Raw genomic sequence first — 72089 nt, forward strand, 5'->3', positions numbered from 1 at the left:
ATAGGACAACTCTCAGTTTCTCTTGTGCTTCTTAGAACAAGTCCTCGCCTCGCCTCGCCTCCCCTCCCCTCCCTTCCCCCTGTAATTCTTTCCCATGCTGCAAAGCTGCAGAAGCCAATATACGCAAAAAATCAAGGTTGGGTTTGGCTCGTAAATCATGGGGTTTACTGTGTCAAGTAACTGCAGGAGAATCTTTGCATGTAAATCAGGTGGATAAGAGTATTACTTCACATTCTGTGACATCTTTTCACCATGGGGATGACTTGACTTCAGGTGGAAGACAACAGTGTAAGACAATTTTCACTTCCCCATCTGGGCTGTTGCAGCCCCCGTGTGCTGTCCCCTAGGACATGCTGCTCTCTCCTGCTTGTCTTTGAGAGATAGAAATGGTTCAACCATTGATCATCTAATATTGGCTCTGTCAGCCTGAACATTTAATTCATTACTGATAGCTAAATCACTGTTTCACAATGCTGTTTGAAAAGCCCATCATGGGAAAGGCGTTGACTGATTAAAATCCATGCAGGGTGTCAGAGCCAGTTGGGAAATTTATGACACAGTAATATTTTTTTCTTGTGGAAATCAAAGCAATTTTAGAGAAATATAAGCTTGGCAAACTTGTACACACTGAAATCTGTGACCATTCCAGACAGATAAAAGCCCTGCTATGCATGAAATATAGAATTTTTGTATACCCACATAAATTATCTATGCATTAACTGTTTTTCAGGATACCTCACAGACTGCACTGATGGATTTGAGAAAAATAACTATGGAAATAGAGGAAAATACTTTGAAAAAAGTAGGCTTAACAATATAATATGACTAGGTAGTTAACTATGCCTCCTGTTAATCAGGGCAGACAGCAGCCTTAAGAAAAACATAGGTAAGTAATATAAATTCCTGAATGTTTTTTAGCAAACAGCTTTTTTTCCAGTTGCATGTAAGACACTAGGAAACTGGGTCAGCAGCAAATACATGCATTTGCTCTGTACACACAGCACTACACGATCAGGCTGCTGGTGATTTGATTCACTATTCATTAAAAAAAAAAAAAAAAAAAAAAAAAAAAAAAAAAAATTCTTCAAATTCTTGAAACATATTGTTCCAACAATTTTTAAAAGGTTATTTTTCCATGTTTGAGGTTACTTTATTTAAAAATAAATTAATTATGGTGAAAATATAATTGAAAGTTCAACAGCAAGACAAAACTTTTTATTATGATCAAAATGAAATGGTTCTGTTGAGCTCAGGCTATTGAAAGGAAAAAAAAATCACTTTTTTTTTGAGTCCTTGAGAGTTTGACTTTTTGTTCTGAATTGGTGTAAGAGCATCTCTTCAATACTCAAAATATTTCCAGCACAAGAAGGCTACTTTCCATGAAACCGTACACAGGAGGTGAATGACTCTAGACCAGTCTTCTCAGGAATGAGACAATAGCTGGCAGCTCCACCCCATTAGTATAGCATAAACATTTCCCATACAGCCAAAACACCAAGGGTCAGCTCAACATCACTGACCTCTGCCTAATGCTAGGCTCCCTTTGACTGTGTGCATTTTTTTTTTTCGTATCAGCACATTGAAAAAAAGCTGTCTGTTGAAACAAAACAGTCCAGTGCACACATGGTTAAGAACACAGGACAAAAAAGGTCAGTCTCACACTCCTAACCTGTGCATTGCATGGTCAGTTTGAAGGGGAGGGGAGGGAGTTACCATACTCTAAGCACTTAATTATTAGATTATTAAACTGCTTCTTGCAGCTTTCTTTCTTGAAAGTGTAGACATAAGCGCTTCCTGAGGGAGGTTAGGAACACCTCTTTCAGGCATTTACCTGAGAATAGTTTGAACTGCCCATTTGGAAGTGCCAGTCTCCTCCCCATTGGCAAAAATGAAGCAGGTTGCCACAGCACTGTTTAAAAGATTATCTTCTGCTGGGCATCTCCATAATGGAAAATGCAGTGAAGGCCTTATTTTTTAACTGCAATAACACTACAAAACAACAGCAGTCCACTGTAGCACTAGTGATTCATGGGAGGATTCAGTGCCTTCTCCACATCTGGGTGATGAAGAACTGTTCTGGGACACAGAAAGTTCATTTTCATGCATTGCTACAGACTTTTATTCACTACCAAACTACAACTAATTTGAAATAATGAGCTAGAGGTCTTGGACTTTCTGTTTTACTCTACTACCTGTTTCTGGAGCGCTTTTTGGGGGGGTTTTTTTGGGTTTTTTTTTATTTTCCTGGAGAATTGGTTTTATTTCTGTACATGTAGTCTCTGTAGACTTCTTCAGTATGTGGGGAGAATTGTTGTGCTTCCCATGTTTGCAAAGGTGGCCTACATTAAACACATTCCTTCTTTATTTGAAACTTTGCGTCAGCCAAACAGCAGACAGATTAAAGCCAGTTTATAGCCATGATGGAGTGTTCCCCATGGCAATTGCTGCTCAGAGGCTGAATTGCTATGAAAAGAACAACCTTTGATCTGTCCATCCCTTCCCACATGTAACAGCTCCTGCTCTGTTCCAAGCAAAGATCCAGGCTCCCCATAATGGATTAACTGAAGATTTTTTGTTAGAAAAACCTCTACAAAGGGCTTGAGGAGCCTGGCAGGGGAGAATCAGCATTATGAAATAGAAGAATGGATTAAACAGATAAAGTTGCTAAAAAACCACCACCAAACTTTGTAATCAGTGACCTGGACTCAAACTCTTTGTGTGCTTCCTCTTGCAGTGCTGCTGCTGCTGTTGTTATTATTTTTGGCCTGGGAGAAATATCTTTCCAAGTCCATTTCACCTTGATGGATTATTGATGCCATTTTAAATGTCAATTGATAATAATTGTGCCATAAAAAACCTCATAATAAATGTTATCAGTTTAAACCTACAGTGTCTCTTTTATTATTATTTCTAATCTGTGAGTTTGTTGAGAAATCTACAGAGACAACAGGGCTAATAAATCTGAGGTTAAAAGGACTCCAGAAGGCATGCTGCATGGGCTTTCTGCTGGATCACTGCTGGCTGTTGAACTTTGAGAAGACCAGAGCAGCTCAGCTGACACTGGAGAGATTGTCAGAGTCCAGTAAAGCATAAAGGATGGAAGACAACCTACACAGACATTAAGCTTCAGAGGTGACGTGGGCAATTTGCAGCCGCGCCATCACTGGCCACTGCTGGTGCCCCTGTCTGCCTGAGCTCATAGACTTGTTCTGAACAGCTGACTGAGCACAAGCCCTTGGAGGGGAAGTGGTGTGAACTGCAGCACCCATGCTGTGCATAAACACTGTACAGCTCTGACTCTGAGTCACATACAGACTCAGAGCTTAAAGGAGATGCTTCAGAGGCATCAGGTGGAATACCATCCTGTTATCATCTATATCCAGAGGAAGAGACCAGTGGGGAAGGAATGGTCATGCTTTCTGACTGACAGCTTAAATACAATTCTTCCTCCTCTTCAAGACAGGCAATATAGGAAAAAAAAAAAAACAAACAACCAACAAGTATTGATCCCAGGTTGATTTCAAGTCTGCACATCCAGGATTTTTCACTTTCTGAAAGCACACCATATTTTAAAAGCCTCACAGGCTTTGTGGAGCTCTACATTTGCCTGGCACATGTTGAGAAAATCAACATAGCATGATCTTCCTCTAGACAGCCGCCTTCTTGTGTAAAGAGTTGCCTTCAGAGCTCAGCAACCCCAAGGAAAGATGTGTTTCCTGCCTCAGGGAATTTATAGACTAAATTAGGCAGGTAGCACAATAATTGTAATAAATGGAAGTCATCTGCATTTCCAGGTCAAGCAGAAATGTAAAAATATCCCCAAACTACCCTACAAAAGCCATCATATTAGAACTTGACAGAGTAATAATTCTTCATTCTGTGGTAATTTAAAAGTAAATAATTTATTGTTTTGAATATAAATAATTTGTTACATTTCAGCAACTCAGTCATTTGAAAAAGCAGGTCAACTGAACTATTTTAATTTGCAAAATGTTAATCTGCATTTCAAACTTCCATTTTTTGCCACCTATCTTTATTTTTACATAATACAAAGCAAAGAAATTCTAAACTATCAGTCATTCTAAAGAAATTATTCAATTTTCTTAATTAATGAAATAGTATTTATCACTATTTTTTCAATTTTTTAATTAAAAAATATTAAAATGTTCAAGTCTTTTGGTATTATTTAAGCATTTTGATAACAAATCTGCCTTTTATTTTTTTTCTGAAGAAACTTTTGTATGCAAAACACGGGATTTATGCGTCATTACACTGCTGCTTTCTAATCCTTTCAAGAGTTGTCTTATTCATCCTACTTCCCGCTTTAGTGCTGGTTGTGTTTTTCTGTATAGAAGAACAAAAATATATTTCTCAGTCGGAACTTCCTTCAGTTTTAATAAAAATAACAATACAATAAGGCAGAACAAAAAATAAAGCCTTCACAGGGAAGCTTTCAAGTTGTAAATTTGTGTGTGCGCATCTCATTTAAACAAACACAAAAAAATCAACTTGTCCCTGTGAGCAGCAGGGAGGTTTAAAGTCACAGACTAAGACAGAATAGTTATACAAACATGTATGGTTTTATTTTGTGAAATGCAACTACAGCGTTATCTCAGCAGGTGCCTACCCACAGCAAGTAGGTGGCGGTGGAGACAGGCAGTGCATACTCTCTGAATACAGAGATACTCTGGTATCACTTGATACATGTTGTCAGTGTAATCAGTGAATAAAGGTATTTCACTGAGATGAAAAATTGGAGTGTGCCTGTCTCGGCTCTCTTTTCTTCCAAAAATTTTTAACACATAGGTACATGTATTTCTTTCAGAGCTGGTGTGAGTGTTCAGAGACATAACTGCCAGAAGGCTACGTTTCTTCCCTTCACAAAGGTGTGTATTTACCTCGGCAAAAATGGAGCTGGAGCAAAGGGGAGGAAGAGGAAGAGGTGTATTTTTTGCCCTGAGAGACTCTAGGCTAATTTACCCAGCCAGTGATCTCCAAAGTTGGGACCTATCAGACTTTCCTGTGAAATCCTCCTCCTCCCCCTGCAGCAAGAAACTTGAACATAAAGAGGCTTTAATAAGAAACCAAAGCCAAAGCTTTCCAAAGCAAATGAAAATGTGTCCTTTCTTGGGCTTCACTTGAGAACTGAAGCAGACAAATCCATGGGCTTCACTCCTGCACCTACATAAAGACTTCAGAAAAAAGGACAGCAGGGGAAGCTTAAAAAACCAGAGGCTCCTGGTCCCTAAAGCTGGTCGTCCTGTACCTGAAAGATTTCAGATAATAGGTAGCACAGTAAACATCAGAGTCCAGACACTGTCATGTATGCTAAATTAATACATTGGAGGCTGGGTCAAGGACGTTCAACTCATGACATCTGGAAAGTGAGTAAGATTTGAAGCCATTGCTCTGTAGGAAGCCAGTAAAAGCAAGATCTGCCCATTTTTTAGTGCCTTAAGCAAGCTGAGTAGGGAAAGTAGGGCATTTGTAAAAGAATGCACCAGGTTTCTCCTTGTGCTTTTTCATGGGTGTTGCATCAGGAAACACAAGGAAGAGGGCAGTTTTCATAGAGGGTGCAGATTCGGATCATCTTTCTTTCCCTTCCTTCTGCATACAGATGACATGCTCACCTCTTCTTAGCCCATAAATTACCCACTCCCTCATTCTACCTAAGCAGAGAAGGGGAAGATATCCCTCTTTGTGTGCCCAGCCAGAATTACAGCCACTGTCAGCAAAGCAGGAGAGGATGGCTTGGCCAGAGAAGCATCCCTCCATGTGCATTCACTGAAATGTCCTCTACTTATGGAAAGGGCTACAAGACCTTTTGCACCCATGCAACAGCTGTCACCTCATCACACAACCAGGAAGGCACAAGATCCTCCTTTACACAAACAGCTCCACTGAGACACTGGGCAGAGCAAAGGGAACAAAGAAAAGCACTTCCCACTTTCTACCCCATGCATTTCATGAGCGTGAAGGGCACTCGCCTGTATACACTGTTACTCAGGGAGAAGCTTGATTAATAAAATCAGATAATTAAGTAGTCTTCACCATGACTGGCTGCACCGTTTTTTTTACGTCTCTGTTCTTTTCCCCACCACCTCCAACAATTTGCCAGTATCTTGATTCTTGAATCTGAAAAAAAGCCGAAATCCTTTCATCAGGTGTGGTTTATTGCCTCCTGGTTATACAGTAATTTTGGTCTCCACTCCATTAAGAGGTCATATGATGGGGTATCAGCTCAAGAATTGTCAGTTCATTGGTCAAATAAGGCAGAGCCTGCCAATACAATTATAAGAGTCTGATAAGGAAGGTGCAGAGGAGAATCAGAAGGAACGGGAGACACAACCATAGCAATTTAAAAGGTGAGGGGCAATCCCACAAGGCAGCAAGAAATGGCACTGGGGGAGGGAGAGGGAAGGAATGGGGGTGTATCTAACCACACATTCTTCCCAAAATAAAAACTAACGAGAAGACAGAAGAGGTTCAGGATAGGAATAGCTGGCATTCATCCACATTATCCGGGAAACCTTCTCCCCCTTCCACGGACATCTGGCTGGGAGGTGCAAGCGACTGGTGGGATTATCATCAGGCTAGCTTGTCTTGTGCTCAGGAGAGAAAGAATATAATGTTTTATCTTTAGGAGTATAGATGGGGAGTAGAGGACACTAATTCCTATTCTAAAGCATGTTGCAAGGGCCATCTCTTTTTCTCTTGTGACTGATAAGATGAGGTGAATTTGAAAAGTGTCTGTTTGGAAAGTTCAAAGGGTTTCCGAAATAGTAGAAAATAGTCTGATCCAAAGATAATGGCTGGGAGGGATGGCTGAAGCATAACCTGGGAAATGCTGGTGAGGGAGGTTTCCATGAGTGACACCCCTTTGTATGCAAGAGAGGTTTACATGTGTGTCTCTTGCTAGTAAATAGCACAAAGGACAAATATTCATCCTGACAATTATTTTCTTAACTCCATAATAGTAAAAAAACAGTGGGCTTCTCACAGATTTTGGCCTGAAAGTAGAAAAGGAGGATAACTACCCCACAAACAGGATATACTAAAAAGAAGCAGCCCTTCCATGACACTTTTTACCTGGGTCTGTGAGGAGTGAACTTCCTGTTGGGATGGCCATGCAGTTGTTCATAGCTCTGTAAATCTGCACCAGCTGGGGAATGTTTAGCAGTGGGTGGGGTTGGTAAGAGTTTTGACCCCCACTTCTGTCTTCCTCAGATATGGGAGCACAGGTCTTGGTCTCAAGCTTATCAGCAGAGAGGAGCAGCTGCTTGTGCTCACTTCTGGGTTGCCTTTGTTTCTCCTCTCAGCACTCCTGCAGGTCGGCTGGACACAGGTGGGGAGAGACACAGACCTTCCCAGCTGCATGTTTCTTGGAGAGCACCAAGAGCTGGAAGAGCAGGAGAGGACTTTCTGCCCCGTGGCTGCTTTGGAGGGAAGATGACAGATGCCCAGGTGTATTCCAGCCAGGAGAAGCCCAGCCTGTCCTTTTCAATTGAGGAAATCTTAAAGAAACCTTCTGCCAGCACCACCCTATGCAGTGAAACCAGGAACAGAAGTAACTACACTGAGAGACCTCTAGCCTTAAAAGCAGGATCACCCCTGGCCTTTGGTAAATACCAGTTATGACAATGAAAATATTCCTTTTTCTTTTTTTTTTTTTTTTTTTTTTTTTAACCTCTAAAGCTACCCTGTTTGATTATGTAGAATTTTTATTCTTTAGCTTTTGTAGGAATCAGGGATTTCCCTAATCAGATACAAATCATTCATTATGTAAACAGAAATAATCTTTTAAAAAATTAATTGCTTTCAACCTTGCAGTAGACTGGCTTCAACTGACAGATTTTGGTGGGATTTTGTACATTATGAAGCTCCAGTGTCATTGGAGAGGTGGATATGTAACCTGAAGAGTTATTGCATGTAGCTCTCTTCAGTAACAGTGAGAAATGCTTATTGTAAACAAATACAGCATCCTGCTGTCTTTCTCTTTTAAAAACAGTACTCTTGTTATTAAAAAAAAAAAAATCATCTGTCATAAGGAAGGACAGACATTCAAAGTCAGGAAGCTAGCCTAAAACTGCTGCTACTTAATGAAGTTGTTGGACCTTCACTTATATCAAGAGCTGGCTGTTGTCTGGAATTACAGCCGAATTTCATATCAGTACCATTTTCTGATAAATCAAGTGGGAGAAATGGTCTGTAAGGGTAATGGTAGCTAGGGAGTGCTAGAACTCAACTGCTGGAACAAGAAAAGAGAAAGCATTTGTGCTTAATCATTTCTCCTTATCATAATGGACACTAGATCCTTTCATGAACTAAATAAACTTTCTAGCTAGTAGAAAACCAGCATGACTTTGCTCCTAGCAATCCAGTAAGTGCATTAGCCTTTTTAACTTCTATTTCCTCAGTTTAGTTATGGCCTTTTACCCCCACAGAAATTGTCTTTTTTTTTTTTTTTCCCTTAAACAAAGACCAGTGGCCAACATTTTCTGGATGTAGTATTTTCTCTTCTTTTTTAATCTACGTCTTCCATGAAAAGGACATTTTTTAATGTATACAAACACATCCACTTAACTGAAGAATTACCTGTAGTTTTAACAGAAATTTTTCACTCATCTCTCGCTCAGCTGGTTTCAACAAAGCTTAACGCTACAGTTTATTTTTTGTAACAGAGAGATCCTTTCGTGGATCAAGACCCCATTTCCCAGGACTCTGGAGGAACCACCCAGTAGTAAGGGAGATAGTCTTTTTCCAGAAGCCTCACAGTCCAATTAACCATTGCTTATTCACATGGTTTCAGCTCTTTTTATGACAAAACTGGATACTGACCTGAACTAAAAAGCGAACAAGACCTAAATTGGGAAGAAAACCACAGTGAAGTGAGCACCACACTCACTAGTGTAATGTTAGTCATCAGCTGGACTCCAGCCTGGTTCCACTAACACTGCCTCTGAGCCATGCTTTGCAAAAGATTTGCACTTTCTTGTTCAACTCTAGAACGGGGTAACTTCACTCATTCTGTACAGAGTTTGTTTCCTGTTCATGGGTAGAGCCAGACCACAACACATCTCGCAGTTGTGGGACCCCCAAGCATTGGGTCTGAGTATACAACCACTGCCTTTGTGCCACTACCTGTGACTTTCCATAGGAAGGGGAAGAGGGACAGCATGCTGTTGAATTTTCACAGAAACACGGGATAATTGAGGTTGGATGGGACTTATTGAGGTAATCTGAAAGTCTGCCCTGCTGCTCAAAGAAAGGGCAGCTTCAAAGATAGGCAAGGTTGCTGAAGACCATGGCTAGTGTTGCTTGGCTGTTTCACCACTGGTATTGTTGGAGGACTGCAGCATTTAGAGGTTTCCTAAAGCTGCCAGTGCAGATTGGACCTGAACAACAGCAGACCCAGGCTATGTTTTAAATATTGTGCTGAAGCAGGCGAGAGCTTGGTAGTTTGTAGGGGTGGACAGTGACATAGCTGATGCTAGTGCAAGTGTAATGGGCTCATGTGCCAAAGGAGCCCAGGTGCCAGGTTTTGAAGAGGGGGAAATGCTGGTGTAAACTCTGTGGGACTGAGCTTTTGTGAGCTGGAAGTCCTTTACACAGGGCCCATGGCAGTCACTTTGTGCCACTGGATCCAATGTGAGAGAGATAATACCACTGAAAATGAAGTCAGTGCTGTTCATAACATGGACCATAGAACTGCATTTTAACACCATGAGACTCTTCTCTGGGAACAGAGAAATGTGTGAGAGACTGGACCTTTTCGTATTAGGTCTGGTTTGCAATCAATATGTTGAAGCCCTGTTTCACTGTGTGCCTTGGCTAAGCATGCTGCTCCAAGCACAAGGTCTAACAGATCTGTATGCACGACATGGTGGGTTCCTAGGATTGCATTACTGCACTGCCAGTACTGTCTCATCCCAAATTGCTCCACCTGGGAGTACAGTTTTTCACCTTGAAAGCAATGCAGGCAGAACAGCCAGGCCTTGCCTTTGACTTCATTTCATCACCTAGCCAGAGAGAGACTGTATCTGTAGCAAGAGAATATTGTTACTCTTCTCTCCCCTGATAGAAAGCAAGGTTGAATTAATAAACTTGAGGCAATGTAAAATGTTAACTAACAAAAATAGTATATACGCATGAAGATTCACTTAACTGGAGCTGGGAAAACAGGAAAGCTGTAGATATTCCAAAATGTTGCACATTGCTTTTTCAGTTGATCATGGACTTTTTCAATGCTGGTTTCTTAATAACAACAAAAAGATACCTAAGCTTATTACCCTTTGCTTTCCCAGCAGAACTGCCAGTTTTTCCAGATAAGCTTTATTTATTTCAGAAGTGCAATACCCTATGCTGTACATCTTGGGATAATTGCTGTATTTCATCAAAGTCATTCAACTTCATGCCATATAACACTGGCATTAAACAAGTTGTGTAAATAGGCAGCCATATCTAATTTGGCTCAGTGCTGGCCAAGGTCAGGAAACTGAAATGAGCTAGGGAACTACTTGGAAATTCCAGGATGGGACACAAATACAGCTGCTTTCCCAGAACAGTTCAACGGCAGCAAAGAAGAAGTACCACAGGTCAGGACTGAGTTATATCTTATTATGAATTGTAAGAACATTTCCCACATCCCATATGGTAGGTATCTGAGCCAAGCCATGATCCATATAAGATCAAGAACTGCCACCACACACATACTCATGGCTACCATAAGGTAAATACCTAGGCTAGAATTTATCATCCAGCTCATCTGCTGATCTAGACAGTCTAGATACTAACATCACATTTGTCCTGAAGTCTAAATCTAGCCATTAAGAGCTGAGGAGATGGGTAGGACCAGAGGACTAAAAAATGCAGAATGTCACAATGAGGGACATGGACAAAGCTTACCCTGGAGTCCTTTCCCAAGAAAACCCAGGGATGCTGAACCAGATGAATTCTAGAAGTTGCTTCTAACCTGAATTAATCTATGATTCTTTCACAAAAAGGATGTTGTGATGTACAGTGTCAGCCTCTCACAGAAAGCTGGGGCAGGACTTGATCATGTATGACAATATCTGTGGGTCTGACTTCTAAATTCACAGGTTTTTGTGAGTGCAATTCCAGTGGGACTTGGAATAAGAAGTATGCAGTCTTCCCAGGAATGTTTGAATTCCCAGTTGCAATGTTAACCATTTGTGAATTTACTGCACAAACACAACTACTAAATGACCTGAAACTGCAGCTGTTGATATGAGGTCTACTGAATTTTTTTAATTTTTTGAATTTTTGAAAGACTCATACCAAGTTAAAACAGGAATAGTGAACAAGAAGGCATTTTTGTATTCAATCTGTGCTTTCCCTCTCCTTTTTGTCACAGTGCCTAGGAAGGGTAACCATGGTCTTTGAAAGGGACACAAATAAACACCCAGCAAATGCTGATCTCCTCCCTAGTGACAACTCTCATTTTAAATAGAGAAGACTAGCAGTCCTATTTCAGAAAAGATCCTTCTGAAATCCCTGGGAACTTGATTTCAATGTGCTTCAAAATATATCTGAAATAATTGTTCACTACTCCCCTGGTTTCTGCCAGTGAGGTTGCACCACCAGGAACCTTTATGAAGTCAAGGACAGCTTGGGATGAGGATGTTACACGTGGGAAAATCAATAGCAAAAGCAGTAAAGGATACAGTAATTTTGTCATCCTGCCTGTGTTATGCACCATTATGTTAAGGATATGCAAATTGATAAGAACACAACTGCCACTTCACACACAAATGTCAATATGGTGATTGTTTACTTTACCCTTAGCAACACTCCACCCAGCTTTATTGCAAAAGAGGAAACAGCTAAAAGAATATAACTGAACAGATACCACCTGGCCAATATCAGCAATTGACCCCACCTATTACAAGGGAAAAAAAATCTCCTAAAAAAAAAAAAAAGCTTAAAAAAAAATTAATTATAGAAGCAAGAGAAAAACAGCACAATAAAAAGCTGCTTGCACTTCTCAGTGACAGACTCTTCCATGTTTACACCCTAAAATCATAAGCCTTATGCCTACAACAGGTCTCTCTCTCCCCAGTGATTACACAAAAAGGCTTAAATGCAACTTAGGCCATCTGAAACAACCTCCTGATTCCAAAAAGAAGTCGTACTATCTTCCCTGAAATTTCCCATGCTTTCCTATGCAATTGAAAGTCAAGCCAAAAAGACCATTTTGAGCCACAAATCAAAGTAATTTCTGTGCATGGCAGTAACAAAATATCTCCTGTTTGTGCCAGGCCATTGCCATCACTGAAGAAAAAAAAAAATAAAAGAAAAAAAGAAAACTGCATTCCCTGGAGTAAATGGAAATTTTACCACATGCCAATTCATAGGTATTTTTCAGAGCACTCTGCTGGAATCATATGAATATGCACCAAAAAGTACTGTCTGGCCTAAAGAGCTAACACTTCAGACAATCCCCTTGCTTGCTCATGACAACAAGCACTAGAGGAGGTTGCAACACAAACAGGACCAGACCTTGGGGCTCCTAACTCTCAGATATGTGCTTTAAACTCAGTATCATCTACCTTCAATCTTAGTCTCCAGAAAACTTCCTTGATTCTTCCAGCCTTTCTTTAAGGTTCATGCCACTCTAATTTGCTTCTTTGATCCTCTCACTCCTTTTTACCAGTTTACAGGGACATTGATATATTCCCTCCCTGTTTTCTCTTCTTCAGCCTATAATTATTCTGTCCATGTTAATATGTAAGGTATGCTTACGGGAGTATATGAGCACCTCAAAGAAAAATTTTGGGGAGGAAAGTTAAATATGAAGGATGAAGACCTGAAGTTTTCTATAATTTAGAAAATGCCAGCGTTATTCTTAGAAAGCTTTAATCACTGCCCATAAGAGCACCCTGCTCAGATATGCTTACATTTCACATTGCTGTAGGGTATAAGCACCATCAGTTCTTCAACATTCATTTTCTCAGCATCACATCTAGCAAAGGAATGCAACTAGTCCTTAATTTAGGGATGGCAGATTGAGATAGAAATCCTGGGCTAAGAACCTATGCCAATACTGATATGCTCTGAGATCTTGAGTGAATCATTTAAACCCAGCCCCATCCTAGTGACCACTCCCAGGTCCGTCCTTTTCCTTTATCCCACAAATATTGTTTGAAACCTCACCTGTTTTCTCACCAAAAAACTCAATCCTAGTTGATCCTAAAGGAATTAAATAAGACCCATTTTGTACAATATGCCTCAAACTGAGAGGTGGACCTCATACAAGGTTTTTAAGGTCAACATGGCTACACACATGCAATTGTGTTTAGAAGTTTACCCAAAGATTGGTGATAATTTAAAAAAATAACATTTGAATAATCATCCTTTATTAACATGAGGCTTTGGCTAATTTCTAGAGCTCTTGTCAGTGTCAGCCCTCTGTAAAATTCTTATTGTGTAGGCATTTACTGAGGGCAGAATGGGGCACTTTGTCTCCAGATGCTATAATTATCAGTGCTCCAAGGCTGGTTACAAATAGAACTTGTTATTTGTTCAGAAAATAAACCCCTGACAAGTCTAAAGAGTTAAATCTTTGTCAATGCTATCTACTGCACCAAAAGTAAAATATATATTAAAAATTTAGTTTCTTCCAGTACAACATGTTGGAATTCACACCTGCTGTTATTTAGACATGAGAGGGGAGAGAGGAACAACCATAGATGCTGCAAACCCCAGAGAGTGCTCAGGAATGCAGTCCATTATTGCATTAAGATTTTAATGGTTTTTGGTGGTAATAGCAGACAAACCTGTGCTGTCATATTCAGTTCAGGGTCATGTTAACAATAGAATCTAATTTCCCCGATATGTTACCTCTTACTCTGCCTTTCCAAGCAGAGAAGTCCAGGCATGGAGGAGAACTACATCAGATTCTAGGTTTGCCTTTAAAGAAACACAGATCCAGTTATCTTGTCTCTGAAGAGTCAAGCCTGAGCCTTGATTGCATCTGCCAAAGGCAGCACATAAAGCACTCAGGATTTGGGCTTATGATGAGGCTTTAATGTGGAAAAAAGTGGTAAGAGAATGGGAGTATTTGGGATACATCTCTTGGGATGCTAACAGCCACAAACAGCCCAGTCTCTTGGACCACAAGGCTTCCCAGCATGTTGTATTTCAGTGCAGGCTTTTCAAGGATGAGTAAGGACTCATACTGCATTCATGAGAGCATAAAACTCATCTGAAAGATCCTGAAAGTTCCCCTGCTACAGACAGAGATGATCATATTAGTAATAAGGCAAAACCATAGCAAAAGAAAGATTGTGGCTTCTGTGAGCAATTTCATCACCACTCAGGGTCAGGTGTCCTAGCATGTCACTACTGGTTACTGCTGAGGTTACCTTCAGATCCCACTGAGATTGTTTATAACACCAGTGCTCAAATCTAAGATAACCCTATGGCTGCACTTCATGGAAGTGAGCCAACATGCACTTCTCTTATGTTTGTCCTATCAACAAGAACATGCAGGTGATTTCATGAAGATGAGTTGGCTGTCAGTAGCTTCCTAGATATCACCAGTGTTGCCTGTCACAAAGGCAGATGGGAAATGTTGACAGCCTGGGAAAAGGCTACCTTTAAAATAATCCAGTGCCTAAATCTGAGTGGTAGGCAACCCAGATGTAGAATAAATGGAGCTGAATCAGGGAAGACACCGACGTTTAGCATATTCTCTGGCCCATTGTCCTATAGGGTAGATGCACCTACAGAGACATTTAAGAAAGGACCACATTTTTAAATGCATTTGGCATCCAGCAAATTACATGGCAATCTTGCTGACAGATGTTTGGAGCAGCTCTACATCTACTGTACTTCTGAGTTCTTCAGAAAAGGCAGCCACCAATTTGGATACTGACAGGGAAGCTGAGCTTTCTTAATCATTTGGTTGTGTGTCCTTACTTCTACACTCCTTTTTTGAAAATCTCCCACAAGGACCAATGGAAGTTTTAACGTGGAAGGAAGCAAAGAATAGGCTAGATTTTGGGGTCAAATTCACCAGGATCATGCCCCTACAACATGAGGTCACCTTGTCATTGATGCATAGTGCAGAAGGATTAAGGCCTTTTAAAATATTACCAGGTTTGAATTGTATCTAGAACACACCCATGCTTTTTTTTTTTTTTTTTCCACACCAACTGGAAGGTGCACTGAACAATGGTTTCTTTACTCAAAGCTGTCTTGTGCTGTGTCCTTCACAGATTCCAGCAGCAGGAGTCAGTTAGACTGTGACTTACCTTCTGCCAAAATGCTTCTCCCTGCCACATGTGCTGCACCTGTCGTCACAGCAAAGAAAATGCAGGCAATTCACTGCAGACCTACTGACAGCCCAGCATCCCTCCTGGGTGAGGACACAGTATGTGAACACCTGGAAGGCAAAAGAAAACACAAGGAAGATCAGTTATGCGATATCACAGTGGCCCATCCACTTCATGGTGAGTGCTTCTATATGCAGACTTTCTCCCAGAGTACCCAAAACCACAGCTGTTATCTTACAATGATGATGTATATGGCAATACCTAGCAACAGATGTCACAAAGATTTCTACTGCTAAGCTCCTGACTGAGTCATGGGGATGGTTCTTCAGTCTCACCTTTGAAAACATGGAGACCCACCCTTTGAGCTAAAGATCTAGGTCAGGCCTGCCAACCCTACCAATTTTAGTGATAGGGACTGCTTTGGGTGTTTATTGCCCTCCTACTTGGGATGGCAGTCTACGGAGTTACCATGTTCAGCAACCTCACTCTCCAGGTTGTGCAATGCCCATTTCCTGGTAAATGTGCATTGCACAACACAGGGACCGAGGCTACTGAACATGCCGAATCAGCTTGATGTGTTCTGTACACCTTGGACCCACTGTACAGGTGATGAAGAGGTCATCAGCATGCACACAGGCTAACTGTCCATGGGCAGTAGGTCTGTGGAATGTGTCGGGCCCAATTTTAAAGCCTGGCCATGTTGGTAGGTCTGCTAATTTCATTAATTGTGAGCACTGGTAAACACTAGTCTACCTCTCCACCAAAGCAAAGGACAATACAAATACACTTTGCCCATATGTTGCACAGAAACTTTAATCTAAATAGGATGCATGATACCTGGACAAGACAAGTAGCATGTGTAAAAAAAACCTACTGCTTTAAGTACTTTGAGTTTTAGGAAAGGTTAATACAGAAATCATACTACACTCCAGAAAACAGGTTCTCAGTAGCTGCAGTAAGATGTTTCCTGGATAGTTTGTTAATATTCACTCCTTTCTGAAAGGAAAAAACAATTTTAATGAAGTCCATTGAAGACCATTGTGACCACAAATGCAGGGTTATTCGCTGGCTTCACTGAGATTCACACATCTTCACTGGCCCATACTCTACAAGTTGGTAGTGGAAACATTTCTTTCCATGAAAGATATTTGAACAAAGAGGTTTGTTCCTGCTGCTGCTGCTATGGTATACATGAGTCTTGTGACAAGCTGCTGTCACCTCCTCCTCCTGCACAAGACAACGTCTCTCTTGATGCAGAGAGAAGCCTTGTAAGATAACTGGATATTTTAGCTAACCTCTGCCCTGTAAGTGGTTTGACCTTAACTAAATGCCAGGTACCCACCAAGTCACTCTATAACTTGCCCCCTTCCCCCTTTTTTTCTCAACAGGGCGAAGAGGGGAAAGAAAATAAGATAGGGGAAAAAAAACACACAACCCTTGTGGGTAAAACAAAAGCAGTTTTAATATAAGCAAAGCGAAGCAAAGGTCTGCACATAAAAGCAAAAAAGAAAACAGATTTATTCTCTACTTCCCATGAAGAGGTGATGTCGGGCCTTCTCAGGAAGCAGGGCTCCCATACGTGTAGTAGTTGCCTCGGAGGACCAAGGGTGACCCCACCTCTTCCTCCTTTCTCCCAGCTTTATACTGAGCAGATGTCATATGGTATGGAATATCCCTTTGGTCGGTTTGGGTCAGCTGTCCTGGTTGTATCCCCTCCCAAGATCTTGCCCACCCCGTCCCACTGGGGGAAGTGTCAGAAAGAGCCTTGGTGCTGTGTAAGCCCTGCTCAGCAGTAGCCACAACACCAGGGTGCTATCAACACCCTGCCAGCTCCCAGCATAAAACACAGCACCGTGAGGGCTGCTATAGGGGAAAACCAATTCCAGCTCAGCCAGACCCAGTACAAAGCTGCACACTCCCTGATGGCAGCAGGGCAAAATCACTTTGCCTCCTTGCAAAAGAGCCAGAGCTGTATGTATCTGGCACTCAGAGTTGCCCATGAGTGCTAAAAAGGACTGTATTTCATGCGATAGGGAGTCCCCAGCCACGGGTATCACACCAGAGCTGGGAGATAGCTTTCCCAGGGTGACAGAGGAGGGAGGTGGCTGTCCCGACTCAACACTTAGCCTCATTGACCAGCACAGTGGTTGGTACCAGCCTTATCAACAAAGCAGGGGGGGGAGCATGTAATTATCTGCACAAAAATGAGCCAAGCTGAGCAAGCCCTTTCAATGACAACTTATTTTTAAAAGGCATTTAAAAAAAAATATCTCTGTTTCCTGGTGGCAGTAGGGTTTTGAAACCAAGCAGAGGTTTAATGATCTGTCATTTTCTAGGCTACTGGTTCCTGCAGTTGCCAAGCCTTTGATGGAAACTGGCTGAAGGAGGGGGAGGACCCTAAAGCACTGGACTGGCATTTTTCCTGCAGTGCACAAACAATGATGTTTTGGATCCCATTCACACACTGTGTCATTCTTAGCAGAGAGCTGGAGGCCTGGGTTTAAAATCCTTTCCAGCATCATGAGCTTCAGTCTCCTTCCTACACTTTATGTTAGGGGGGGAAGAACTGGCAGCTTCTTTTTTTCCTGCCTCTGGCTGTGGCTAGAATCACCTTTCCCAGATGAGGTCAGCAGCAGCACGTGAAGGAGAGATAGATTCCAGGGATGGTGCAGTCTACCTGTAATTCTGACAGCTCTAGCTGATGGCATATTAATTTCTATCTCCATGCCTAGCAACTCTGGGATGCTTCAGATGTGCTTTTGTCATGGTAGCTATAAGCTGTGCCAAATGCCCATAGCATATGCCACAGAGGTTCCCCAGGACCTCTCTCACATTCACACCAAGGATACCTACAAGTGCCCAGGGCAATAGCACCAACCTGAGCAGTGGGAGAGCTTTCTGCTGTGAAAGACATCAGAAGTCCTTGGCTGGGCGTTTCCTCACCTCTTTTTCACAGCCCACCTCTATCCATATAAAACACCTGCATAGTTTGTAAGGAAGGATGCTAGACTCTGACTAAGCATACACATCCGTATAGTTGTCAGGGAGCAGAAGAAATCAAGCATGTTATACAATGACCTTGGAGGCAGGAGGTCAGGGGTTTGTCTGGTAGGTGTTTTATTAGGAGCAGAAAGATGAGGCGGCTATGACAATATGTCCTTTATGGGAAGGTGGTTTGAGATAGCAAGAGCACTCCAGCTGTGACCCTGAGTGTGAATTTGGAACATATTTCCAGGAAACCCTGTAACACTGTAGTGTTCCTAAAATTTACTTTTCCCACAAAATGGATTCTGCGACTAAGCGGTTTAGAAATGCAGTGTCATTTAAACTAAATAGATTTATGCCCTTATCACAAACCATTTACAGGAAGCAATGCCTCTTGCACTTTGCACTTAGAGGCTGCACTGTAAGCAAAAAAAGAGAAAAGCCCTCATATGCTAGAGACATGCTGACAGTGACATTTAATTTTGCTAAGCCCCCATTTGAAATTGGAAGCTTTGGTTGTGAATGTTGGGTGTTTTCACCTGTGGCTTTATGCACAAAAAGCGCAGCAGAACATTTACATAGGGCATGGTTCTTTGAAGCTGATAAAACCCATTTTAGAAGGAGACCATTCTGAGAGATGCCTTACTTTGGAGCTGTGGGTACAGACTCTGCTTGGGCCAGCTCTCTGTGAAATGATTCACTGCTGCCATTTTGCTATGTGCAACCACCACCACTGCCAAGGTCTTCAAAACTTAGGAACAAGCAGGGCAAACTCTTGTGGCTATCAGTCAGCATCACAGCAATGTGTCCATGTAAACACCCGATTTAAATCCTGAGCTCCCAGTTTCCTCTTAATTGCTTTGTCTGCTCTTGTGTGGCACCCTTGGGACTTGACCAATTCACAGCAACAGAGCACTGGACCCTCAGAGGATTACATGCTCCCACACACCTGCCTGATCTACAGTAGCTCCTGCCAGAGACTGCCACGTACAAGACACCAGTGTAGTTCAGATCCTCTTTTGCATGTCTTTTTCACATGCTGGGTCTGATCGTATACATTTGTGTGTGTGCACTGTAACTTTTTACATCCAAAGGCAGTGGATGAGCGTGCCCAGCATTGCACATGGGTAATGGTTCCAGTCCTCTGCTCCAGTGAGGAAGCAGTCAGTGCCTTGGAGAAGCCAGATAGCAGCACCACCTCAAGACTCTGGTGGGTGCCCAATATTGTGGGATTTCTTCTCTGTGCAATAATTCAATTACAAGATAGATCAGACTTCAGTAAATGGATCTGGCTCCTAAGTCTGCCAGAAACTGGGGGTTTCAGGCCATGGGAAAAACTGGACTAAGTTATTTCCTGCAGCTCATATTTTCATTATTCACTGTAGAGGAGGCTGCCAGAATGAGTCAACATCATCCAAATATTTCCACAGTAGAAATCCTCTGCACGTTGCTGACTGGGCATTCAGGAATCTTTTTATTAATCTAACTGTTTTATGATTATGATAGCATCTTTGATCCCAAAGCTTACTGACAAATTCTGGTCAGTAATTATCATAAAGACAACAGGAAATGTAGAGATGATCGCAGTTCTGGAGAACTTCCAGTATAAGTCTGGATCCCTCTGTACTGATGCCAGTCACAGGCATCTTTATCTTAGTGTTTATGTTTTCTCTGAAGTCATAAATTCATTTATACTGTTCATTTGTGGACAATATGGTCAAATACATGTACCCCTATGAAACAGCACAGTGTATCTCTTGCAGAACAGTCTTTTCTCCAATATGCTGACTTATTTTAATGCGTTTATAAAAACGTATATGCGTATAAACGTATATGTAATTTGGCTGCCGCTAGCTGTCTCACCAGTCTTCTAAGTGTGATAGTCCCTGCAGCCCCGTGTCTCTGAAGTGCAGTATTCCTATATACATTCAGAAATGCAGCAGACAATTGACCTTGTTTTGGTGGATTTACCTGAGGCATTGTTGAAGGTTGGTTCTTTGTTATTTTCCCTCTTCGAAGACTACCTGTGTACAATCACATCCTGAATATTAAATTAAAGGCATGAACTTGAATCCTTTACTCCCACTCTTCAGACTGTGTTCACATAGAAGTCTCACTGATCCAAGCAAATGCTGAAGAAAGCAAAGCTGTCAGCAGGTGGGGGATTATCATGAGTTCTGTCTGTATTGTTTCTTTGTGGGTTTGGAGGGTTTTTTAGTTACAGCAAATATTAGTATTCAGTGCTTTCCTCGAGCAGTCCCTTCTTGCCTGGGAATTTTGGATCCAAAGGGTACATTATACAGGACCCAGAGGTTAATTTGTTCCTGCTAGTCAAATCTGTGTAATGTGACCACTTGTAAAGTTGATGGCACATCTTGATAAGTTTATTTCAAAGGTCTTGCAAGTACTTATTGGCTGCTTCTTAATTGTTTGAGAACTTTTCATTACATCCCTGAGATTTGGTACTTTTAATTATTGTTCTTTGAAATTGAGGGCAGGCTTTTTACCTATTGTATTAGCAAGTGTTTTATGCTGAAATGGGAAACAGTAGAGACTACATACTAAAATAATGATGGAATTATGTTTTCTTGGAGGGAGAGCAGTCTCTGAGGCAGGGATGTAAACAAACATGCCTGATTGATGTCAGGAGTCTTACAGGTACAAATAACCACAAAGAGCAAAAATAAAGTAGAAGACAGGCTGTGCAGTCTGCAGTAAGCTTGGCTTTCTTCATGGGCAAATGGATGGTTTCTGACAAAGGTGGTTGACCAGAGACCCAGTGTGGGGAGAGCTGTGGAGAACCTGTTTTCCTTGTTATGAACTGTTACTGGATTAGGCTGGCCACTGCTTTTAACGTGAAGTTTGACAATGGCTGAACATTCACAGAATGTACATTTCAACCTTGAGATTTAGCCAAATGGGGAAACTACACGTATACCTACTCCAAATCTGCTTTGACCTGAAGGAGTTCATGAAGGTGCAGGTCATTTATCCCAGATACAGAACTGATATCGGGCGATGGAAACTAACACACACCTCTGTCAGTATGACTCCCTCAACCATGACCTGCGTGCTTCTTCCTCAGGTATTTCGCTGACCACTGTTCCAGAGTTATTCACACCACCATTTCACGGCAACAGCATTTGTAAACACTATCATAATTTTGCTGACAGATGGGAAGGGTTAAATTCACCAGGGAATCAGGTTGATGGTGATCTCCTTGGCAATGAACTGTCCACAGGAATAGTTTCATACATCCTTGCCAACTCCTCTGACAAGCAGACTAAGAAACTCCCCTGGCCGCCACCATACAGCTTGCTTAAACAGGTTTCTAGCCTGGTATTTTTAGCATTCCTGCTCACACTGCCTAAAGTCTGTACCTCTCTGCATTTCAGCCTTGCTGTCAGGTGATTAGGCACTGTACTCTGTGCCAGTGTGGAAGCAACTCTCCATCAAGGAGTTGTGAACTGAATGGAGGAAGTCAAGTCTTCAACAGTTCAAGTCATGCTGCTCTGTCTTAACTCCAGCAACGCCTGAACAGCCAGCAGCTGGATACTAAATGCTGCATTTTGCTAGCAGGAGGCTCTATCCAGAGCACATTGTACCTGTCCAATTAGGATCAGTATCACTGGTTATGCCAGTCCTCCTTAACAAAGGCTGAAAAACCACTTCAATAAAAATTAGCCACACTGCCATACTCCCACCTAAATATGGCAGCGCAAGTTCTTTTGAAAGCTGTGAGCCACCTCTTTAACTAGGAGAAGGACTGCCATGGGCAAATCTCTGTATGCAGACAAGCACATTTTGTCCTGATGCCATCATGACTCTGTAATAACTCTTTGATAAAGTCACAATTGTTTTTTTTGCTATGGGCTTGGCAGCCATGAGCAGAATGGCACCATAAAAGAGCAACATTCAGAAAAGCCACAAGAAGGAACCAGCTGGGAGACCCACTTATCTGTAATATCTGAACTAAAAAGAAGAGAGAAACTCCTTTTAAAGAGGCTTAAGGGGAAAACCAGAACTTAATCAGATATAATGAGGACCTTTTTCAATGCTCCTGAGTTTCTTTCTGAGAAACAAATGATACAGTCAACTTTCTGAGAAAAATATCTTTCTGAGGATATGTAGCTAAAACCACTTGGTTGCTTATGCAACTGCCTTCTCTCTTCTTGTCAAAGCAGCAAAATCATGTACTGTGAGAGGGTGTCTGTCCAGAAATGACAAAGAGGTTTGCAGTAAGATAAACTGATGCCACCAGTTTTGATCTACCTAGATTAGATACTCCAAAGCAAATATGTGCCAGCACTGACTTCCAGCCCTTCTCTTGGGTTTTTAGCTCTTTAATTCTCCAGTATATGACCTTATAATGAGACCAAGTAGGCTTGATACAGTCTTAGCCTGCTAATGGGCTAAGACCAAATAGGAGATGCAATTGCAGAGATGTCCCTGAGGTAGCATTTATCTAGCTGGTTCAGGTATGCAGGACAGCTGAGAAGCAGCAGTGCAAGGTGCACCGTAGGCCAGTGATTCTCAACCTGTGGTCCACAGACCCTTGAGGGGCCACAGTGTTGTCACATGGGGTCCACAAAGGCTTAAAGCAGGGGCGGGGAACATCCAGCCCAGAAATATTTGGTCTGGCCCACAGCAAGCTCTGAGCCTCCTTTTTCCACAGCCCACTCCCCTCAATGCTCCTCTCATACTCAAACCCCCAACCCCAAACACCTGCCCTGACAAGCTAGTATATTCGGTGCTAGTATGGTTGGTGGGACCCACTTTAACTAGGCAGTTTTGCTCTTAAAGACATTTTCTTAACCCAATGGCCCTCTTTAGGGCCACAATGGGGCTGAAGTCTGCTCCTACAAGTGGTGGCCCTGGACCTGTAAACAAAAATATATAGTGACTGAACACAGACAAACAAGGGGGGAGGTGAGAAGAACTGTAAAAACTTTTCATCAAATTTTAATGTAAAAATTGGCATCAAATTCAGAATTAGCATGTTAAAAATACCATAAAATGGACCATTTGAGCAAGAGTGCTGATGCTGTTATTTTAAATTCATATGGAATCATTGTAATAAAGATATTGTAATAAGTGTATGCATTAACAGATTAATTTATTTCCCTTTCTCTCCAAATTTGAAAACCCTTCATGAGAAAATTGAAATAAAGATTTGATGCAGTCTAGTGCTTTAAATCTTGAATTAAGTCTTGGTGGTCCAGAGCCACAAAAGGTATTTAAAGGGAGTCCATGGTGAAGGAAAGGTTGAAAACCCCTGCCATAGGCTATTTGCCTACTACAGACTATAGTCCAGAATGAATTTGCCAAAGTATGGCATTGCTGCAGCTGCACATATTTACTTAGTAAACTGAGGAACAAGCAGTAGTCTTTGGTATTGATTTGCTCATCTCTTGTGACTGTGTTATACTAGATAGTTGAAATAAGCCGTAATACACAAAGCTAAAACTGTGTAAATAAAAAACTGCAAATCAGACTCTTTGAGCTGTACATAGTATTAAAGCCTTAAATTTTCAAACCTTTTAGGAAAGGAATGATTGGGGGGCTTCAGTCCATGTGGATATTTAGAGGTCAGAGATCACATAATAAAGTAAGTTAGGAAGGACCTCTGGAGACCATCTTGTCCAACCCCAGCTCTAAGCAAGGCAAGTTTAAATCAGGATGCTTAGGCCAGTCAAGTTTAGAATATCTCCAAGGATTGAGACATCTCCGCCACTCCAGGCTCATGTCAGACTACCTTCATGGTGAAAACACTTTTTCTTATTATGTAATCAGAATTTTCCTTGCTGCAACTTGTACACATTGATCTTGTCCTTTCACTGCTCACCTTCAAGAAGAATCTGTATTTCTATAAAGTTCAAATGTTTCAACTTGCTCTAAGTCCGACGTAGTAATAAAGCCAGTTCTGCAGAGGATAAATGGAGCCTATTACTGAATTTAAAGGAGGTACACTGCTTTATCAGCATGGAGAATCTGGCCCTTCCAATGTCAACCGTAAGGCAATGTATAGACAGCTGTATCTCTAACCATCTGCAAATGCTGACATATTTAGCTGACTGGTATTTTCAGGCTTGGTTTCAGCAGCCAGCTAACCTGCAAATTACTTTCACTGAGCATAAAAGCACACTTGAATGTCATCAGCTTTTACATAGAAAATAGCTTAGGAAACTCAGATAGTCTTATTTTCCCACAGACTCTAGAGCCATGTTTGTAAAGCCAATGTTACACTTCCAACACTTTCAAGTCTTATATCTTCCACCCACATTCTTTATTAGACTGTAATTCTGAATGTTGTTGTTTGTTATGGGATCTCTAAGCTAAGGTCCCAAGGCAAAGGGAAGTATCAAAGCTACAGTAAGAGGAAGTTTCAACGTGCAAGAGAAAATGTTAACATAGAGTCCCAGATTTTTTGTATTTTTATAGTGGGTTTAAAAAAAAAAAAAATAGAATGACTGATTACTTACAGAAAAAAAGGACTCTTCTAGATTTCGTACTGGCAAAAGTGTTGATTAGTTCACAGGTGTCCATTTCGTTAGCAATTTAATTTCATTTGCAGTTGAAATCAAAGCCTATCCTTCAGTCTCTACAGGCCCATAGCTGACCTCATATGCTATTGTATTTGTTTAATCTGATGAGTTTCAGCTTTGAAAAATCTCATTTTGTAGGATTGACAATTCTGAGCACTGTCTAGACCCATCCCTTAAGTAAAAGTCTTGTCTATAGAATAGTTTACCTTTCAAGAAGGAAAAATGCGGAGGATATGAGAATGAACTGATAGGGAGTTTCTTTTGCCCATCAACAAGTTATCTGGGTCATTTTCATACCAAAGAAGCTGATATGAGACACCAGCAACTCACGAGCCTATTCTCTCTGAAGCCATGCTCTCTAGTCCTGGACACTTTTAGCTGCCTGTGTGACAGAATACAGTAAGATTATGTCAGATCTCTTTCCCATCCCATCTCTAGCTTAAAATACTGTGTGGTTCAAGACAATGGAAACAGCTGTCAGGTATCATAAGACATCCCAGCTCAACTAAAATTTTCTTCCCAAACTTACAGCCTTTGTCTTCTCATTCTTGTATATTCTTTGTAAGGTAGACTTTGCAGCTACTTCTAGATCTTCGCTACTGAGTTTGTTCCACACCTCAACGCTGTAGAGATGGTATTGCATTGCTTGTAACAGCTGATTTCTTGAATCTATCTGGGTTGATTAATCCAATGAACTCTGTAACAAGTGTCTTGCCAGCACCCACGACTTTTTAAGCTGGTAGCCAGGGGATATCCACTTTATAGTCTCTGGTGTGTATGAACATACTCTGTATGGAGAAGCCCTGCAGCTAGCATGGTCTAATAATGTAAACCACTCCTTTCTAGCTCAGATAGTAATGTCTAGTTTGGGCACTAGAGGAGATGATAGCTGTCATCGTATGTGCTTATGGGCAAGAACTAATGATTGCTGTTTGCATGGTGCCCCCTGCAATGAGGTCTGATCCAGCTAGTCTTTGGCAGTCACTTTCAATCCCATCATGGTCCTGTTCAGTCATCCCAATTCTGCAGAGTCTGGTTAATGTACGAGACAGAAGGGTTTATATTGCACTAAATCTTTATTTGCTGTATTCTGATGGAATATTAAAAACCACCTTTTTATTTCTATTTATTTGATGTGACAGCTTGGGTTTTAAAATGTAGATGGTTTCTTTCTTGTTTTGTATAGTCATGAAACTATACTTCAGTTTATTATCTAATACTTCTTTTTTTAAAAAAGTAATTGGGATTTTTTTTGTTAATTTGGAAATCTTCCAGGAGGTAGACAGGTTGGTTCTTTATCTCCTGAAGGCTTTCTGATTGCTACAAGGTATAATACATAGACTGCCTGGGCATACAAAACCTGGCAGGACAAGAGCCCTGCCAGAATCCCAGTTGTTTATGTACACTTTGGAACACAGGAACAAGGAGGTGGTCACAGTTTGAGCCTGGATCTCTTGATCCACTCTGGAGGCAGACTGCAGCTTCTCCCAGGTTTGTGGAGCCAGTCTTTACCCTGGATAGAGGCAGAAGCTCAGCTCAGCTCAGTGTTCAGGGACACATACAGGACATCTCAGGGAGGCCTTAAATTTCTGAGACCATGACAAGGTCAGGACAAACTTCACTTGTTGTAGGGATCAGCTATATGAATTGCTCTGTGCTAGAGAAATATAAATATACATTGTAATGATAAAATACAGCAGAGAGAATCATTACTGTATGACAGAACATGATGTGCTTGACAAAATATCAGCCTGGTACTCAATCTTACCTGTCTGCAGTATCTCCCAGGAGGATATGGAAGCGAGTCCCCAAAGCGAGGTATGAGGTGAAAATCTTCCAGGCAAGAGACACCAATAGAAACTGTTAGCTTTACCATATCTACAGGGAACATAGTGTCCTGAGATTCATATGCTCCGCGTTGATGTTTCCCTTTTAATCCATATAGCAATAAATCCCCCTTACAGACATCTTTTGGGAAGGTTCCAGTAGATGCAACTTTGTAATTAGGAGAGAGGGTGCCCATTGTTATTTTCAGCATAATTGCACAAAATTATTTCGGATTTCTGCCCCGGTAGTGTCAGCAAGACTCAATGTAAATAGCATTTTTCTTTTGGGGCTGAAGACAGCTCTGCAGTCTAATGAATAGTAGGACTTTGGTAAGCCAGTGAAAAATCTAATGATATGGATCTAACTGTGTTGGACATCAGCTTTACTAGGCTGCTTCTGAGATATGGGAGTATTGACGGTGTTTATGACAAATTACAGTCCTCGGTTATTCTTGCATGATTAGTTTCCTTTCAAAGTACCTGGAAGGTTTAGAAAAGATTAAATATGTACAATGGAATATATTCACTTACTGGTCCCCAGATACCATGTCCTAGTCACCTTCCTACCAAGTCAATAGACAGAATTTTTTGTTCCTTATTTTCTGTGTCAACAGAGTCACTATGAAGTTTTGATTACAGAATGAAAAATGTCATTTTCTGGTTGACACAGAGCCCAATTTATAGTCCAAGGCATTTTGTTACCTTTTTCACTGCTTTAGCCCCCAAAAGGAAAAGTTTATGCTAATGCTTGAACAAAAGGGGAAAAAAAGTACAAAGACCCTTGGAGGGACTAAGCAAACCTCTGGTTAACTCTTCCTGTTAGGAAGTGTGTGCATCTAGTTATAGTATGAATTGGTAGTTGTCATGAGACCATGGAAGACTAAAAGCATTTATTCAAAAACGTTATTTTCTTGAACAACATGGTGTCATTGCCAATTACTTCAGGTCATTGAGTAGCAAGTTCATCAGAGTCACTAGTGATATTGGAATTTTTATGGTCCTATCAGGCTGCAGTTTTCCACGCTCTGTAGAAAAAACCCTGTGACTCAATGCTTGGGGCATGCTTTTTGTGCTGGTTGTTCAGTGTCAGCTGGAAGATACTCCATTTGTGCATCAGGGAGGATTCAAGCCTTGGGACAAGGCTGAACACATTCTGCAGATCAGCTGCCTTAGAGCTCACTTCTGCTGCTCCTTTTCCCTTCTCCTTCCTTGCAAGACATCAGCTCATCAGCATCATTTCAGAGCAACCTAGAACTTATTCTAACCTACACTAAGTGGCACAGAGAGTTAATGTTCTAAATAAAATACCCTGGTATAGGAAGGCATTTCCAAAACAGTGTAGGAGTGCTGAGGGAAGTCTTTAGTATGGTCAGACCACAGTAGGTGAAGGAATGGAGAAGTCTAAGAGTCCCCTTCAGAATTCACAGCACTCAGATTTCCTCATATGCTGCTCCATGGGTTTTAAGGCCTTGTAGTTCTTAAGGTTAAGCTTGTTTAGAAGATCCCCACACCACAATGGCACAGTCAGGAAAACCATGATTTTTCTTTGTTTTCTTTTTTTTGGGGGGGGGTTTGGTTTTTTGTTTTCTTTGTTTTTTATGCCACTGTCACACTGAAGTGAAACTGCTGGCTGTCCCTAAATACTATCAAAGTAATAGTATGGGAAGAGAGCATCAGTCAGACAATCCAGAATAGTTGACTTTCCTTCACAGCATTCATGCATTTTGGGTACTCATTGATCTTGAATACAGGAAGAGAAAATTAAAATTGATAGAGTGACAATAGGATAAAATAATACCTCAGAACATGATTAGTAGGACTCGTATGACAGGAAAGGACAGGGATGGAAAATTTGTGAGCTGAAAGAAAGATGGTGATTTCTTACAGGCATCAGAACAGCTCCAAGACAAGATGGAGTATCTACTCTCATTCCATTTACATTAAGGGTTTCTTCACAAATAGTTAATAAGGGATTATAAATTAGCCACAAATGCATGCATGTGACAGGAGCAAAAAGGGGTCAAAGGCTGGTCCAACCTAAAGGACTTCGATGACAAACCCATTGCAGGGCTAGCGAGGTTAAAATACATAGGGTTTTGTAGCTGTGGATCCATGGAAATAGGGACTTTTGACTCACTTCTTGAATAAAGGAGCTCATTCACATCCACTGCTGGGTCAGGAGACAGTCACCTGTAGTAAGTACACCTCTAGAAGATGTTGGAGGTGCCATCCCAGCTGCATAGCAATCTACAGAAATTGCTGTATCTCTGAATCTGAATCTTCTTGTGGTTCTGTGGCCTTTTTCTATAAAATGCGATACAACTTTCCTTGTTTGCACAGTTGAGAGGAAAGGGAAACGGAGAATCCGGACAACGTTCACAGCTGAGCAGCTTCAAGAACTGGAGAAGATTTTCCAAGTGACTCACTATCCAGATGTCCATATTCGCAATCAACTGGCAGCAAAGATAAACCTCCCAGAAGCCAGAGTTCAGGTACATTGTGTCTCCAAAAGGCTATGCTCACTGCACCAATTCTTTATTCAGAGCACATTTTTAATAGTTTATGCCTAGGTGACAACACTAATGAAATATGTGACCTCTCTGTTACCCTAAAGAGGAGGCCAGTACCATTCTTTTCCCTTTTACAAATAAAGAAAAAAGTATTTGTCACCCAGCTGGGACTAATCAAATGGGATTAATCAAAGGGTTAACAGGAACTCTAAGCATACTAAATGCATAGCAAATACGAATTACAGATGATTATGAACAACCTGTTGGACTCAGTAGCAACAGAGCAGCCATTTATTAAAATATTTATTAATCATTTATCAACCTTTCATAGACTAATGTACATCCCATACAAACTGTTGTCCACATCCATCTTCTACAGGGTCTCAAAAAAAGTGAAAATAACTGCCCAAATGAAAATTCTTTCTGTATTTTGATATCACAGGCTTTAAATACCCTGTCTGTAATTTCAGTGCATGGAGACTAATCCAGTTTCCCCTGATGTAATGTAGTCTCACTGACTGAGCTCAAAATTGACCCCAAATGTTTACTGCATATGAAATCTACTACATTAAAATACACATACCACTGTGTATTGGCATTTGGTGTTGGTTTACCAGGCACTATTGTGACAATTTTTGCACAAGGTAGTTTCTGTACTTGCTGTAATGCTAGTCATAAGTGTAACTCTATGCACATATCCCTCTCTAACAATCAAAGTTCAATACAGAGCAGTTTATTGACTATGACATGCCTGGGACTATCGACTAACCATGATGATATTGCTTCATAGTTAAGTGACAAGGAGAGTTGGAACAGCATAGCCATAATATGCCCTGTAGCGATATCAGTGCACCCACAATGCATTTCCAATGGTATAAAGCACAAGCTGGGTACTAGTCAGCGTTCCCAACAGAACAGCAAATGACATGAAAGAACAGGGTGATCTTCTGTTTAAAAACTTATTCATAATCTGTAGGGGTAAAAGTAAAATAGTTATCATGGGAAACATCAACCAGAGATGTACACAAAGGAAGTAAAAAGCCCCTCATGTATGTATTGCATATGGCAAATTCCCAGTTCAGACAGTGTTACACAACACAGGAAATTCTGAGTTTGACCTCATCTTGGCTGATAAAGGGAAACTGGCCACAGAACTAAAAATTAACAGTAACTTAGGTACAAGTTACAAGTTGTTATAACTTTGATTGCATTTGCCACATATAAGCAAAATAGACTGCAGAGAATTCATATATGATCTTGGTACTTTGAATAATAGTTTTGGCAAAGCTAAAAGCAGTATTGACAAATCGCCTGAGAGAGATAATTTAACTGGGGGAAAACAAGTGAGCAACCATTGGGTAACCAAGTGAAACAGTTCATAAGTGTGAAAAAACTTGTGTCCTCCAGTCAAGAAGCAAAAGGATGATTGCTGTGAAACAGTTTAAGTGGATAGGCAGAATTATATCCCTGTATGTGTGCATGCCTACATGCAATGCAAAACGAGGAATGCTGGATGAGTAAACATTAGAAACAAGAAATTATAAAAAAATGGATAAACAAAGCAGAAAGATAGAGGCCAAAGCTTTGGTCAGAAAAATTAAGGATAATCAGAAACTCAATAAAAGTCCATTAAGAACAAACAAACAAAAAAAAATATGAACAATTATCTTGATCTGTTACTTTATAAAATCAGTGGGACTGTCAAGGATAATGCAGAAATGGCAAAGATGTTCAGTCATAATTTCTGCTCTATCCTTGGAAATATGTCAGGTAAGGTGGTAGTATCACATGATGATGATGAGCCACTTTCCATAAGGACAAGGTTGAACAGCAGCTGCTACAGACAGATATTTTTAAATCCAGACATTTAGGTGACTTAGCTCCAGTAGTTCTTAAAAAGCTGCTTGAGAAACACTTTGGGTCATCAGTCTTGATATTTAATCAGTCCTGGAGCAAGAGACATTCTAGGGGCCTTGAAGAAATTTAATGTGTCAGAATTTAAAGGGTAAAGAGGACAACCAGATAATGACTGGCCTGTTAGCCAAACATTTTTAGCAAAACAGTGATAAAGCCAATATGAATTTCTGTTAATGAAGAATTAAAGAAAGGGTAATGCATTTAATACTTATCAATACTGGTTTATGGAAAATAGATGTAAAACTCATCTTTTAATGATGAGATTATTGGTTACAGTTTTAAACCAAAAGAGGGTAGATTTAGATTGGACATAAGGAAGAAATTCTTTACAGTGAAGGTGGCAAGGCAGTGGAACAGGTTGCCCAGAGAAGTTGTGAATGTCCCATCATTGGAAGTGTTCAAAGTCAGGTTGGATGGGGTTTTAAGCAACCTGATCTGGTGAAAGATGTCCCTGCCCATAGCAGTGAAGTTGGACTAGTTCATCTTTAAAAGATCCCTTCTGACCTAAACCAGTCTATGGTTCTATGATTCTATGATTCTATGTATTTGGTTGATAAACATAATTACATTGGTGGCATGCCACTGTAAGTACCTTGCCTTGGTCCTATGTCCTGCTTGGATTAAGAATACAGAGCAGATCAAATAGCATGTTCTAGGAGACAAAAAGCTAGGTCTGCAACAAGTGAGTAATTACAAATGAGAACATTTTGAAGGTGGTCTCTCATAGGAACCATTTACTGACACAAAGGTAAATTTGAACTACAAAGTCAGTAAAACCTTTAATGATAGTGCTATGAAATGGTAAGAAGATTAGGGGAGTGGAAAATAATGAAAAGGCTGATTCTTTAGTACAGCAAGCTTTGGATGATTGGCCATGTGTCTACAAGAGAACAATAAACAATCTTACAGGGCAACAAATGGAGGCCATTCCTACAACATGGGGCACATCACCCTCCCTCTGCACTCTGTTTTAGGTTTTGTTTCTTTGGATAACCTGCTGACCACTGAGAGGGCAAATGAGTCTTTTGTAAAATGTCAGGCAGTATTAAGGAAGCATTCATCCCTGGCTTTAACACTAGTGTGACTTACATGAACAGACATTGGAACACTGTGCTCTGTCTCACTGCCATAGCTCAGGAACACTGTAAAACTGAAGGTTGGTAGCATGCAAAGAATAAATTGTAGCTTGGTATCTGTGGTGGACAAAGCATGGAGTAATAGGTCTAAATCCCAGTAAAAGAAATACAGGGTTGTCAATGAGAAATCATTTTAGGGGTAAAGGTGTTGGAGAGTTGGTTGGGAAAAAAGGAGCAGTTCAGTCTGTGAACACAGCTTTGCCTTATTAAAAAAAGAAATAATAATAAATCCCTGAAATGAGGACTTTATCCCATATGCAGACTTTAGAAGGAGCACTTCAAAGGTTGAATTTTGTCTTTAGTTTCTCTTCTGCTGTCAATCACTTTGTCAGTGTTAAATAGGAGACATTTTTATGGTACTGTTTCACCGTATAACTCCTGCATGGTAGAAAGGGAATGGATCTGTTCATACAGACTGAGCAGTTCTCAAACACATGCAAGCCCAGATAAACAAAGCTGTCCTTTCAGTAACCTCAGATACTGCTAACTATCAGCAATATAGCAGAGGGCTCCTGATATTCCCATTCCTTTCTGGGCAAGAGATGCAGAAATAATTGAGCTGTTCATTATTTGGTTTAAAATATATACGTATTTACATCCAGTAGCATCTGGTTTTGATCACTTGTGTTGTGATGTGTTCATGTGTTCATGTGCACCACTTTGCTTACATTCAAACAGCAAGTTCCCAAGCCAGCTAGAAACTGCAGTGGAATGAGGATTCAACTTTTCACAGCAATGCAGCAAGATTCACTACTGTGGCTGCACAACAAATGCTTGTGTGCCTCAGGCAGAAGCCAGTTCGGTCAATCAGCTGACAAGTGAAAGAAACTCCCCTGAGAAAATTAGTTGTCTGTTTTCCACTGCAAAAGATATGGCAGATAACATAGACTGCTGAGTGATTTAGAAGTTTTCATCCCCTTGGGTGTTTTGCTTAGGTCCCTTCTATGAATTTCAACATGTTACCAGCTAAATATAGGAAGAACCCTGTTACTATAATACATCTCCACTGGTGACACATTTTTACTGCAGCGCAGCAAAACATCTAGGTGGGTTTTTTTCCCCAGTCTAATCACCCGGGAACAGGGTGAAATAGCCCTGTTGTGCAACAGATCACACCTCCTAGGGAAAACAGAATGCCATGTGCCTTGACTGCTGCAGAGCTTTGACGGAAAAAGGATCTGTTTTCCCAGGAGAGCCCTGGAATACTTGCTGCACCCTGTGACACTGTCTTTCCTTGAACAGGGAGATCCTAGCTCTTCTGTGAACTGCAAGAGAAAAGAGGCTATGATGACAGTCCAGAAATCCCATATGCTATGCCAAGTGTGAAAGGTGCTGTGTCAAACCCAATGTTTCCCTTTAGATTCAGCCCCTGGTTCTGCTGAGCTGAAAGCCAATGTTTTTTGATGCTTGCTTAGAGAGAGGAGGGAAAGTAGTTGGATGCGAGCAGTTCCTCCTTCATCTCCTGTTCATTTCTCTGCCTTTTCTTTCTTGCCTGTATCCAGATATGGTTCCAGAACCAGCGAGCAAAGTGGAGGAAACATGAAAAATTTGGCAACTTTGGTGGCCTTCAGCATCTAACAGAGGTTGATTTTGTTCCTGCTCCCAAGTCAGATATCACAGTGAGTATCAGAGAGTATGTAGAAAGCCACTGAGGGAGAGATAGGTATCCTTCACCAGGTCACCTCTTCACATGGGACTATCCTGGAGAAGGAGGACTGGAAAATACAAAACCGGCAATATGATGAAAAGAAATCCCAGCAAATATGGGCAAATAACACATTTTAAAAATTAAATTAAACCTGTTTTGTAAATATGCCTTGAGGTATCTCTTGCAGGATAATCCTTCCCCATTTTACTTCTAAATCACTTCCCTGTAAATCATACTTTGATTCAAAATATCTTTACCTTCATAAATTTCTTGAACAGGAAGAAATATGACAGTTGCAGCCACAAAGCTATGTTTCTTTATAAACAGTATATCTTTACAACATCTAGCCTTGTTAGGCTGACCAGTGCTTTTTGCCCTTGACCCACATCCTTGCCAAGTCCAGGACAGTTAATATTTTCTAGGCTAGCACACAGGCTCTTCCCCTGTCAGGAGTTTTTCCCTAGCTAGAACAAATGTTATTTTGCCTTGCTCTCTGGGTGACAGCACACTGGGTTTTAGGGAGTCTGTTCTTCTAAACTTTTCTTCTTCATTACTGAGCCCCAGGGAAACAAATAAGGTTGATCGTAAATTTTATCTAAGTTTGTATTGATTCACCTGAGACTGCATTTTTATTCCTGAAAGGCTCCTAGCTTGATGCCAAGAAAGCTCACTGCTACCATCCCTGCCGTGGGATACTACTCACCGCTGCAAGGGCAGCTGACAACTGCCTGGCTTCCCAGCACGTTCTCCTTCATACCCCACCACTTGGAGCTTCTGCCCTTCCCAAAACCATACTTGCTCTTCAATGTCCTCCCCCCTTACAGCATGCCACTACACCACAAGTTGGAAAGGAGCGGTATCTGCGCCAGTTCCACATAAAGAAGGATACGGTGGAGTGAGGGACTTTGGGGGCACATTTTTCTCACCCATGACCATTTTGGGGATGTGCAGTTCATCTCCTTGACAAGCCTGACAGGACGATGGATGGCCTGTGGTTCAAGGTCAACTTGCTTGCGGAAGTGCCACCACAAGTGCAGCCTAGCGAATGTGGGTGAGAGCCACCATGGACCAGGAAGGAACTCCCCATCTGCCTGGAGGAGCAGCATGCTCTGTAGAAACTTAGCTGCTCAAATGACAGCCTCTCCCTGGGGGAACAGTGCACCCAGCAGCACTGTGAAAGGACTGAGACAATACTGGATGATCCTATTGTGCTGGTGGCTTGGGGCAGCCAAGATGCCTACAATGAGGAGTGCATAGCCCCAAGATCCAGATGAAAGAGCCTTTCTCTGCAAGTTTAGGTAGCTTTCCTCATAGTTTCTGGTCCTCGTGCACTGGGGGGTGCAAGGAACATGTTTTGGTTAAAAATCAAACTTTCAAGATACCTTTTTTCCCCAAGTAGTCAATGATGGAGGGGGGTGAGAATGATTTGCTGTCTGTGTTTTTGACTTGAATAAAGGGACACAATTTGAGTTGAAATATGGCAGTCCGAGAGGAGTAGCAGTGCTGAGGTCTGGATTTGGTACTGCGAGTCTTTGGGGGCAAGAGAATTCTTCAGATGGTTAATTAAAATGCTTATGAAGAAGCCTCTATTTTTTTTCTCCTGAATTAATAAAGTTCCAAAACTCCATAAGAAACAGTAGCGAAAACACAGCTTGAGTTTAATCTACTAGACACAATAGGATGGTATGACCGCACACTTTGGTTTGATTAAAGATCAATAATGAGATTGGCCTGCCCACTTACAAAATGTCTGTATGTCCTATTATTTACATAATATTCATCTCCTTCCAGCGTATGGTGCTTTTTTTCCCCCTACTTGTTCAGGGTCCAGTCCTGCTTCTACTAATGTCTCCACTGGCTTTCATGGGAAGCACTGTTGAAAAGCACTGTTTAAAGGGTTGCACCATCTTGCAGCCACAGCACATATTGCACACTGACAGGAGAAGCTACTGATCAAAGCCATTAAAATGTGGTCTCCATCCCAGACATAACACTGGTAAGGGTGGCTATTCATGACAGAGCCCAAAAGCAAAGCAAATTGGGACCCAAAGGCTTGCTGGTGAGGCTGTCCTGTGCACTTGCAAGTGCAGGTGGGTTAATGACTCTGAATAGGTTGCTTAATTAAGAAATCCCTCTGGCCAGACTACAGCTGCCAGATCTTCAGCCTTCTTCTAGCCACTAATTGTTAGTTACATAGTGGATCACAGTGAGTCAATAGCTTTCTTCCTTTCTGTGTAGTTCAGGTTTGGGAGACCTGTAAGCTAGGGAGTAGCTGATTGTTGCAGGGGAAAAGATAAATCCTACCCTATATGGGTTTCATTTCTCCAGGCCACAACTATTCAGCAGAAGTCTAATATACTGTGTTCTTCCTCCTATAGATCTTACACAAGACCTTTTTCCCACAACTGCTCAGACCTTTACCCTATACCCTCTTCATCCCTGTCATCTTACGTGACATCTGAAGGACAGTCCACTCAGATAAACTTCAGCTCCAACAAAGGGGTTTAAACTCATTAAAATAAACAGGAATTAGTTATGGTGTTTACCTCATGCAACCACACACACCTGAATTAAGGACCCTGGGCTCATTTTAAAGAAAAAAAGTGACTGCACTGAGGTTTCTAGGTTAGGTAAAGTCCACACATCAGTGCAGTTTCCAGGGTGTGAATTGTTGCTATGCAATGATTAGCTTGAATATAGACACTGACATTGTAATAATTTAAAACTAAGGGGGTGTGACTCTGCACAAGTAGACCGGGGCTGCAAATCAGCATGTGCATTGGGAGAGCTTATCCCACAGGAATATTTCTGTAGCATAGAGGGAGATTCTGGGATGATCATAACGTGACCATTTTTCTTTGTCAGGATATGGAATGTTTGAATTTCATCAGTCTTTTAATAGAAACCAATCAGCTTCCCAGGGTTATTGCTTACTTTCTGTCCACTCCACATGTCTGTCTGATAACCCCATGGCCAGGGTCCTACACAATCATGATGCCTACCCAGGTTCTGGAAGCTCTGCTTCATGACTCCGAAGTCTTCTAAAAGCTCTATTTTGGACCAGAGAGGTGAGAAGCAGAGCCACTGAGCAAACATCATCAACTTCATCTTGAAAAATGAAAGCCTTAGAATTCTTTTTTTGCTAACAGGTTCAATACTTTGAGTGTTTGTTGTGATGTAGAACAATTTTGCTTGGGCTTTCTTGTTTATTTATGAAGTTTCAGAATTTTCCACCAAACAGCAAGTCTAGGTTTCAGGACATATATAGCATCTCCATTTATATGCAGCTGGTCGAATCCCAGACAGTTAATACTATTGCCTTGTTTTCCACCATTTCTTAATTTTATTCTGAGGTGCAGCCAAAACAAGTTAGCAAGTGGGACAGATCCTGGCATTGCCATCTCATTAAATCCCAACACGTCCTAATCTTCCAGTTTTCATCCCACATCATCTAATAGTGGCATCTTTTCCTTCCTCTGCACCCCCTACCTATCTTCAAAGCAACAAATAAGGAAGTCCTCTTGTTTCATGTCTGTGCTAGTCCTCAGGATGTCATTTTTGCATTGTTTTATACTCTGATGTTTCCAGAAAATGCCAGGTTGGGCACACCAGTCTTTGGGACACCCTAAACTCCACATTCCTTCAAACATACTGGATTTCTTTGGGCATAAGTGTACCTTAAACCTGCTGAAGTGTTGCTAGAGGAACAAGCCATTCAAGGAAGTTGACCACATACTAGCAAGACCTGTGTATAGAAATGCAGTCATAGTTTCATCCTAACTTCAGAGTGCTAGTCTGTGGTATTCCCTGAGCAGGTGAATGGGAAAAAAAGGAATCAGATTTCTCACCACCAGCATAAGACTCCAGCTGTGCTGCCTTGGAGTGAAGCAGTCCATCTGATCTCCCAGCACGTGCTACACGTGTCCCAGCCAGAAACACCTTGACCAGCTCTCAGCAGACTCATCCCACTTCTCAAAAAAAAAATCTCGTTATCATCTCTATCCAAAGAGCCTGGCAGATTGGTCAGGCTCAAATCCAGTCATGATAACATTTTGTTCCCTCAGCACATCTGAATCACTTCTCGAAGGCAGCAGCAATGAGAGGCAACAACGTGAAGGTATGTGCTCCCTGTCAATGGACATCCTGGAAGGCTGTTGCCACAGTCTGCTGGATCAGGTCACATTAGCCTAATAGCATCTCAGAAATAAGTGATGGGAGAGCCCCATCCTGTCCTAGTCTCTGATAAAAATGCAGGGACATTATTTATAGTAGATGCTCAGAGGTTTTGCCTCACCTAATTTCAAGTGACTCAAATGACAGGACTTACAGCTCACTCAGGGGTGACCCCTCTGCAGTCTCACAGCTCTCCATGACACTCTGCTTACATTTTCTATATGACAGTTTCATCCTCTTATCCCCCATAAAACCCCTTACAACCTGAACAATTCCTCCCACCAGTTTATGGCCATGATTTCCATTTTCACACTGACTTTTCTAAATGAGCCAAGCCACTGGTTTCAAGGAAATTAGTCCTCTTCAGCACAAGGAAGACATTATCCTGCCAATGATGTTTGCACACCACAGACACCTCTGAGCCTTCAGGTGGCCCTGGCTTGTCCTTTAGCTCACCTAGCTATCTGTTGTCCTTAATCTTTTCTTGTCAGTCCCTCTGGGACATAGATATTGAGGGCAAAATTCTTAATTGGATTAAAAACTATTGGATGGGTGACCAAGGTCCAAGAACTGACATATATTAGCAGCAATCAAGAGGGCGGTGACTGGGACAAAGTCCAAAGTGGGTGGTAAATACTCACAGGGGAGAAGGGAATGGGAAGCATGGCAAGTTGACAGGGTTGGGATCAGATTTGCCCATCTATCAGCTACCTGTGAGAAGGGGCCCTGTGCTGCTGAAGGGAAAGAGGGCATGGCTGTACAGGAGAAAATCTCAGCTTAAAAAGGATCCCACATAAAAAATGGATGATGAGGCTACCTGACTCTTATTTAGACAATTTAATGTGGAAAACTTGATGCATATCAGACTGAAATGTATACCAGTGTACAGAGCAAGAAGTCATGTGTGCAATGCTTGATATTCTGATCAAATGCTCATTTTGGGGGTATTTTTTTAAGCTTAACTGGAATTTCCAGCTTGGATGGCTTTTAATTGTACCACAGTAAGAGAGCCCTGGGTCTCTAGAAAGATTTTCTGTTATTGTTGCTGCTGTTGTTTTGTAGGGGTGGTTAGAAAAAAAAGAGGTGGAGTTTGGAGGGGGTTGTTTACTTTTAAAGGTTTCTTTTTTATGTTTTTTTCCCTTTTATTATCACATGCTCTGATCACAGTTAGAAAGATAGTGTGCAGAGAGGGTGCTGCCTGCTCTGCAGTTCCAAACAGATACACACTAGACCTTAGGTCAAAAAAAGCTGTGATTTAAAGCAGCCAAATACCTGGTTCTTCATGCTTGTTGACCAAGCTCTGTTCTTTCCTTGCTCTGTGCTCTGACCTGAGTTTGCTAAGCAACTTTGAAGTATTCCTCCATTACCTCACACCTCCCCTTAGCCTGGAGTACAGGTCTTGCTTAAGCACCTACTTCAATTTTCTGCTCTGCTCCCTTTTTTGCCCCTTGGTAGTTTGGTGTATTTTTGTTATTAGAAAATGCTATCACATCTATCTCGGGGCCTAAATGAGCCCACATCTGTGCCTCTCAGGCAGATCAACCAAAAAGACTGGGTTTAAATAAGGGCTTAATTCATAATATAATGGTCAGTGAAATAGTTCAGGTGGGCTTTTATCCATAAGAACTTAGCTCTTCCAAGAAGGCCTCTTGTGGCACTTCCTCCTTGCTTGTGTCTTCATGCAAACCTGCTCTGTTCCTGGGCCAGTTTTTACTCCACTTCCATGACAGGTTCTTGCTTTTGCTAGAATCCATCATTTACAGTGTCCATCCAAAGATAACTGCACAGACTAATTTTATTTTCAAGTGGCTAGCAATAAAAACTCACCACCTGAACTCCAGAAGAATGGACAGAGCAGGAAGGTAAAATGCCTTTTATTCCAGTTCTTCAGAGCCTAGACTTTCTGAAAGGACTCTGGATTTTGATCAAAAATGAATCTGGTGTCAAAGCCAGAAGGTGAGTTTAGATTAAATGCTTTAAAAGGAAACCCAAACAGATTTATTTTTTTTTTAATCACTCGAAGAAAGAAAGATCTGTGTCTCAAAGTACACATGATTTATTATTCTGACAGCCTTTTTCATAGGAATTTCAAGAAGAGGATGTTCCCTCATGGGGTAGCTTGCATTGGTGCTGCGACTCTTTCTGGGACCAGCATATGAAGCAGTATGTGTTGGACACCTGAATGATCTGCAGCCTGATAAGGAATTAAAGAGTACCATCCAGAAACTGCATGCCAGGAATTCATAGCAGCTGCCCCCTTTTTCTGCATTTCAGAACTCTCATAGTCATATTCTTTGCCATTGCGTTCCTTGTCTTTTTCACGTGGCTGATGTCACGTTTACAAGACAGAAATTCACTGAATGCTTCCTCATCTTTGATTAAATATAGATGCTTCTATTTACTGCCTCACAGACCCTGGGCCTTGTCATCTTTTAATAGTTTCAAAGTCTTCCAATAGCAGAAAAGGGCTATTTCTTTGCTCCTCAACGATACAAAAAGCCAATTTAATGCTTCTCTTTCTTTCTCTGCAGGAAGCACATTCCTGTCTCTGGAATGGTACCCTTCCATTTGTTTGTGACTGCTGAAGCTAGGAAAATGCTTAGGGCTCTCAGCAATATCAACCTTGCCTGTCACTAATTTTCCACTCTCTGAAGCTTTGCTATTCCCCCTCTCCTTTCTTTTGTCTCTGCCACACATTAACAGAACACATGCTACTGCTACTTTTGCTTTATTCCCTCAGTTAACCTCTTTTTGCTGCTCTGAATTTAGGGCTGTCCCATACAATGCTACCAGGATTTCCCAAGCAGGAATAGGTGTGTACTCTTTTAAGGGCACCAGGCAGTGCAAAGCACCTCCTCAGGGCCATGAAATGGTTGCTGGTGTAGGGAGCTACTCAGGAGAGGCTTTCTCCTTCATTTTCCTGGAGGAGGAATAGAAAGGCATCTGGTGTTCAGGGTCTACCATATGATTCCCAGGGTTATCCTTCTTATAATTAAGGAAAAGCAGGTCTCCACCTGGGGGTCTTATATCCCAGCCTGTATCACAGGTGTTTGGGCAATATTTTATTGATGGCATTTTACAGCACTCCCCAGTGCAATTCCCCTGCTCAGACACTTCAAATTTTACCATGTTTTAACTTTCAAAATTTAATATTTTTCTGTGTTATCTGTCTGCTTCTTAAATCTAAGCAACTCAGTCCTTGAGGCTGGGGAAAATGCACTGTTTTGCTCATGGTGAGAAAATTCTGGTACCCTTTTGAGAGAGTGCTTGGAGCAGGAGCTTGAAATCTGTCATGGAGGTGGCCTTTTCCATTAATTGTGCTCTTTGCCATCATTTTCATCAACTACTGTCCTCTGGCCAAAGTATGTCTTTGAAAAATATTGGTTTGCATAGGTTTATCCTGTGTCACTCAGATTATAGCAATTACACTCCTTCTGGAGTCAATGCTCCCTAGTAATGCTTACTCTGATGGCTCAACACAATTTCCCTCACAAGCTCAGTTCTTGGCTTGCTGTGAACAACACGTGGCCCAGACTCTCATAGTAGCCACCAGAGCCCTTTTCCACTGGTTTTGGAATGCCCCACCACCTCAATCACAGGACCAGCACAGTGGAGCAACCTCCTCAATCCTAATAGCAGGAGCACATTCCCTGGGGAAGGCAGGACAACAGGGAGGGGTTGTGACTGGAGAAGCATGGGCAGAAGCAGCTGGCTGGGCAAGGAGACTCTGCTGGGGAGTCAGGGAAGTGCAACTGGAGGTAATGCCAGTGGGTTCACGGAGCCGGCGGGGTGGGTAGCAGTGAACTGCACAGGGACAAAGAGCTGATCTGAGGAAGGGTGAAGGGCAGGTTTGGCCCTACCTGTTCCTATGGGATGCTCAGCTAGTGGCTCTGACTTCAGGTTTCACTCATGCAAGGCTCCTTTGCCCGCTTGGCTGGATCACACTACAGGACTATTTGGCACTGCCTGCCTGCAAAAATAAGATCCCCAAAATCTGACAGTGGTGTCCCAAGATCAGGAATGTTCCCAATCTTTACCAGTCTGTACCCCAGTTCCTGTCTACAATACAGGGATTGTATGCCCTTACAAGACATGAGTCTGTGGGACTGAGACACCCCCAAGGTGGAGCACTGCAGAGAGCCCAGTGGGCTGGGAATACTTCTGACACCAAAACAGGCAGCAACTAAGGCCTGAAAGCTCACAATTAATAATAAAGAGAATAAAACAAGTCCTATCTAAGGCCTGTTTTTCAATAAGTTCTTCCAACCTGTGCATTCAATGAAGTCTGATCCTGCAGGGAAAAGAACATTGTGCAATCATTTAATTGAAGACTCTGTCATAATGCAAGCACAAAATGGGGCAGAGCTGAGGATTCACTCCACCCTCTCAGGGTTTCCTACACTTTTCAGTGCCCAGTTTATCTATCTTGATAGTTTTTTCTTTAGTCAGCTTTTGCCTGAAGTGTTGTGCAGAGCATCACTGGAGAGGGCTGAATGGTGAGAAGGGCAAGAATCCTTCGTGCCATGCAGAGCAGAGAGCTATAAACTCTCACTGACTGATGAAAAAGCCTGACCACACTAGAAGGCATTTTATTATCTAATTATATCATACATTACTAAAAGACAGCAATAGAATAATACATAGATAACTACATCTGATGAGTGTATGTGTGTTTTTAAATGTGGGTGTATATGTATGTGTGCATTTCTTGAATGAAACTGTTTAGAGTCTACTGGGCCAAAAGATAAATTCCACTGATAAAACCGCTTATTTTATAGAAACTGGGAGCCAAAGGACACAAAAACAGCCACAGTGGATCAAACTCCAAAAACCCATCCCAGTACCAGAAAGTGCTCAGATGATCAGCACTGGATGTTTTTGGCATGTGCTATTCCGCGTTGTGTTGTGTGCATCAGGATATTTCTGTGCATTCACCCAGCTCAGGCAAACAACCCAACATGCTGTTATTTCTCAATGGCATCCTCTCTGTCCTTGGTATCATCTTGTGTTGCCAAGTTGTAAAAATTGTGTCAAATGAGACAGTTGTGGTATCTCCCCAGCCACCAGAAACCCTCCGTGACCAAGCCTATCCTTTTCCTCCTCTGTGCAAAACACTCAGTCACAGTCTCCTCCCTATGTCTATTTCAGAACAAAAATGTAGAGTATCTCATCATCCTGCACAAGTACCTGCCTCCCTGCGTAGTCACAGTCCACCCACTTTTCACTCAGACTCTCTGAGGACTGACTGAAGTCTGAGATGGATGCAATGTGTCATGCAAAAAGCAACACCCAGGTATCCAAAATGTCCTCCAGGTGTCATGAGCCTTTGCTAACTCTTGAAACCCACAAACTGCACATAAAACAGGTAATTTCCTATGACCAGTCACAAAATGAGTAGGGTGCTATATGGCAAACAGTGTCTCCTGTTAAAATCTACTGTTCAGCTCTTTGCAGCTGGGTGCTAGGGAAGGCTGCAGGAAGGATGGTGAGTCTGACTGTGAGAGTCTGGTTCAGTGCCTGTTGTTATCAACAGGAAAACAGGAAAACATTCATTGGCAGAACCAGAGATTGCTGTATGTTGGAAAAAAAAAACCCTCTAATACCTACTCACTGAGCAAAAACACAGCTGGAGGCCCGTATATGTTGCCCTGGGAGTTACTCAAGTGCAGACCAGCATTAGCACAGCATTCCAGTACTTAATATCATTTCAGGCAATTTATGGCTCTCCATTATTAAAGCTGCTGTCCTTATGAAAACAATGCATGGTGGCATCTCATATTTTCTGTCTTTAGCTAAGCTACCTTGGAAGTGTTGCTTTAACAAAGTTAAATTCATACTCATGTTACAATGAACAATAGGGCTGAAGGAGCTATGAAAATTAGTTCCTCCTCTTCTGGGAAGTAAAGTCTTCTCAGCTCTTGTAGAATCTGTTGCAGCACACAGCACTAGCCCAGGAAATGTTTTATCACACTGTTATGCAAATAACTGGTTCTTAGTGTAAGTATTTACTAGAAACAAAACTAATCTTGTGCCTTCATCTTCCATGGGAAGGATACTGAATCAGGGAGATAAATGCCAGTTTTGCTTCTCCCAGCAGACTACCCTAACCACTAGGTCCTGGATGGGCTCTTTGATGATTGCTCTCCTGGCCTCACAGCTTTTGCATTCCTGACGGCACCATGACCCAGCCTGAAAAGGGATTATTACCCTCTTCCCCCCTACCAGTGCTGTGCATCCTATCTTCCTCCAGTCTGAGAAAAGTAAGGGCACACATCCTGGTGAATCAGTAGGTTTGAGGTCCAGCCATGGCTTTTTGCCTGGAAATTTCAGCAGTGGCAGAGATCACACCCTCAGTGCTGGTGGCAGATACCCTCAGCGATGCTGGCTACTCCCACCTCTGAGATGGATTATGTACCATATTTAAGTGGCAGGGGCTTTTGGACTTCAAGCATGCCTAAATCTCTCCATAGAATCTATAGGGAGACTACCTGATTCGGGCAGCCCAGAAGTGGCCATAAATCTATGGTTCCCAATCAGGCATGGTCTGGATAGTGTCCTCAATGTAACAAATATATGTCTTAACAATACTTACCTTCTTATAAGGCTGTCTTCACCATTCAGCATAGTAAATAAGGGATGCAGCACTATACCTTTTCATTCAGGCTCACAGAACACCTGCTCCTGAAATCACACATAAAGAAAGAGGACAAAAATAATCTTTTTTAAAAAAAACTAAAAATCAGGATTTTTAGGATAATTTTAGGATTAATTACAGATAGCTCAATTAAAAGATAAACACAAATGAAATCAAAACAATCGATGGTAGTTCAACTCTAATTGAATTTTATCATCAGCAGAGCTGCTGAGAGTTGTTTTTCCCTTCCTCCCAGAATAAGAAGCTCTGGAGAGAAAATTTCCTTCATCAAATTTCACAATCAGTTGAATTAGTCTCAGAATCTTTTTAATAAAGCAAAACAAAACAAAACATAACAACAACAAAAACCCACACTTTTGAAAGAAAACTCTTTAATTCCAGCCAAGGCCCTTAATCCAACTACCCTGTGTCAGACTGTTCAATGAAGGAACTGGAGGGTGTCAGCACTAATCATATGTCCCTGTTTTCTCAGGATAAATTTGGCATGTGTCTCAGAGCTGGGGAGAAGAGGCTCTGGAGTCCTCCAAGGAACTGAATTTTAATTCTGATGTAATGGCCTCAGCTAATTAGCAGCTCTAACAAACCTCACCTCCAGCCCTTCTCTGGATCTTTCTCCAATTATGGCTAAGAGTGAAGATTGCAAGAAGGGGAGGTGAGGTGGGGAGAGTTGTCCATAGTTACTGAAGGTTACACAGCTGCAAAGAATAAAAATGACTGTGGTATTAAATGACATTCCTGTTTAATTGTGACAAACAGGAGCATTAACATCCTGTACATAGGGGCAAATTAACATGGAGGATACTAAGCAGAGACAAGCCACAAAGCCCCATTTCTGGCCCTTCGCACAGAGATAAATTTTACCATTATCAACATAAGGGACTTAGCAGCCTTTGAACATGATTACTCCTTTCTATATATATGTGACTATAAATATATAATTTCCTTGAGGTTCTACTTTATTAAAATTCTTATTTACAGAGGTTCTCTTGCTGCACTTTTTTCTCATATATATCATGCAAAGCAGCAAATACTGTTTACCATAAAAAGAATAATCACTTACTAAAGTGCTAAGGCTTGGACAACAAGCCCAAGCCAGAGTTGACCTATAGATGAATCCTGTACATTTTATAACTGATAACCATTGTGCTAGTAGGTATTGTACTAAGTTATAACAACCCACCTATGCTGATGTAAAAAGTGTTAAAGTATTGGAATACTGCAGCCTGAACAACAGGCCCCAAGCCAAAGCTGCTAACTTAGTCATTATTATAAACATCATTAACAAAGTATGTAAACTCGCTAGTGAAAGATGCAGCTTAGACAAAATAGAATCAGGAGTGAGGAGAGAATGTATCCAGCTTCCCTTGTTTAGCCTTGTTCAAGGCTGAGAACCCAGGTATTTGGCCTTGTTAGAAACTCCCTTGGTTTCCCCCCCTGAGCCCTGGCCAGGCTTTGGGTGGAATCCAACAGGAGAATGAAACCAGAAATTTTCCGCTCAAAACAAAGGTGCCAGCTATTCTGGCATGTCCATCTCTGGTATGTAAGGCTGGGCCCGTTTGCGGTGACTTTGGAAGCCTCACCTGTGTGTGATGCACCGCGTAGGATTTCCCACCCTCGCTGTAACCAGGGCTGCCCAGTGACTGCAGGTCTGGGTGATGATAATATATGCAAGTGGTGATGTATTTTTCTTAATCTCCATTCTCTCTCTCTTGTGTAGTAATGATTTAATGCATTACCCTGATTTTTCCTGTTTGCTGCTTTAAGTGCGCTATTCTGCTTTTTCTTACTGCATGTTTTCTGTATTACACTGTTATCACTAGTAAAATATGCCTGCTCTTTTCACTCTGGTGTCTGGGTGTAATTGGTATCCTTAATCAGCAGAACACTTACATGCCGAAGGCAGAAAACAGTTTAATTGCTGCTGTCCTCAGAAGAGTTTTCTGCTATGCTCAGAAAGTTTAGGTGTGGTTTTTATCCCTCAGTGTCATTGGAAAACTCTTCCACTGAAACCAGTGTAGTCCATTTTTCATTGATATCACAGCACTTCCCCAAATGCCATAAAATGACACTATTTTACAAATGCCATAAAATCGCACAGAATTTTACAAACACCATAAATGTGGCCATGCAAAGAGTGAAAAATGTTCAAAGTGTGTTTCCATCTCTCCCAAATAACTGTGACACCCTTGTCACAATACAAAGCTTTGGAAGTTATATTGCTGCACATAGCAATGTGAAGTGCAGATGATGACACCAACAAATGCTCAGTGCTGACACTTAAAAGAGCAGCTGTAAAAAATAGCTGTCCATGATAAAAAGCACAGCCATTGACTTTATGCAAAACATTATTTACTGTACAAACATACAGGCTGCAAAATATAGCTAATACAATGAGTGATTTGCCTGCCTGCTTCTTCCAGGATCACTCGCAGTCTCCAGTAGGCACCGTTCCCTAGGGGTGATGAAAAGTATTTTCTAGCAGTAGACAAGAAGCTCTTTATGATTTTTTTTTTCTCTTTTGCTGGTGGTGAAGAGCCACCCTTGAAAAATCTGATTTTAACTCACTAAACTCATTACAAGTTCCCAGTGTAAAAAAATTACAAGCAGGAGAATAGCCGCTAAATAAATAAAATAGACTACATCTCCCAGGGATAGGACCTGTTCCTCCATCTCCAAAATAGCCAAATGGCATGCTGACATTTTTACATGTCATGGAGCTCAGGCACCGATCATGCTAAACGTCACCTCACAGTACTCTGACGTGACAGCTGAGGTATGCTTAGTTTTGGCCAGTGCAGAGCAACAACCTGGTGAGATACCAACCAGGTTCAGCCTGCAAGCTGATTAGGCACACTAACCCAGGAGCTGCACCTGAGCAAAGGTATCCTCCCCTTGACTTTGGTGGCCTACAGATGGCTTCCTGGACACTGCCTGTGCGTAACTATGTCACACACATATCCTTTCTTACTTCCCTCCTGCCTGTACTTAAACTGAGTAAAATCTCTCCTTGCACAGGCCATCAATTCCGAGATCTATGTGCCTATTAAGATTGACTTGAGAAAACTCTGGGAAGGTCAGGCAGGCCTCAGAGTTTCTCTATTGACAATGATGAGTTTTGCTGCCTAAACACAATGCAAGCAGAAAACCTTCTGGTGGTGTTCAGACCACATGAAGTTCTGAAAAGAAACCAAAGTATTTTTTCTTGGCTGATCCCCAAAGGCTCTTGTTTCTCAGCTGCCAGGCTGGTCACCTGCATCCTGCTCATGGGTGAATATTCAGAAGAAATCATTTAGATAAACTTAGAAAAATAAAAATTTCTTCAGAAATGCCAGCAACCACTGTGCCCAAGAGATGAGTATCTGATTACAGGGTTACAAGTTACTCTGCTTGTCCTCCAAGGAGAAGTAACTGGCTGTACACTGGTCTATTAACTTCTTCTTAACAGGTTTGTATTCACTTGCATGGGACATCATCCCCCTGTTCAAGGACACCTTTCACCAGACATCCAAGCTCCAGCTTGAGAGAGGGAGTGATGGGCATATTGGGAAGAGTTTTTCCCCCACTAGCTCTTTCCTACAGAAACGCAGTCCACATTCACCAAGAAAGTAAACCACCTATACAAACTTGGAAATATTTTACACAATTTGGATTCTGGGTTCCCTTCCTGGTGATGTCATTATGGCACCACTACATGGGCAAGGATCCTTGAAAATGGGGGACAGTATTTGCCAAGCGCCTGGGGTCCCCAGAGGTGTATGGCACATCAGCAACAGACTACCACCCACTCCTCTGTGCCTTCTTACACACCACCTTCACAATAGATTCAGGGCCCTGGAACTTTGGAACAAAGAAGAGAAGGAGGAAGAAAATGAGACAAACAAAGAAGACCAAGGTCCACCAAGGCCAGGTCACTTCAGACCAGGTATTAAAACCAGCTCTGAAAAGAACCCCAGAAGAGTCATTGTAGTGGGTGACTCCACTCTAAGGGGTGTCGAAGGCCCCATATGCAGACCAGACCCACTTCATAAGGAAGTCTTCTGCCTCCCTGGGGCCCGCATCAAGGACCTCACAGCAACACTCCCTACCCTAGTGAGACTGAAGGATTACTACCCTCTCCTGGTTTTTCAGGCAGGTAGTGATGACATCACCAGGAGAAGGCCTAAAGCAATGAAGAGAGACTTCTGGTCCTTGGGAAAACTGCTTAAGGGGTCAGGGGCACAAATTGTGTTCTCCTCCATCCCTTTGGTTGGGGGGATGGATGAGGAAGATTACAGGAGAATTCAGCAGATGAATGGGTGGCTCCAAGACTGGTGTTACCATCAGGGCTTTGGATTCTTCAATCATGGGTTGGTATACAGGGCACCTGACCTTTTGACATTAGACGGGATGCACCTGTCCGGGAGAGGGAAGGGGATTTTGGGGCAGGAGTTAGCTGGGCTCATTGACAGAGCTTTAAACTAGATTTGAAGGGGGAAGGGGGCAAAACATTGGCCCATCTGAAGTTCATGTATACCAATGCACACAGCATGGGTAACAAACGGGAGGAGCTTGTAGCTGTGATGAAACAGGAAAATTACAATGTTGTTGCTATTACAGAAACATGGTGGGATATCTCCCATGACTGGAGTGTGCCAATTGATGGGTAAAGCTTTTAGGAAGGACAGACAGGGAAGGAGAGGTGGTGGGGTGGCACTGTATGTTAAGGACTGTTATGATTGCTTCGAGCACAGGTGTAGTGAAGACAGGGTTGAGTGTCTTTGCATTAGAATCAGGGGGAAGGCCAACAGGGCAGATGTTGTAGTAGGAGTCTACTATTGGCCACCCAACCAGGACACAGAGATGGATGAGATATTTTATAGGCACTTAGGTGAAATCTCACGATTGCTTGCCCTTGTTCTGGTGGGTGACTTCAACTTCCCAGACATCTGCTGGAAATACAACACAGCAGAAGGAGACCAGTCCCGGAGATTCCAAGAATGTGTGGGAGACAACTTCCTGATGCAGCTGGTGAGTAAACCAACCAGAGAAGGTGCCCTGCTGGATCTCCTCTTTGTGAACAGAGGACTGGTGGACGACGTGGAGGTTGGAGGCCGACTAGGGCACAGCGATCATGAAATAATAGAGCTCTCTATTCTTAGAGAGGTCAGGAGAGAGCGAAGCAGGACTGACATCCTGAACTTCAGAAGGGCTGACTTTGTCTTGTTTAGGCACCTGCTTGAAAGAATCCCCTGGGAGACTCTCCTGAAGGGTACAGGGGCCCAGGAAGGCTGGGCGCTCTTTAAGAAGGAAGTGTTAATGGCTCAGGAGCAGGCGGTCCCCAGGTGCTCTAAGAGAAGCCAGCACCAGAGAAGACCACCCTGGCTGAACAGGGAGCTTTGGCTGCAACTCAGGGAGAAAAGGAGAGTTTACAGCCTTTGGAAGAAGGGGTTAGCCACACACAGTGATTACAGAGAGGCTGTGAGGCTATGCAGGGTGGAAATCCGGAGGTCTAAAGCCCAACTGGAAATTAATTTGGCCTCTGAAATCAAGGATAACAAGAAAAGTTTCTATGTCAGTAGCAAAAGAAAGTCCAGGGAGAGTCTCCATCCCCTGCTAGATGCAGGATGAAATTTGGTAACAAGTGACAAGGAGGAGGCTGAGGTGCTTAATGCCTTCTTTACCTCAGTCTTTAAGAACAAGGTTATTTGTACTGATGAAATCCAGCGTCCACAGCCAGAATACAGAGACTGGGAGAACGACCCCCCTGCAGTCCAGGAGACAGTCAGTGACCTGCTGCATCACATAGACATAGACAAGTCTATGGGACTAGACGGGATACACCCAAGGGTGCTGAAGGAGCTGGCTGTGTTGCTCGCCAGGCCACTTTCTATCATTTACCAGCAGTCCTGGCTGACCAGGGACGTCCCGACTGATTGGAAATTGGCCAATGTGACGCCCATCTATAAGAAGGGTCGGAAGGATGATCTGGGAAATTACAGGCCTTTCAGCTTGACTTCGGTGCCTGGGAAGCTGATGGAGCAGCTCATCCTGTGTACCACCACACAACACATGAGGGACAACCAGATGCTCAGGCCCATTCAGCATGGGTTTATGAAAGGCAGGTCCTGCTTGATAAACCTGATCTCCTTCTATGACAGAAGAACCTGCTTCTTGGATGAGGGAAAGGCTGTGGATGTAATTTACCTTGACTTTAGCAAGGCTTTTGACACCGTTTCCCACAACATTCTCCTGGCAAAAATGACTGCTCAAGGTTTGGACAATCGCACACTTCGCTGGGTTAAAAAGTGGCTGGACTACCGGGCCCAGAGAGTTGTGGTAAACAGAGTTGAATTCAGTTGGCGGCCGGTCACGAGTGGTGTCCCCCAGGGCTCGGTTTTGGGGCCACTCCTGTTTAACATCTTTATTGATGATCTGGACGAGGGGATCGAGGGCACCCTCAGTCAGTTTGCAGATGACACCAAGTTGGGTGGGAGTGTTGATCTGCTCGAGGGTAGGGAGGCTCTGCAGAGAGACCTGGACAGGCTGGAGCCATGGGCTGAGGCCAACTGGAGGAGTTTCCATAAGGCCAAATGCCGGGGGCTGCCCTTGGGCCACAACAACCCCCAGCAGCGCTACAGGCTTGGGGAGGAGTGGCTGGAGAGCTGCCAGTCAGAGAGGGACCTGGGGGTATTGACAGCCGGCTGAATATGAGCCAGCAGTGTGCCCAGGGGGCCAAGAAGGCCAATGGCATCCTGGCTTGTGTCAGCAATAGCATGGCCAGCAGGGACAGGGAAGGGATCTTGCCCCTGTACTTGGTGTCGGTGAGGCCGCACCTCAATTCCTGTGTTCAGGTTTGGGCCCCTCAGTACAAAAAGGACATAGAGTTACTAGAACATGTCCAGAGAAGGTTTAGTCAAAGGTCTGGAACACATGTCCTGTGAGGAGCGGCTGAGGGAACTGGGGGTGTTTAGTCTGTAGAAGAGGAGGCTGAGGGGAGACCTCATCGCCCTCTACAGCTCCCTGAAAGGAGGTTGCAGAGAGCTGGGGATGAGTCTCTTTAACCAAGTAACAAGCAATAGGACAAGAGGGAATGACCTCAAGTTGCACCAGGGAAGGTTTAGTCTGGATATTAGGAAGCATTTCTTTACAGAACGGGTTGTTGGGTGTTGGAATGGGCTGCCCAGGGAGGTGGTGGAGTCCCCATCCCTGGAGGTGTTCAAGAGTAGGGTCGATTTAGAGCTTAAGGATATGCTGTAGGTGGGAACTGTGCTAGGCGAATGGACTAGATGGGCTAGTTGGACTAGATGATCTTCAGGGTCCTTTCCAACCTAGATGATTCTGTGACTGCTTCAGCTCAGCTTTTCTCCACAGAGAGCCAAGTCACCTAGGAAAATAAATGAAGTACCTGAAACCCACCAGGGCACTTTCAGGGTTTCCTACAAAGCCTCCTGGAATTGCCCTACTGTAAATTGACCTCCAACATTTGAGGCAGTCTCCTGCACTGAGGAGTTAGCACAGAACAAGGGGACAACAAAGCAAGTTTATGGCTTGAGAAACCTAAGCAAAAGCAAAACAAAGTCCCTTCTGGATGGTGTTTCTCAGCCAGACTCCATCTTGTCCACTTGGGGGTTTCTTTGTTTGTTGTATATTTTTTTCCCTCTCTTTGTTTTAAAACACCAACACATTGACAGATTCTTCCCATATATTTCCATCATCTTTCTGCTGAAGCAGCTACAAGTCCTTTAAAAGGATTATTTCTTTCTTTATTATACCTGGGTCGTCTGAAAATCTGAGGGGAGAAAGCAACACTCTGCTGGCTCTGTGATTAGAATGATTTATCTTGCAACATCTCGCAGTATCACAATGAGCAGAATGCCACCACCCTGTGTGAATGCTAGCTCCCGCGCACGACTCTGATAATGGCTTCTTTTCCCCAAGAAGGAATGACTTCAAAACCCCCGAGTTTTCTTCTGAGGCTAGAAAAATGCCTGACGCTCAAAGACAAACTCAGGTGGAAACAACACATTAGGTAGGAACTACATCAAAAACTCAATGCAATCTTGTTCTCCCTTTCTAGTTGAGTAGTGTAGAGGCAGTGCCTGGGCTGATGACGGTAGGAATGTGTTCATTAATCGAAGGCATCACAGCATCCCTCCTACTGCGGAGCTCTGCAAGTGCATGCAGTTCTCCCACCCAGAATCAATGCTGGTTTGGTAATAGGGTTTAATCTAAGCATTGCCCCATTGATTCTATTATAGACTAAAGTTTTATCTTACTTTTTAGATAACTTTTTTTCCCTCTGTGACAAAATTCAACTAAAAAAAATGATAACTTTAACACTTGCTCTGAGCAATGGATGCATTGCCCATCGCAGTGGCAAGGCTCACATGCCAGACAAAAACGCCAAGGAGAAATAAAACAAAACCACTATCTTCTGACTGCTGAAATTTTCCTTTGTAAAATAAATATTTTACCATGTGTTGCCCCACATCTTAAGTTTCCTGCCATCTGAAAGGCCCTTCAGTCTGGTATTTGCCCCTCAGTGGAAGCAGAAATTGCATTCAATACATCTGTGTCTCCTCACATGCCAAGAAACACATGCCAAACACAGCCTTGCCCAGAGTGATCCTACCTCTCAACAAAAGCTGTTCCTAAGTATCTCAGCTGGTGAAGCAGAACACTTATAGGGAACTGGCAGTCACTGGGCAAGTTTGGTGCAAAATCACACACCCTGAACCCTGCCAGGAACAGCATTATGCATGATATACACCCCACCAATCCTTGCTTTTACATTCCCTGAGCAGCACCACTTACAAGCTGTGACCCTACCTTAGAGCCTGGCTTCAATCCTGCATTTTTTTACTATTTTCCTCTAGTGAAAAGGGTAGATACATGGGTCAGTGCATGGAGCGGGACAGCTAATTGCCCCACTGGTTCACCAGAAGGTGTCTGCTTCTGTAGCTGACAGCACTACTCTTCTCTGCCCATTAGGTGAGAAAATGGGCAACAGGGAGCTCATTTCATCGAATTGATCATTGCACAGGCTTTACTCCCCAGGACCAGCTCGGGAGGATCCCAGCTCCCTCTCAGAGCAGCCGGCAGAGCAGGTGCTAATTAGAAAGTGCAATTTAGTAATGATCTGCACGTGCCACACACTCCTTGTGAAGCTGCACTTAACGCTCCTTGGCAGTGGCAGGATATCAGAAAATAAAGGTTATAAAATACAAATAATGTGGATTTCCACAGAGGCTGAGGAGCATGGCTGAGCTGAAGGGAGTGCCTGGCATCCATGCCCTGCTCCTGAAGGTAAGCGCCTCCCAAATCCACTGAGCAACACCAACCTATTAAAAAGCTCAGGAAGACCAGTTAGCTCCACAGGCTGGAAACCAGGCAGGCCAGTGGCCCTTGCTTTTTTTTTTTTTTTTTTTTTTTTTTTTTTGTAGTCAGCTACCTGTTACATGACCCTAGTCTTGCACCATACACCTTCCTGCTAGCTGTAAAAAACAATTGAGTCATTCACTAGCAATTAGACTCCCGACCAGCTTAACTCATTTACGGTTATATGACAGCTCCTAACAGCTCTAGAGTTCCTTTGAGGAAGGTCATAAACCAGTCAGGGTCTTGGCAGGGCTGAAATGGAGCATGAACCTAAATAAGGAAAAATACATTAAAAGGTTTAACCCTCAAGTGCCTTAATGGGAACCACTGCTATACCATTTCAGGGAAAAGTGAGAAACATTACCACACTTACCATCCCCTTTCCAGACCAAAGAATATAGTGTGAGCAGCTGATCAACTTTTCCAAATTATGCTTCTGTGTCTATACAGTAAGAAAATTTTTCTTGTCTTCCTTAATGAAGAGGCAATTTTTTCAGTTCCCTAAGAAGCAGCACATTATAGTACATTCTTAGCATTTACTGTAAGTATGTTGCTATTTGCATCCATCTACCTAGTATTTTTAAAGTATCGGGACACCAGGACCCTTTGGGGTGTGGGGCTGGTACTCAACCTCAGGTATTAGGTATAACTTTAAGACCTCTCAACAGGTCTTGCAAAGACATGGGCTTCATTTTAGTTACTCTAAACCACCCTACACAGTGGTTCCTGATTGCAGGGAGAGCTAATTTTTGTAGGCTAAACTGAGCCATCAAAAATTGCTTCCATTGGGATCTACCACAAAGATCCTTGCAGATGAGGGGATTAGATATTTGCTCTCCCACCTATAAGGCTTTCTTACTTTCTCTTGCCAGTGTGTTGTCCCCCTGTAGCTGCCATCTCCCAAGCTAGGAATTCAAGCCTCCACAAGCCCTTACAACAATGTCAGTAGACCCAGCATGCACCACTGATCTTCACTTACAGATTCTGACATCCACGGTGATAAGAGCTACTGCTAAGGTCTGATCTCTTGTGATGTCAACAGCTCGCTCACTGGCTCATGATGTCCTGGGGGACAATGAGGATGTGGATAAAATAGTGCAACCTATTGTTTATCTGCTTGAGTCAGTGCTAAATTTGTTCTATAAACATTTCCCTGAGTGCATGAGCCATCATGCATGTGGTGCTTCTTGCTGTCTGTAGATGTTTTGTCCCAGTTGCCTCATCCAGTGCTTAGAGAGCAGAGCTGCTCCCCAGGGAAATGAGGCTACCTGGAGATCCTGGGGGAATGCAAATTGTCGATGGTTTTACTTGTCGTCTTCTGCCAGAGCACAGTCTCAGGGCTTCTGATTGCACTGAGAAATCTTATACTTCAGTGGAAGCTTTTAATGAAGGAGGGTCAAGGCATATATGAGAAAAAGAGGGCAAAACCACAGGTAAATATTTAATGTCAGGAAGCATGTAGTTACGGAGTTAATCAGATCTCCAATGAATGCAGGGCCAGGCTCTCTGTTGCTCTGCAAGGACACAGTTGTGTCAGCACCAGCACGGTTCAGTCTGCTTGTGCCCCTGAAAACTGGGCTCAGGATCTTTTCGCAGTAAACTGTCCTGTCTGTTCCACAAGAAGCCCAACCCATCAACTTCCCATCCCAGGCAGGCAGTGATTCCTAGAATGTGTGTTTCTCAGCCAATAATCCTCTCCAGACAAGGCTCAGAGGTACTGCAGCCAGAAGCACTGGCATGTAATGGAGGATGGCAGACAGAGGGAAGGACCAAGGCCTTCCAGGCAGCCAAAATGCTAAACTCCCAGAGGAGATCTCTGTTGGATGCAGCGTGAGGGAAGTCCAGAGATGCCCTTTTACTCCACCGAGTGATCCTCTGCTTACTTTCTGTGACCTGTCCTTGAAGAAAGGGCTGGACAGAAGAAAAACAACTCACACCAGGAGTTAGGACTAAAGAAAGAAAGAAATAGCACAGAGTGTAAGAAAGAAAGAGGAAAGTCAAAGGGAGAAAAGCAGGCGAAAGAAAGTAAAACTGTAAATGTGTTGACTGCCTCCAGAACTAAAGCTTTCTCTGATGGCTTCCAAACAAACCCAAAAAAGACATCCTGGCCACATCAGAAACCCCTTGCCTCTTCCAGCCTCCCCCAAGCTGAACAGGGATGCAATCCTTACTTTTGCCAGTGAAAGGTTTCAACAGCTTTCTGAGCTGCTGCCTGACCATGGTGTCCTCTAAACCCCCCTGGCAGACCATCAGAAAGCTGCTCTGAGCAGCTTGCTGCCCACCACCATGTTAGTGCGTAGGACAACACAGGAAACAATAATGCATTTTTATGCACAGAAGGACTAATTGTATGTTTGCTGAGGGATTAGCTGTTTGGCTGCCTGCTTCAGCACAGCAGGCATCCCAGGGTGTGGAAATATCACAACAACAAAATGGCAGCCTCTTTCAATAACAACATAGGCCATTTATATAAGTTTTATGCACATATTATGACAGGGAACCTCATAAATTCTCAGGAAAAACATGAGTGCTTGACTGGTCTTGAGGAAGTGGCAGTATTTCTTCAGATATGCCAGTAGCTGGGTCTTATTTAGGAGCACAGCCTTGATTCTCTGTAAGAAGTTTAGATTGGCAAGGTTAATTAAGTTTAAAAGCGTCAAGAACCAAGAAATGCTAAAGTTCTCATGTTGCACGTATCGTAGTTAATTCCTTTGTGCTAGTCCACTGAGAAATGCTCCCTGAAGAAATTGAGTTATTTTTGATTGAGAGAAAATAAATTGTTTATTAGTACCTCTCACACCTTCTAATCATTTCTTTTTTAAAAAATAATTATGAAATGAAGCATAGGGCAAAGTTATCTTCTTATCCAGTGAATAACCTTATAACTTACTATCTGCCTCCACCATTAGGGTAAAGTTCAGGTGGGACGTTAAGTAATGTAGCAGCAGCAGAAGCAGAGCTAACAAAAGCTGTGGGATTCCTATGTTGTTCTTGTCTCAGTGCTTTGGGTTGGCACCACATGGCAAGAGGGACCTGGAGTTTTGAGTCAGCTGCCTGATGTGCTTCATGTGATTTCTGATTTTAGTTGCTTTCATTCTTAAACTAATAAGCAACAGAGACAAGAAAACAGGCTCAATCTCTTAAGGACAGAGCAGGTATTTTATGCTTTGGCATGGTGAAGAAATTTAACAAAGCTGTTGCCCAACTCAGGATGGCTACATGTAGTAAGCAGTAGTTGCTAGAAAGTGTTACTTACTAGAAATGGCAGAAACTGCAATATAAACAATACATACATAAGCATTTTAGTGATAATGTCATCTAAGTCTACTTGAAGGGGCACTAGGTGCCAACAAAAATAGTGCCCTGGCCTCCTCGCACCACTATTTCCCTCCAGGTAATGCCAATGGTCTCCATGTGTGAAGTACTGTGTGTGTTATGTTTCAAGGAGAAAGTTGATTCCCTCTTCATGGGGCTGGAGGGGCACCATACAGGAATTTGGATTCTTCTTGTCTATGCAGTGATCTCTTCAGTCAGTCCTCACTATTATCCCTCTGAATAACCTGACCTGTGGAGAGTGCGCTTAAAAAGTAATAAAACTGAACAAGCCATGAACTCAAAAATGTAAGTGGAGCAGCTGAGAACAGTTCTGGGCTTTCATTACTGGTACCATGTCAATAGAGGATTTGCTGTTTATCATAGGAAACTGACAGGAAACTTATTTAGGTGCCAAACTTCTGAACTTCTCCTTTCACCTGTATTTGAACCCTGCTAAATGATTTTACAACTATTATTGCTTTATAACCCATGATTGTAAATTCTTCCATTAGATTTTATTACTTAAGGATAAAAATGTGTGCCTGGGGTTTGTATTTATATTTAATAATATGTGTATGCGCTCACACACGAAGTGACTGATAGATAAGATAGAAAGGACAAATGGCAGTTTCTATCTGAGAACTGTGGTGTCCCTTGCTGGGAGCTCATATCAGGGCTGCAGCAGGGAGATCTGAGACACCCAACCCCTAGTCACCTGTCCAAAAGGCCCTCAGAGACCAGAAATGCTTTGTGCTGGAAAGGAAGGAAATACCAGTTTTGCCAGCCTCAAGCGGTAAGAAAAAAACAGCCCTATAAAATCCCTGTAATGTTTAAAAGTATCATTTAAAACATGAGTCTCTTTTGGGTTTTTTTCTCTTTTCTGAGGCTTTAGGGCTAACAATTTCTGGCTTTCCTCGACCATCTGAAGGGCTAGACTCTCTTTTAATTTTTAACAAACCCTGAGATTATGCTATAATAGCAGAACTCAAATGTCTAGGGCTTTATAAGGAAAAAAAATAATATTGTAAAACAACTGTGATAAAAATGATGGGAATCAGTATCTTCAGATCCTCAATGCCTGTTTCTTCTATATGCAACAACTGTCTCTCATGATAAACTTTGGAGGGACAAGGCTGTTTCCTTCCTTGGGTTTCTTTCTTGCAGCTCATTTTTTGTGGGTTGTTTCCAACTAGAAATATCAAGAAAAGGTGAATTTTTCTAGCAGGCTCTGACTAGGGAGTCATCAGAGTGCTGAAGTCTGAGCAGGAATTTTCTTTTCCCTGACTCCATAATTTGGCAGGGAGTCAAAACCTTGCAGGCTACAGATGGGTGCCCTGGACAGAAGCAAAAGCAGCCACCTGGAGCAAACTGCCATGTTGCAGCCACAGACAAACAAGCAGAGTGTGCAAGGAAAGCACACGAGACAACCTGAGAGGCAGACAGTCAGATGTGCAAAAGGTTTAGCCTTTACTCATCTGACAGTGATTTTGTCACTGCTAGGACAGAGCTATCTTTGCCTCAGGACAGCCTGACATGTTTTGAAGGCCTCCACCTTGCCTCCTTAAAAGGACAACTGCAGGGGTTTTAGCCAAAGAAATCCACTTTCACTGACTGAGGACCAACTGACATCCAAAGGTCTCAAAGAGCTCACCTGGAAGGAAGGTCTAAATCACAGAGCAGCTCAATATCAGCCTGAGAAATAGATAGCTGTGAAAGGGGATGAAGGAGGGTTTCTGCTCTTCCCAGAATAGTTCTCTCATTTCTGCCAACAGGTCTTTAAGATAAAGTCAAATTGAACAAAAGAAAGGGGAGGGTTTCAATAGGAGGCTGAAAGAAAAGAGAAGAGACACTCCAAGAGAGTAGGGAAACTCCACTCCCTACTGGACAACAAACACTTAAGAAAGGATGGGAGTCTGGATGGACACTGGAAGTTTGGAGAGTGCTTCAGGGTATTTCAAATTCACCAGCACAACTCCTGTTGAGGATGATATAGAACTTGTATTTCATAGTTTGCTCCCTGTTTCTCCACCTCATTTGTCTCCGTCACTCAATTTTTCCAAGTAAAACTAAAGGTTTTGCTCTGCAAAATGAAGAATTGGTTTGCAAGATCCCAAAAGACATGAAATGTGCATTGATGGCTTTTTTTAAATGGTATTATCACTCTGCTTTAACAAAGTTTAAGGCAATTAGCTCCCTAAGAGCCTCAGGTGGCTGATTTCCTGATTACTCAGCCAGAGGGAATATCATTGCAACTGCAGCAATTAATTCATTAACTCACACCAATTGATTGGAAGAGTCACTCCATTATAAATCCCTTGCTTTAGTCTCTTAACACTTTTCTGACACTGCTTGGAGATTTTTAAGGGTTTTCTGGTGTTTTGTTTCAACCCAAAGGCAGACTCCTTTTAACAGTTATAGTCAAAGCAATATGTCAACTTTTTCCATGCCCAAGGATGAAAAAGGCCTGGGCACACATATCAGGTAAGCACCAAGTATGCTCAGATAATGTGGCTAAGGACTTAGAAATCAAGAAAAGCCAACTGTAGGGCTGCATATCCAGCTGAGATCAATTGTACCAGCCTGTGATTTCTCACCATCAGATAACTGTGCTGGGAAAAAAGCAATAGCATCACAGTCAGATTCAGTTCTGCTTCTGGAGACATTGCCTCCCACAGCCACAGATTTTTTCTGAGACAACAGGTTGGAGAGGCAGAGCTCCCCATCCACCAATGGGGAGTTTTGGAAAGTGTGGGGAGGCAAGCTTGTCAGAAGTACCAGTCTGAGTGGAGAGGACATCAGTTTTCCCTCAAGAGTCAGCAGAAGGATTGGGCCTTTGTTTCCAAGCTCCTCATTCCTCTCCACTGAGCACTTACTTTCTCTGGGAAGTTATCTGAGATGCCCGGACGCTCAAGAAATGGCTGTCAGGATTGCGTGTCATAACTTCTCTCTTTGTTCCTTTTCCACACTGATGGCAGATTTCAACTTTTTTGGCTATTTTCCAGCTGCTGTCAGATTTCTTTGAGTTTTAAACACATTTCTTTGTTTTTTCCCCCTGTGGAAAACGACAGCAGAGGAAGTGTAGACAGCAGAGGTCTCCAGTCCTGATGCAAGAACTGCCCCAGGGACATCACCACATTGCCAAGCTGAGATGTCTCCAGGCTTGACAAGAACTATCAGTGACAAAAATACGGTGAAATTCCACTGGCTTTGGGTCTGGGTTTGTTGGGTATACTTTGTATGTGGCTGGCATGACTGGAAAACCCATGTGGTCCTGCAGCACTCACTCCTCCTCATCTGGCAGCTGGAGCCTGCCTCAGGGTCAGGCAGCACTGCAGGCAACCTGTGCAATCACTGCTTGCCATCTCCACTCCTCCCCCTCACAACTTCACACTTTGCTTCCACCCTCACTCCCTCCTGCTGATGGAGAAAGACATGGGCAGGGTTCATCATGCTGTCACTGAGGCCATATCCTCCTGCAGCCACAGGTCCTCTGCAGTGACCTCCGTGATGAGAGGATCCCGTGGGCTGACCCAGCATTGCACCTGGGGCCAAGGCAGAGCAGAATGTGGCTGTGATGCTGACAGTGGCTGTGATGCTGAGGACTGCCTGCTCTCCTTCACAGACCATGCATCCCACACCAGGCATCCCTAACAGAGCTGGCTGTTGCCCTCTAAGCCTGCTCTCTGCTTTCATTTCTCTAGCCATGAAACGCTGATGGTACATAGCTCAATACTGCAAGGCTGGCCAATGGGGTTTGGGCTGTCTATCAAACAAACACTGAGGATTTTCCTACAGATCTCATTACAACTCACACTCCAGAGTTGATCACATTCAGACTGGGCAAGGCTTGTCTAGTGATCCACTCCATGAGGTTCTGTCTGGTTTGTGCTTCTCCTCACAACCCTAGCGATTCATTTCCATCCCTTCCCTACCATCCCTGGTGATTTCGGCAGGGAAGGCAGAGAGCCTATCCTCAGGGAATCTTCCTGAAACGCTCTGGAAAGCCAAACTGAGAAGGGTCCCTAAAGGTCCTAGAAATCATGGCCCTGCCGTTTCAGGAAAATGAGAAATACTGTCATCCCTAAGGCAAGGGAGGGTAACAAGGTGGCTTAGACACAAGACCAGCAATTCTGTGCAAGTTGTCCTTTTCACACAGCTGGGTGTTCTCAGTATGTCTTTGGGGAAGCCACCAAGGTCACATTCAGATTTGGGGATGGGTGTCCTTTCTTAGAGCCATGGCCCTGCAGGTGTTTGGCCAGGAGCCATACCAAAGCACAACAGGGCTCCTCTCCAGTTCAGGGCTCCCCAAAACTGGGAACCAACTGCAGTGGGAAGGGTATTTATACATTTAGGATCTCACCCCAAACTAAATCCAGAAGCTGGGAAGCACTTCTGAACCCCAAAGCACAGGCATAGCCTCAAGCTACCCCTGCTGCTGTTCTCTGTCCATAAACTAGGGACCTTGATTCCTTCCTCTGTGCTGGACAAAAAAGATGTGCATGAGTATGAAGGACTGAGCCAGTCTTAAGGGGGCTGTCTCAAGTAGATTCCTAATGATGTCAGCCTTGGACTTCACACAGAGTATTTGTGATCAGTCCTATATGATGCTGCAGCTGTAGCAATAATGATTCACAGCAAGTTTCAATCCAGGCTGCTTCATTGCCATCCTGTGAAATTGTGTTAAGCTTAAGTCTTTCCTTGTAGACAGCAAGAGGGACTAATCAGTTTTTAAATGTAGTGTGCCAATGAGAGCTAAGCTCCTTACTTATAACTGAATCTGTCCTGAGAGGTGCATGGAAGTCTCTCCCATGCGAGTAGCATCAGGCACTACCTGACGTTGCACTGACCGTGGCTGGTGATGGTCCCTGCTCCACAAGCCAGTTCAAGCTTCCTTCATTCCCTCCTTCCTCAGTTGCCTGCATGGTCACTAAGTCTCCAGATTGGCCAGTCTGCATTTTCAAGCCTGTTCCTAGTAAAAACACCAAACCTGGGTGAATGAAGGTGACCTGCAATACAAGAACAGCACATGAGCAAGAGTCATGTGGAGGCAGTGACATGAATGACTTGAAATAATGTCAGCCTGGGAATTCCCATCTCTGGCAGTGACCTGTTTGTGTCCGTGGACATACGTGTCTCTACTTCCCTTGACATAGTTTGGCAAGGGAAGTAGAGACACGTTCATACTTTGTCTCTTTTAACTTCAAGCTCTTTAGAGTGAGGACTATTTTCAGCTTCAGACTTGTAAAGCTCTAAATGCAATTTAATCTTGTCCAAAGCCTCCAAGCACTCTAAGTAATAATAATAATCTATTCATGGAGCTGTATAGACATTAATAATTTTTCTGTCCTTTACAGAACAGTGGTTGCCAGAGGAGGGTTAAACTGCCCACTATGAGGTAGGGTTATATTTCAGGATGCTATCACTATACTTAATTGATCATTTCTTCAGCACCAAAAAAGTCCTTGCTCTTTTAATCTAACTCACTGTATTTGCTATACTCACAAACTGTGTTTGCTGCATTGTCAAAAGCTGTATTTAATGTTTATCTTTCTGTACCATAATAGCACTTAAGAACATCCATTACAGAGCAGGACTCCTGTGCTGTTGCATGAGCACAGAAGAAAAAAAAACAAACAAAAAAAAAACCAGTCTTTGCCCCAGAGAGTGCTATAAATGGTTATAAAAACACCGATAATTCATTCTTCTAACACTTTGTGAAGTAAGCAAATATGATTATCAACCTCATTTTACAGATGGGGAAGTATGTCATAGAAAGGTTAAATGACTTATCTAATACCGTGCAGCATGTCAGTGACAAGAAAAGATTAACACTCTTGATCCCAGAACCAGATGCAGTTCTCTAGTCTGTAAGACAGGTCTACAGCAGCAAAAGCAGAAACGGGGACCAGAGTTTCTGAAACAGCTGTTTAAAAAATGTCCATCTATTTCTGAGAGAGAAAGCTATAGAAGAATAATTTTCCAACATTATTTTAATCTTCTGTCAATAATTCAAGTCCCCAAGCTGAGAAATCTTGGATTTCAAAAAACTGTTCTCAAAAAACAAACCTGTGCCCCCACAGTGTGTTGCTTCTCTTTTACTGCTCATTTCAAAACATCACATCTAAAAATATTTACCTAAAGTAGCAAATGTTAAAACCCTCCAGATATTAGTTTCTCATTTTTCCTGGTAAGACCCAAGCAGCACTAAGCAGCTTTTCTGAAATATGTCCCCAGATGGAGCCGGTCAGAGCTGGTCCCCAGGGCAAGCCAGCCCCACGCATGTGCCTGGCCCCTTCCCTGTGCCTGATGGGGTGCCCCACATGGAGGGAGGAGACCCTTTCTCACTGCTGCCACAGGTAGCCCAAGAGAGGGACAAGTGCTGCTTAGCTCTGCACCACCACCCCTTTGGTGGGATATCTTGAGGGACCTGTGCAAGGTTTAGGACCTGTATGCAGTGGGCTCCAGACCAGCATGCCCACACCTGTTCAGGCAGCCGTGTCCTCTGCAGCATGGTGTTGAACTATGTTGCATCCCCTGTCCCTGCAGAGAAGCCGTGTGTCCTCACCCCTAGGAGGGTTATTTGTGCCTCCTTTTTCTTTGCAGCTGGCTGTCATCCTACATTCAGCTGGCAGCATGGCTGCTGACAGTCTCCTCCAGCTTCAGGGCACAAAGAAATGCTTGTCTATTTTATGAAACATGATTCATATTTAATTTGCCCAAAGTATTATAATATCCCACTCCAGCTGGCAGATGTGAAACCTCAGGTGTAGCCATGGCAAGGCACCCTGTCCCAGCCTCCTGGCAGAAGGGAGGACACATGCTAACCCTAAGGTGCCAGCATGCTCTTCCTGCACTCTCACAGCTTCCATTCCAGCTGGAAAAGCTTCTCTGGGAAACAGAGTCCAGAAAAGTCTCCTCTGCCACGTCCCCAAAGGGCATAATCATTTATTCCCTCTTTACCTTTTCACCTCTGCTTGCCCTGTTTGTAATGTGGAGTTTATGATGTAGTTACATCTCACACAGCTGAAATTGTCCCCTTATCACCAGACTGATTACACTTAACAAGGCATAAACTCCCTCTCTCGTTCTCTGCCAGGAGTCCAATTTTAAGCTCTAATTGTTTTATAGGCCTTTTGCACTCAGGAAAAGAAAAAAAAAAAAAATGCTTGCCATTTACATATGTTGTGTAAGGCACATTTCTCACCCTGCCATCCACACAAATGCCCAAATGCCCAACAACCCAACAGTTTATATGCCTCAGTGCTTTCTTAATGAATGCTAGAAGCCTCAGCTTTTCTCCATCTCAAGTACAAACTACTTCTTAGAGGTGAGCAGCAAAGGCCCCTTTTCAGGGAGTTTCTGCTCAGGGACACCAGCAGCTGCCTGATGGCACACAGGGCTGGTGGCAAGCCAGAGAGCTCTGAGCTCTGCTCAGAGCCCACGTGCAAGGGCTCAGCAAGGGCACTTTGTCTTGAGCCAAGGGAAAGCATGCAGTGAGTTACTGTGGCTCAGCTAGGACAAACTGAATGATTTCTGGATCTCTAGGAGAGTGGCCATGGGATTTCACAAACAGCAGCTAGGTGATGCACCACGCAGCCCTGACATCTTAGAGCATTTTCCCTTTGGTGTGTTTCCCTGCTTCCTACTTTCCTCCCCCCAAAAAGACAGAGTGATAGTCATAGACACAAGGCACACTTATCTTCCTTTGTGGTAACTAAACTCAAAAGAATAAATGAAGTCTGGCTAGCCCTCTGAAAACACCTTGATTAAAGGTGATGACAAGTGATGGAAGAGTGTCATTAACATGCAGCCTTGCCTTCCAGAGGTGTTAAAATATGCTGACTCTTTTCACTTGCTTATCTAGTCTGGGGCTTGTTTAATTATGGCTTATATGTATTCCAGCAGCATCTACAAGCCAGTTGAGAAGTGAGTTTTTCTCTTGGTGGGTGCTGTACAGATCCAAAGTAGCAGATAATTCATGCTGTGCATAGTTCACCCAGAGACTCTGTGGGTAGCACTTTATGCCTACAGATCCCAGCAGAGCAGGCAGGAGAAGGGCAGGGATAATCAGGAGGAGCACACACACAGGAAGGGAGAAAGCTAATTGCAGTGTCAGCTAAGCATCACAGTATTAATTTTACTGTATCCTTATGAGCAATAAATCCTAGGAGATTCACTAAAATAAAAGGGGCAACATGAAAAGATAGGACCCAAGGAAGGGAAGGAATCAGATAGAAGAAGGAGGAGCCCACAGAGGCAATTTTCCCAGCATTTGAGGGCCAGGATCACAGCCTATCAAGCTGCCCATGCTCTTTTTGATAGTATTCTGCTCCCAGCCAGCATCCACCTGTGGCAAGTGGTGCATAGGTTTCCAGGATATTTTTTTGGTCTTTTTGTGCTTATACAGCACCTTACACAGCAAGATTCTTGCTACCTGAGCTGTAATTACTGGTGCAATACAAGCGAACAAGAGGTGACCCAATACTAAGAAAAAGAGCTTGTGTAAGGACTAGGTGGACCATCAGAGCAAAGAGCAGAGAGACCTCTGCAGAGAGGATACTAGTGGCATTTTCAGAGTACAGAAGTCCATCTTAATGTTTTTCTCTGTCTTGTCTGGCCCTCTTCCAGGTCCTTTGGCTGATAGAGCTGCCTTATTCTTCATTATCTTTTTTTTTTTTTTTTTCTCCTTCATTCCCCAAGCTCACTTGGCCTTAGGGATGTTTAGTGCCCTATTTGCAGTCCAGGCAAATGGCCTTTCATAAAATCCAATCCAGATGCCCAGGGGGTGAACAAATCACATAGTTCAACTGTTTTGTGTGGCATTATGACAATTTATAGCAGCTGAGGCTCTGGTCCCGTGAGTTTGGAGGGAATCTCAGAAAGACTGCATAAGCCACAGGTTAATTTTATACATTGGTACATGGGGAATTGGGAAAGATTTTAGAGATCAGTGCTGTGAAGAGAAGTTGAGGAGCACAAGCAAGGAATACAGAGGAGAACTGTGGGTTAGGAGTGCTGAGAAATGTTTAAGCACATCAGGGCACACTGGCTTGCTTTCCTGACACATTTGCTAAAATTATGATGATGGAGAAAAGAAATGCACCAGATGCAGTTCTGCCTACCTGGTAAGGAGGGCAAGGGCATTTTGTAGAGCAACTTGTGAATTCTTACAGTGGTAAAACAAATTCACGAGGGCATACATGTGGACATGATAAAGAGTGAATGCTGGCTGCAGGTCATGGCTGGTAGTAAGTGCCCGGTAAGGGGAGTGTCAGGAAGGGTCTTGCAGCGGGCCTGTTATTGTTCTGTTGTTTATTCTGGTTTCATTAATATCTTCATTAAAGATCTGGAACAGTTCGGAGGAATGAGCAGAGAGGATGTGAGAGTCTGCTTTCAAAGGCAGCCAAGGAGGCGAAATAACAAACAGGGAGCTGGAGAAATTGAAACAACAGGAAGAAATTACCCAAATGAAACATTAAGCTTGGCAAAAAAAAATGTATCTAAAAGAATCAGAGAGAGAAGAGGAAAATAACCCAAACCACAGGTGCTTAATGGGAAGGAGAGAGCTGCAACACGTTCCATTGTTCCAACTAAGGGTTATAACAGAGTGCAAATTGTGTATGACTTTGGCAAGGCAAAGAAACACCCTTGTGGGTTCACAGAAGCACTGTATACATTATGCAGCAGCAAGCCCTGCTCTTCTTTCTCTGTGGATGCTACACCTAAACTACTGTTTTCTGTTCTGGGCTCTTATATACTCAAAAGCTATTGACAGAGCAATATACATTGATTACCAGAATAGAGACATCTAATTAAAAGGAAAGGTGAAAAGAGCAAAGTTTTTATCAGTCCACTATGCAATTATTAAAAATAAGTAGAATAATTGCTGACAAGTAGGCAGATATAAAAGAGGGGCAGCTCAATTACTGTAAGGAAGCATAACAAGGGATAAAGTAATAAATTAATTTATAAAGTCTCAGAAAACTTTACCAGGCAATGACAGTGCATTACTTTGTGTAATAGGTTTCCCCAAGGGAAGGCAGTGCATCCTTGTGACCTGGGATATTGAAAGATGCCATAAATCACTAAAAATGTTTTTCAGGGAACAGACAATAGGGAAATTGACAGTTCCTTTTGCTAAGTTTTCCTGATGTTTCACAAATATTTCTCTCGGCTTGTAGGTTTTTTGCTTGACACAGACCATCCACACTTTCTTCAAATGCTTCTCAGGAAGAGACATGAGCTTATTCTTGTCAGCCATGCTGCAAGTGGCCTCTTCCAAACCCAAAACCCAGGCCCTCCAGGCCTGCCTCTTCACCATCAGCCTTGCACCTCCTGAACTGCTCTTTTTTCAACATCATTACATTTCCCTGGCCCATAAATTAGAGGAAGAGAGGAAGGACATCGCATTTTATTCTCAGTTACACAAGACAACAAATGGTTAATTTGGAAGTGGAGTGAATGAGAGCAGAAGCTGGCTTTATTCCCTTTGTACTTCCTGCTCTCCTCTTCATTTTGCTATTACAAGAGGCCAGAAGGAACAGAAAAGCCTATATATTTCTTCCATTTAAGTTGATATGATCTGCTCCCAAGGGATTCCTCCCCTTTGTATTACCACAGTCCCCAGACCCTTCTTCTTCTGGGCTCTCCTTTTCCATTATTCCTCAATTACTACATTGGATAAAAAGATCAATTATTCCATTCAGTCTTCCCCAGATAGCTCCAATTCTGAAAGTAAAGGACATGCGTAAGCTGTTACTAACCTGGGCTAAGCACTGCTGCTGAAGAGAAATCTCTTAAACCAGCCCAGGAATCTGAAGCCATACAACACACACACACACACACACCCCTGCATTTCTCAGGGAATTGCACATGTTTGTAGCAGGTAGATTTATTTTTCCAAGTGCAGTGATCTGAACTGTCATGTTGTATTATGAGTTACATTTCCTTTTCTCTTGGTCTTCTTTCGCTCTCCTTCTTTTTCAGCTTTGTCTGGATATTCAGTGGCAACAGGGTGATCCGTCACAGGCAGCGGGGGGAATTTGCACTAACTCTGGTGCTCTTAAGGTACATCTGATTTACTGCAAAGAGAAACAATTTCAGACCCATTCTGCTAATAGGACTGTAGGTACAACACAATCTAATATGCAAAACCATTATCAGAGAAATGGGAGAATCCTCAGTACCATTTTAAGGATGTACTGGTGCTTCGATGGCTGGATCCCATCTCTGATGCTGTTGTTGAAGAATACCTGGGACAATAGCAAACATACCCACAGCCGTCTCGCAAATAAGTAGCAAATAATTAGTGTATACCTGCAAACCACCAAATGTACCTCTGTCTTGACTCTATAAAGCACTAATAATTGCTTTGATTAAATCTTAAAGTCTCATTTCATGTTTTTAAAGATGCACAGAAAACTTGGAGCTCCAGAAGCTGTAATATATGTTGTCATGCACAGGCTCTACAGCCCAGATCGCTCTTGCCACAAAGCCTGCTCTGCACTATCACTCACTGAGGCAAGTGACGTATGTGACATGAATCCTTGAGGTCATGGAAGAGTATCAGGTCACCCAAGTATTTCAGACACCTCTTTGCTATATCATGGAAATAGAGGAATGGAGAACTCTACTTTCCATGTGCAAACTGATTATTCAGCCTGCCTCACATGTCAACATATATGACTCGTAATTTTGCACGTGTGCATGCATGTGAACTCATTGAAGTTCTAAGGCTTGGACAACTGGTCCAAGCCAGAGTTGACCTATAGATGAATCCTGTATATTTTATAACTGAAACCGTTGTGCTAGTAGGTATTGTACTAAGTTATAACAACCCACCTATGCTGATGTAAAAAGTGTTAAAGTATTGGAATACTGCAGCCTGAACAACAGGCCCCAAGCCGAAGCTGCTAACTTAGTCTGTAATCATTAACAAAGTATGTAAACTCGCTAGTGAAAGATGCAGCTTAGACAAAATAGAATCAGGAGTGAGGAGAGAATGTATCCAGCTTCCCTTGTTTAGCCTTGTTCAAGGCTGAGAACCCAGGTATTTGGCCTTGTTAGAAACTCCCTCGGTTTCCCCCCCTGAGCCCTGGCCAGGCTTTGGGTGGAATCCAACAGGAGAATGAAACCAGAAATTTTCCGCTCAGAACAAAGGTGCCAGCTATTCTGGCTTGTCCATCTCTGGTATGTAAGGCTGGGCCCGTTTGCAGTGACTTTGGAAGCCTCACCTGTGTGTGGACGCACCGCGCAGGATTTCCCACTTGCCGGGACAGGGTCTCCAAACCCTCGCTGTAACCGGGGCTCCCCAGCCACTGCGGGTCTGGGGGATGATCATATATGCAAGTGGTGATGTATTTTTCTTAATCTCCATTCTCTCTCTTGTGTGGTAATGATTTAATGCATTACCCTGTATTTTCCTGTTTGTTGCTTTAATTGCACTATTCTGCTTTTTCTTACTGAATGTTTTCTGTATTACAGTGTGACTTAACACCAGTAAAATAGGCCTACTCTTTTCACTCTGATGTCTGGCTTTAATTGGTATCCTTAATCAGCAAAACACTCATGTGCCTTTACATTGCCAGTAAGAGCCCATCAAGAGACTGAGAGTCCTACAAGAGGACACCAGTTAGAAGGATAAACCACCTCACCTTACTTCAACAGTACTCTGGTCTATGGAGCCTAGTCCTGTGTATGACACATGACAGCTGCTGTGACAGTCAACAGACAGCTCTTCCTGCTTTCCTCATTATACCACTGGTTTTTCAGGCACTGTTCACATTTTACTTCATCACCCTATTGACCATGATGCTGGCTTGGAGACAACCTGGTTGCAGAGGCAGCTGTACTATTCCCCTTTCCTAGGGACAGCCACTCACAGTGTCTTAGGCATGGTATGACCTGCCAGGCAGTACAAGCTAAATCCTCTCAGGCAGTAGACTCGATGTTTTTCAGATTGGCTGGGAGACCTTGGGCCCAGAGGGCACTGGAGGGGTTTGCTGGTATTAGCAGGAATGAAGCTGGAATGTGAGACTGGAAGTTTAGCAAAAGGCTCAGGGACAAACATTTGGACTACAAAATAAATCAAATTGCCAGGGAGAAAGATTTGAAAGAGCCCCACCTACCCATCACTTTTTATCAAGGGCATGAGTTTCACAAATTATCCATTTGCAACCATAACCTGCAGAGAATATTTCCTTAAGATACAGCCATCCATAAAGCTTTTGAATTAAGAGACATGGATATTTGCAAATGCCATCTTACTTTGAAAGTTCTCAAAACATCAGGGGCAGATGCATTTAGTCAGAAAACTAAATTTTCAAAGAGCTGTCCAGTATTTACAGCTTCTGCAGCTGTATTTTTCTAAGGAAATGGTTCAAACTGCAGACAGAGGCCTAATCTTGTGGACTTTGTGTGTCCTCTCAGAATGGCCATTATCTAGAAGCATTTGTTTTATGAAGAAAAACATGCTTAAGCAGACAAGCTACAGTTGAGCAGCCCCACAGAAAAAGACATTATTGCAATTACATCATCAAGAGACCATGATGGTACTTCAGGAGCTAAGACTGCACACTGCAAATGCTGCCCATTATACAACAAAGCCAACCTTTTAGCTTCATTACTTTGGCTGTGTCTTACTGCTGTCCTGGAGATTCTCTCTTACTTATTTATGTTTCTGCCCTTTAGGTCCTGAAGTCACGGCTGCTGCAAGTAGCAGAAAGGCAGGAGAGAGAAGACCAGCAGACATGAAGAGACTGTGATCTGGAATGAAAAAGCAATTAGATCCCTCTCAGATGAAAAATGCAAGGGAAATGCAGAAGGAAAAAAAAAAAAAAAAAAAAAAAAAAAAAAAAAAAAAAAAAAAAAAAAAAAGTGATCTGCAAGAGATATGCAAAGGAAAGGAGGAAAAATCTGAAAACAGAGAAACTGAAGGAGGCTTGGCAGTGACAGATAATAAATTCATATTCAAGCAGGCCATGAAATAAGACATAACAAAAAGCCGGAGGAACTTTGCCTCTGCAGCCAGGCCACGGCTGCTGCAAAAGCAACAAGGCACTGCTAGCAAATGCAGACTCATCCTCTCCTCCTCCAGCCTCCCTTGCCAACACTGGCAGTAGGATGGAACTGAGCACTAGTGTTGGGACAAGCTGAGGTGCAAACCTTGTGCAGCAGCAGCGGGCAAGGCAGTTTTCTTCTGTCCATGGTGGCCTGTCTCAGCTGATGAAAGGAGATCTCTTAGGATGAGAGCATTGACTAGCCCAGGAAGACCAAGGTGGCTGCCTGGTTTACCACAGCTGGAGCTGAGGAGCAGCAGTTTACAGCTCCTGCAGCAATAGGACATTTTCTTCCTGACCCTGAGATGCTGCAGGAGCCCTTTCCAACTAGGCAACACCCAGAGCTGAGGGGTTATATTCTACTTTTAGCATCTAACAGCCAGAAACGTGCCCAAAGTGAACAGAGTTCAGAGGACAGCAGTAAAACACGATGAAAGGGGCAGAGGGCTTGATTTACAGGGGAAAAATAAAAGAGCATATGTTTAGCCTGGCTCAACAGTGTCTGTGGGGAGATTAGCAGATAACTGAAAAAATGTTGGAAGGATGTAGTCAACAAAGAGGGATCTGGGGAGTGGAGAGGAAGGTTTGTGGGGAGGAGAAGAGGCATTGCTGCTTGACCAAAAGGCTTTCATTAGTAGTAGAAGGCTGAGAATGACCCAGCCTGAGAAT

General features: G+C 42.7%; 1 protein-coding gene across 1 annotated transcript; it reads left to right on the forward strand.

Moving 5' to 3' along the window:
• The first annotated feature begins 6800 nt into the window (after window positions 1-6800).
• On the forward strand, window positions 6801-34742 carry ISX (intestine specific homeobox). The gene is made up of 5 exons (XM_026867930.1): window positions 6801-7621; window positions 15240-15473; window positions 28993-29144; window positions 33718-33834; window positions 34506-34742. Exons 1-5 carry the CDS (start codon window positions 7450-7452, stop codon window positions 34740-34742), a joined length of 912 nt encoding a protein of 303 aa, XP_026723731.1. The 5' UTR covers window positions 6801-7449.
• Window positions 34743-72089: the final 37347 nt, after the last annotated feature.

This window comes from Athene cunicularia (genome assembly GCF_003259725.1).
Source record: "Athene cunicularia isolate RWA chromosome 1 unlocalized genomic scaffold, athCun1 chr1_part2, whole genome shotgun sequence".
In the NCBI taxonomy this organism is placed as follows: Eukaryota; Metazoa; Chordata; class Aves; order Strigiformes; family Strigidae; genus Athene; species Athene cunicularia.

Bases quoted from the DNA above. Each gene is read 5' to 3' on its own strand.
- ISX (XM_026867930.1), top strand. From the start codon at position 7,450: ATGACAGATGCCCAGGTGTATTCCAGCCAGGAGAAGCCCAGCCTGTCC. The intron at 7,622-15,239 runs GTAAATACCAGT...TGTCCTTCACAG, and splicing joins AGGATCACCCCTGGCCTTTG to ATTCCAGCAGCAGGAGTCAG. The intron at 29,145-33,717 runs GTACATTGTGTC...GCCTGTATCCAG, and splicing joins TCCCAGAAGCCAGAGTTCAG to ATATGGTTCCAGAACCAGCG.